Here is a 63,846-nt window from a genome sequence, read left to right on the forward strand (position 1 = left end):
CTGCACGCGCTCTGTCCCACTGCTTGAGGGCAGTGTTTCGGGGGTAGAAGCACAGAAAGTCTTTCGCATGCTACAGAGTAGATCTTCTGATTTCAGGTGCTGAAGACTCCCTGAGCCCGGGACTTCCAGGGGCACGTTTGGTTCAGGCCTCTCTTTCCCGCAGAGCGGCCAAACTGCCACGCAGCAGCGACCTGCACCCTAGTCTAGGGTCACCATTAGCTTGGTCAGCAACCGTTCTCAGTAGATCCGTTACAGACTGCTCCACCCTTCAGAACCACACGCTGCAATGAGATCATTAACTAAGATCACTTTGGGCATTAGGAGGGGAAAATCCCACAAATTATTTGCCACAGCATCTGAAGATATGGGAGATGGGAGAGAGAGGGAGGAATTTTCAGTCTTCCTTTTACATGCTACAACTTGCTTCCACCTTACATAGCAGAGAAAGAGTCACCTATGCAGTTTATCTGTCTTCAGTTGCCATTTTTCTTCCTTAGCTTTGGAGTTGAAAAAGCCCTCTGCTTCATTTAATACAATCAGAAAATTCTTTTCGTAATAGTCGACACTGACAATAACTTATTTTTTTAATCAGCACTAGAAATGTTAAATGAGTTGAATATGTTAATTTTAAAACATAACATACCCAAAATTCTCCTCTATGAATAAATCCATGATCATCTTTAAATATCTTTTAACTGTCTCGTAGTGGCATACCAGGTATCCCCAGGCCCACAATTCATCTTAAAATGGTAATCCAATATCAAAATGATTTTAAAATATATAAATGATTGTACAGTGAAATAGCAAATGGCAGTAAATCAGAACATGTCCATGCTTCAGAACGGCACCCTGAGGGCTGCCCAGCTCGCCCAAGAGTCATGCCGGATTGCAGCACAAGGTTTGTCAGTTCAAATCTAACCCAGACTAGTTGCAAGCAAATTCAGCCATTCAATCCTAATTGAAGCCCACCTGTCAGTCTGTTGTAAAAAGAAAAAAAACCCCAAAAGCAATTTACAAGAGCAACATTAATGGTATCTCTTTTTAGCGGGGTGGGGGGGACAAAGTGTTGTAGATCAAGTACACCCCAGCTGTGTTTCAAGCTTTTAGCCATTATTAACCATATTACAATTTTTTTAAATGAGCATATCTAAACTAAGGTTCTCATACAGTTTAAGTTCTGCATCATTGAGAAAGAAAAAATCCACAAAATACAAAAACAAGAACTGCAAGGCACATGTTAAAAATCCAGAGATATACGGAATTATAATCTTCATTAAATTTTCAGTTCCAAAAACCAGTTGGGTGTATTAGTACGCATTCAGGTTTTTCTGGATAAACCTACATAAATGCCACACAATGTCTCTGAATCCTCTTTTTTATTGTATTTCTCAAAAGGTGTGCAGAGGAGTTCCACTGAAGTAGAAAACAGGGTGATGCATTTTGATATGGCACAGGATACATCAGAGATGAAAATATTGTGAAAGAAATGAACACCTGCCCACTTCTACCAACCAATGCGGAAAACTGTGTGTATGCTGGCATACCCAGCTGGTAGCAATTATAGTTTCTTTAGATAAAGGATCTTTCCTGACTTGACATACTTAAACCAATAAGCAGCTGGTATGCTGATCCATTAATGCTTTATTTATTTTCACTGTATACAATAAAACCAGTCACCTGGCCACTGTGCCATGCAAAGCTATAAAAGCTATTCATGTGTTCTAATCTCCAGCCCAAAACCAGCTCCATATCTGTATTCCAAGAGTATAAACCAAATTGTTTCAAACCAACTTTTCTCTTAAAGACCAAATTTTAAAGCTTATGTTTTTCAAAAGGTACTTCTGATCTATTTTAATTCTGAACATCACAGAATCAGCTAACTTTTTCTGGTATCACAGTCAGAGGGACTTTCTTTTCTTATTATATCTGTTATCATCCATCAAGGATATTATTTGAATTTTTGAAAGGTGAGATATTCTTTTATTCCTAAACAACATATCAGAGAGCAAATAGGAGCTTCTAAAGAATCTTCTGTCAGAAATTTTGCAGAATTCTCAGTAATAATTTACTTTGGACAGAAAATGTTTCACCTGACAAGTTCAGAAGTTGCAACCCCACAATACTCCATTTGCTCATGCATTTCTTCCAGCCTCTGTCCACCAGATTCCTGAAGCAAGTGTGACCTTGGTCATCTCTGAGACACCTGCTTGGTTAGTTACTGGTTTTTGGAAAGAATTATAAAAGTTGCTGTTCAGGGGCAGCTGCACTGTACAGAACTACACGTCTCACTGAGGGATTTCGAAAAGGAAGTTTGGCTGCAAAGTTGAGAAGCCTATACACAGCCTTCCTCAAGCAGTTTCAACAAGCTCTTCCTTTTCTTTGAACATTGCATGTTAAAGAAGAAAATAGGTCACAACCGTAGATGCCGATTAATTGCCTCCGTTATCTGAAGTAGCTCTTTACTGCTGCAATTTTTCAATAGGCAACTAAAAGCCTCCTCTTTTAAAGCCACCTATCTTCAGTTAGCTAGCACAGATAGGCTACACAAAAGAAACATTCAGTGACTGAATCCTTCTAGTCATACAAGTAGATTAAAACTCTTTCTTTAAGAAATGTCACTGTATTGCTTCGCTTGCTACCTCCAGGCTTTGCCTCTTCTACTCATTCTCTTGTCTTCATTTTGACCTTGTGTGTGCATTATTCCTGGGTTTAGTCTCATTTTAGCCTTGAATAAAGAGTAATATTCTCTACTGAAATCTCAAGTTAGTAAAGTGAAATGAATCAATAAATTCTTTCTACATGCCTAAGATTATTTCTATTATTCTCTCTTCCATGGAAACCTTTGAGCCTGGATGTGTTCTCACTGCCATTGATTACAATAGCTAGCTCTTACTAACTTATGATTGAGTTTAAATGTGTAGGGTCATTCAGCAAAGAGGACCAACTCCCTTCCTGAGACTCCCTAGTTTCAGGTAAAGGCCAAGGCAGAACAGCAAGGAAAAAAATAAAAATTAAAAAAAAATCTTACACTATTGTTCACTTTCTCACATACATCTTTCTTGCATTCCTAAACATGCAAGTTCTCACTGCTGGCTTTCTAGCATTCTCTAAAAACCCAGATAGCCACGACAAAAAATATTGTTGCTAACGGCTAGACAAACCAGACTCATTTATTCTTAATACCATTCTAGCAATATAAGAAAGCCCAGGAAAATGATTAGCATATTGGTTCTGTATTCGCTGAAATGCTCTTTACATTGCTAGACCCGTAAGAGAGGACTTACTTTATTTCCACACTACCTGCCAGCTGAGAGATGCCAAAGCCATCTGAGCAATGTGCACACCACTGAGTATCCAAGCTCTCTGGTTTACTGTCAGCTGAAGTATCTTCACATGGCTATCTGAGGAATGGAAAGGCTCCCAGCTGGGATCTTCTACTATTTTTTTAATCAAGTTCTGCAGCTCTGCATTGTGATGAAATTATTTGAGATCTATCAAAAAATTAAAGTCCGAGAAAGGATATAAAACATTTAAATGTTTCAAATTCTTTTGAAACTCTTATCTCCTCTCCATTAAACCCTACAGGACTTTTCTCATAACAGAAGATAGGGACAAAAATATCCACGAGCTCAAGAGTGCTCTATGGTACAAGACAATTAGCTACAATTGCTACAGGAATTGCTAGTGAACTTGACAGAACAAACATTGTCTTCTCTAGGGCTTCATAAAAACCACAGACACCAGGATTTTATTATCAATCCTTTTTTCCTAAAAATAGCCCAATGTATAATAATAGGTCTCAGTACTACAGCCAGCAATAAATGAATACATTTTACAGACTCTGTACTTCATTACTGAAAGACGATTTACTTTCCAGATTTCAAACTTAATCTTTTCCCAAGGGCCTTTATAAAGCAGATAAAAATAGCCCATCCATTTTTTTTTAACCAAACTAGTTTTCCTTAGAAAGAGTAATTTTAAGCAGACTAGGGTTGCATGAAGGCATATGCACCACTGCTTATGCCTAGAGCCTCTCAGGTCCTGGAACTGCATCCACTTTTCAGATTCTTCTCAACTGATGAACAAACGAAAAAAATCCCCACAATATACACTCTCTTAAAAGAGGGGGGGGCAAGAGAGAGAGTGTCTGTGTGCCTGTCTGTGGACACAACTGTTGCTCCTAAAGCCTGCCCGAGTCTAGAAAACTTGTAGGCAGGGTTCTTCTGCCCTGTTGCCTCTTCTAACACTCTGTGAAGCAGTAAGTATCACCAGCAACCAAGAGACAACCTCATGAAAGGGGAAGAGCTCAGTGAACTTGACTGCTACAGGTAAATTGTATTAAATTGCAGAGATGCTGTCCCTACAGCCCTGAGAACAGGAAGACTCTAAGACGACAAGGGTATGCAGAGCGTCCCTAGAATTGCTTGATGATCCCATTTCTTCGAGATGCAACAAAACTCATGGCTAAGCCTCACTGCAGGCAGCAGGCTTACATGACCTCCAGGGGTGGCAGCTTTCCATCGCTGTGCTTCCAGAGCCGCCAAGGCTGATCGAGACGCTCACTTCCCTCACAGAGGGCCAATGATGGTTTTTCTCCCACCCAGGGAATTCACAATCTTTTGAGCCTCAGCGATTCCGGGGAAGGAGTGTTTCTCTTCAGCAGACGACTGTGTAGGCTTTCTGATGTCATTTTCTCACTTAGACTTCATTGCTCTCCAAAGAAAATGGCCAGAGAAACTATGCTAAAGACAGTGTCAAGCACAGAAAACTACCCCACAGTTATGAAAGTATCAGTGTTCAGGAGATGAAAGTTCCCAGTATGAACACACTTCAGCATAACATAGAATTAGCATCTTCATTAGACAACTCCGTAAATCCTAGCTAGAAAGACAGATTATTTCTCTGATGAGTTCCTTAAACAATGCCAGCTCAGGTCCAAATGAAGTAGACTTCTACTTCCAAAACAGCAGCCAACGTTACTGCTTAGGGGAGATTCCCCTGGCAGTGCTCATTTCACCATTTAACATCCCAGGTGCCTCTGCACGTGTCCCAGCGCATGGCAGTGCTGGGAACGCTTGGGCAACCTGGCAACACAGCTGCACATAAGCCCCACCACAAACCCTTTCGAGGCACTCCTTTGCCTCTCTTGCCTGAAGAGTTTGAATCATTCAGTAGCCTAAACAAGCAGAAGAGGAAGAGGACAAATAGGCATCATTCACTGCAGTCCCTTTCTCTTCTTGGAAAGAGATTAGCTGTCTCCAGGAGAGCGATCTGACTACCAGAGTGTCCAGGGCAGAAAAGCTCCCAGGTAGTCACACACAGATCAGGCACGTCAGGCTTTCGCACAGGCGCACCACAAGAGAGAAGAGCCCAACGGATCTGTTCCCACGTGTATATCCTGTACAGATTGCTCAGCGAACTATGCCGCTGACCCACCGTAGCCATTTTAGCTGTTATTCCTCAGGTAGCTTCTTCCTGGCACTGGGCCATAGCACAGAGCATATTGAAAGGAGTTGAAGAGAGGGCACCTCATCAGTGCTTTCTCCTTTTTCTTCTTGCTTTCCTCTTAAAGTGCCTTTTGCGGGCAAACTTCAGGGATTAAACAACCACCTTTGGGGAGGCCTTTGGGCTACATAGACTGAAAGGAGCAAAATGCTTTGAAGAAGTTCCAAGACGCTGAAGTCTCACTTTACTGTGGCTGAAGGTACCAGCTCTGTGCTCAGCCTGGAGCCCATCTAGATGCATTGCCCTCCTTGTGCTCTAAATATGGAGCCTCTGCATCTACCCTTGAGCTGCTGATTCTATAACAGGGTCATGTTTAACATGACACGTGCCTTGGCCATATTTATTCTAGGGAAGAGAAGGCTAAAGAGCGGTAAGGACAACAAAAGGTCTAAATAAGGTCTCAAACCAAAAACTTTGTCACAAATGGGACAGTGATGAAGAGTTCTCTGTACCTACTTGCATACAGAACAAGAGGAAACATTTAAATTGCAGCAGGTAAGACACTTAAAAAAAAATCAGTTCTAGTACAGAAGTTACAAAAGTCTCCATAAAGAATGTTTTTAAGAAAACACTAAACAAATATCATCAAGGTTTCCAACCAAGATCCCTTCCAGCTCTACTTCCTCTGATAGTGACAGAGTCACTGCATCAAAATGCTTTAGGAAACGATGTCAGCCTTTAGATTTTACTTCCCTTATTATGCAAAGGTTAGACTTCATAGTACACCTTTTGAAATTTATAGGATCTATCTTTAGAGCTATTTAATTGAAAGCCATGATTTTTTTTTATGCAAAACAATTACTTTTCTTCATCTCATGCTTAAAAACCAATAAGAATGTATTATTTTACTATGACCAGTTCCTTGCCCCTACAAAAAAGGAATACAAGATTATACTAAGTCTTAAAGCATCATAAAAGTATGATCTTACTACTACTAGACAACCGCCAGACTATGAAATTGTGCTATGTTAACTGTAAGATGGTATTTCAATGGTCTTTATCTTTGCTATTAACTTAATAATGCTTTGTTAACTAAACATAAAAGCTTTAAATTAGATTTTATTGACACTGAGTTCATTATTAACCACCAACACCAAATGTTTGCAGTGTGTTTCCTTTTTTCTACAACAAAAGGAGTTTCACACTGTTATTTACATATTGTTTAGACAAAGACGCACTATGTTTGACTGTTTAGCTAATTTTTCTTACTTTTTTCTTACTTTTAAGAAGTAGAGACCTCAGTTTTTAGAATTTATGATCTGACCTCCAGGTCTGCTGACATAACTGAAAGGCTATTTTACTCCTTTCCCCAAAGACACATTCTTCTCCAAATGGTTCTTTTCAAGAATGAGGAGTTGGGAGACAACTTGGGAGGACTTCAGGTTGCCTTTCATATTGCTATCAGTGTCATTGTTCCGCCCAGTGACCCCCAAAATAGCATAAATAGCAACACTGTTTCAGTCCAGTTCTCTGTAAAGTTGGCGGTCTTTCCAAGACATTGATTAACAAGAGAAAATGAAGGAAAACGTATTTATCTGAACATCATTTCAAGACCTTACTGCTAGAGCAGATGGCAAGGAATTGGTATACAAGGTATTGCAAGCAGACAAACTTTTAGCCGAGCCTTTGTTGAGCAACGCCTCGCAGTCAGTGGTCAGACCCAGCTCCAGTAATTGGCACCTACAGTACATCATGGGCAGATGTTTGATACCTAAGTCAGAGTTTCATATACCCTCTCCCCGTGACATCTGAAGTGACTGTGTGCCTGTAGCCCTCCTTCCCCACACTAGCTGGTTACTGGAACCCCCTATTCTGATTCCCCCACACCAGGTGATTGCTGAAAGCCCCGTTTCTGAGGCATTGTAAGCAGCTAACATATCTAACTCCAGGTTGTGGGTTGTGATCTGCGGAACACACACAAAAACCGCACGGACTAAGTCTCTTTTTGGACCTACCCCTTAGTCCTTAACTTCAAATCAAAGACATTAGATATGAACTACAGTTCTCTAAATGACTCATACCTTTCCCTTCAGTAAGTCAAATTCTGTCCAGTTACACCACTGAAATCAAAGTAAAACCAGGGTGCTATTCCTATTAAGGGTAGTTTTTCATTGTTCAGGATGGTTTCATGTGGGACTTTCAGACCTGCAGCATTAACTCCACTATAGTAAAAAGAAAAATAAACTCATCACGAAAGAACTTTCCAGTGATTTTGCAAGCACGCTTCAAGTCTGACCAGCAGTAGCATCAAAACTATTTTCTGTTAATTGAAGAAAATAGGTCAAGCTGACAAGGTAAGATCCTTCTGAACAAACTTTTAGGTGGATATTACGCAGGAATAAACCTGGTCAGCTTCCTTTGGCTATTTTATCTTTAAGAACTGTGCTTGGAAGAAAAAAAAAAAAATCACATTTTAAGGAACAGTATACCTTGTAAAAAATCATGCCTACTAGAGTTTATATTTGCCTATGGAACTTGAGGAACTACATGCTAAGAAGATGCACGTGTTCAAGCTTCCATCTAATTTGAAATTAGTGCTGCCAAAATACGTGTCATTGCCCATTGTAGACACGGGTGGAAATTGTTACTGGAAGTTGAGAAGCTTGGAAGATCTGTTATAACCTTCCGAGAGAGAGTCCTGTCAAGGGGGTAGTTGAAAGATTCTCTAAGATTACTTTTTAACGCTCCCCCAATTAACAAGCCAAGAACAGCCAAATGAAGTCTGGATCATGAAGCGCTGCTGAGCCTGCTCGACAGTGTTTATAACCGGAACAAAGGGTGCATTCGCAGGCTTAGAAGTGACTGGAACTATGCTTTCAGGGCTTGACAAAAATTGCCAGCATAGCATTTTGTTTTACTTTTCCTGAATTAGGTTTGGATTTTAGCACATGTAAAACTATAAAACAAATTCTCTGAGGCTTAGATGGTGCATTTCCTCCTCCACTCTTCAAACGAGCATTCTGGTGTCCTGTTTTCAGAAGATTACTGTCACTTGCCTTATAAAAAAATATTTTGGTTTTGATGTTTATTGTCCCAGAAGAGTACCCAGATTCAATCACGATAAAAATGCAAAGAAATGTAAAACTCCCTTTCACAGTCTACCATTTCCCATACTGAACAGTTATTCCTCCAGCATATTCAATATATACCAGAAAGGGAAGACCCAAATCTCCTGAAATATATTATTTTCAGTTTCTCATCAGTCTTACAGGTCCAAAGCATTATCTGGAAGGCTGGAAATTCATCTACAGTTCACTTCTGCATTCACTGAGATTCACTCAGTTATCTTATCCACTTACCATACAGTCACCAGCTAAATGAGATGAACCCGCCCTTCATTTAATAAAATAGTTCAATATTTAGCATCACTCATCATGAAGTTAAATCCTGAATTTGCTGAAAGGAGACTGACCTTGATTATACTGTTTTAACAATACAGAATTCAGTACCAACTAAGTCTATCACAAACTAAGTTTTTAAGTATCATGTAAAACAGTATTTTTTCAAGAAAAACACACTTTCCATTACACTACAAAGATCCAGCTAATATTTCTGCAAATACTAATCATCTGAGAAATCGCTACACAAGAATATAAAAAATTACCTCTAGTATACTAAAAAAGGAACTGCTATTAAAATTAAACCTATAACTTATTTTTATTGCTACTACTCATAACTAAGCTTGTTTTCATTAGTTTCAATCAAATTTAGTACTAGGAAAAAGCATTGAGGAGAAAGAATCCTGTAAGTACAATGGGTCAAACTTACTAATGTCTCTGCCAGCCACACGAAGGCCAGATAATATTTGTGTTTGAGGATTTATTCCACAAGTCAGAGTAGCATCTGCTAAGTTCTGAAGATGACAGACAATTGGTACTACTCCAGATTTGCAACTATAAACCGATTTTATAGAGCATTCAAACAGTAATGACTCTGAAACAGATTGTAAAGGTCTAGATTCAAGCTCTGGCCACCAAACAGTTCAAATCCCAAAGAAAGTATCAGTTTCCAAGATGAGCTAAGAAGGTTCTTTACTAACATAACTCAACTGCCCTACTAAACCTAAGCCATGTCCTGAAGAATCTCAAAGAAAAACTACAGTTAATATTTACTGTACCATCAGAGCCAATGCTATAATAAAAAATAAGTATATATTTAAAATGAGACAGATTTGAGGAATCTGAAAGCACAAGGCATATTGAAATAAAACAGTATCCCATTCTCAATTTTCAGACCTGAAATTATAGAAGAAAAGGATGTGCTTAGTAACGTGTCCTGGAAATGCCAGTGCCAGCATGACCTGTGGAAATGAAGATGCTGCAGATTCATGTGTGCTGCTGCTTGCTGTGCCTACAGCAAGGGGAGATAGCCTCAGATTACATAAATTAGAGTGACACTAGCAACCTGGTATAATCCTTAAAGCTGGCAAATTTTTCAACACAGATGCTCCCATGTTCATTATGTTCAGATTTAATCAAAAACCTGTCATTTTTCTTTTAAAAAAGTCATGTATTTTTACCAGCAGAAAAAATGTTGAAACAATTGAAAGTTCAGTTCTAGTTTTGTTTTCTCCAGCAGTTTTTAAAATTTTCCTTACCTTGTGCACTCCAAAAAGGTGAGGAAAGACACAGAAAGATATGAAGAGAAATACAATTTCAACTGGACAAGTGTTTTTAAAACACAAGTGCCATTTTCTCGTATGTCAAGTGTCTCAAATATCAAGTGTGAAAAACATCTTACTTCAACACCTCCATCCAACAGAATGTGTCCTCACAGAAGAGAGTCCTCAGGACCCTAAACAAAAGCAGTTATTTTGCATGAAAACAAACTGAGCATTGTTGCCACTTATCAATCTTGGCTGGTTAAGAAGCAAAGCTATTATTTACCTTAAGCCTTTGAAATACAGCAAAGAAAGCCCTCGGGCTGGAGAACTGCCTTTTGTTTGTCCCATAATCAAACCCCTTTTCACGTAGGGCATTAAATTGATACCTCCTTCTCGGCATTACACTTCCCAGCAAGACTTTGAGAGCAGGCTGAAGTACGGATCAAACATTGCAGTGCTGGACCCACGATTCTGCTCAAGCACCAATGTCTGCATACACTGCATAAGGCAGAGGTGGAAGGAGATCCTGGGTGAGGTTCTTCCCATCTTTCCTGAGCTCTACCTGAGGCATGAGCACCACGAATAATCCAGGCAGGAGCCCCACTAACTCTGTTCTTGCTGCAAGACCAGAGCTAGCCCTGGCCTTCCAGAGCTGGAAAGCTGCCTGCTCTGGAATCGGCACACAGCATGAACAGACCATTCCTCTTCTGGGGTAATCACGCTCTATTGCTGCCAGTTAATTAAGTCTGGTGGATACCTCCATCACACAGCTGAAGTTCAAGATCCAAATACGCATAGCGGAGCAATGTTTTGCCAATGGTTTACAGAGGAGGTTCTTGCTTCACCTTTTCTAAGAGAGAGCATAGAACAGAGGATCACTGAGAAACTCCACTAGAATCAAAATCAGGCTAAACTAAGCTTTCCAGTTAAGGAACACCAGGTTGGAACCTACCTGAATAGCCTCAGTTCTGCCCCTTTGTACACATACAAGTTTTATAGTCTCCCTTTACAAAATCGCATACTTATTTTCTACCAGGCTCCCTACTCATTCTGTACACAAGCACTATTCAGCTGTAAACCTATCATTTCCTAACATTACAATGCTCAATTTTGAAAGTCCATTTTTTGTCAGTAATTCTAGTAGTGCACATTTTTGAGGTGCACAAAAATAACACAGATGAAAGTCCGCAATATGCTGCTGATAGATTCTTTTGCTAAGTCTAAGTGTATGAGTATTTTTAAGACTAGCAAGAACATTGCCACCTCTCCAATGTAGGAAGGATGAGACTGACACTATGTTGTTAGGCAACCAATTACCAACTAAATATAACACCTTCTCAACACATCACAAGTTCATTAAACACAGGAGCTAGGTAAAAGGCAGTCATGTAACAGAAAATAATCACCAGCTTTTGACAAACCAATGTAACAGCTGAAGCCAAAAGCATGTTTGCCTATGTAGTTAGCCAAGACTGAATGCTCTGTATTGACTACAAACACTGGATCATAAAGTATATAATTCCTAATTACCACAAATGGTTTGCTGTGTAAACTAATATCAAGTTTAAGCATATATGATGTATTAAGAGGTCTATGTTCAAAATAAGCTATTAAATTCACTCATTTAGACTCATTTTTGTTTCTACCAGAATAATTCCTCAAAGTTAAGCTTTTCATGCACAACACGTGTAGTCTGAAATTTACTTTGATTGTATCAACCACAGAGCAAGTCTATTTTGCAACATTAACATTCCTGCATCAGTGGCTAGCCAAAAACAGTATAGTGAACTGGATGAGAAAGATTGCTATAGTATAAAACAAATAAAAGACTTATTGCAGGGGGCTGCAATAATAACATCATATAACAAACAACATGGACCAACATGATCCCATTTTCTGGAAACAAATATTTTCAAGAGATATTGGACATGGAGGTGAGACTTAAGTTGCATATTTCCGCTAGAAGTGGATGCACTCATACTAAACTAGATGTACTCACACTAAACTAGGAGAGAGATCTAGCAGCATTGGAAACCACAGTTTCAGACTGTAAATCGGACTGCAATTAGAGAATCTGTTACACAGTTTCCTTAATACTAATATTTGAAAATTATACATGATGCACAATAGCATCAGGTTCATATTGGTGCATATTTCCACCAGAGCTGAGCGATTGTGCTGTGGTATGACACCGAAGGATTCTTGTCAATGTTCACTAACTTAAGGGGGACTGTAAAAAGCAAGGACTCCAGCTGTGGCATGACCACGAGTGTATTATTCACTCATAGATTAATCTCAGCCTAATTCACTATAGCCAGGCACTAAATATGATACCACATATTATGCTTCACACACTTTGGAAGGGGCCTCTGGAGATCATCCTGTCCAACATCCCTGCTCAAGCAGGGTCACCTAGAGGGTCAGTCACATCCAGGCAGGTTTTTGAGTATTTCCAGAGAAGGAGACTCCACAACCTCTCTGGGCAACCTGTTCCAATGCTCCCTCACAGTAAAGAGGCTTTTCCCCACATTCAGGTGGAGCTTCCTGTGTTTCAGTTTGTGCCCGCTGCCCCCAGTTCGATGCCCCAATGCCCCCATCTGCCACAAAGGACTCACTGCACAGGCATTCCCTCCACGCCGGGTGGGAGTCCTATGGTCAGGCTAGCTGCCTACAGCAGGGTCCACGCTCACACAAGCTGGCGTTGATCTTTTATACCTTCTTCATTGTTCTTGCCCAGTGATTGGTAGTTTAAACCAATCACAAACCTAAGAGGTCTCTTCATTCTGTCATATCTCATTGTCTTCTTGCAGTTTTCCTATCTCTCACTTCTTGTCACTATTGTCACACAGTTATACCAGAGCTGAGAGTTTCAGCAGTGCCATTTCACTCCTTACTGCTATTGCCACAGTGTTCGGCACTGTGGTACCTCGCCCCAGTCTGATCCCCACATGACTGATGACTGATAGGATGCACCAGCACATCCATGAGGCCCCGTCTCATCTGCAGGTTCCTGAAAAGTGCTAGAAAAACACATTGTGAAGCACACATATGTGTGCATGCATTTGTGTATATGCATAAGCATCACATTTATACAATGAATGCATACAGACACATCCACTCTGTGGAACTGCCATCTTTGGACATATTCAAAACTGATCAAGACCTGGTCCAATCACAATTGTCGTACTTCCAAATCATTCTGTCAAACACAAGAATCAGATTGATATACTCGAAGTATTGAGAGAAAGAGATAAGTTTCTCCATTAGCTGCTGCACCGCAGCAGTTAACAGCACATAGGTTTTCCCTGTCAGATGTTTTTAAGTGCATGTACTATGTTTTAAATTCTTTCCCCGGTTACAGACTAAATAGAGTCAGTAGATACGAAGCAACTGCATTTCTTTTCAAATGCATTTCAATTACATTTCAGTAGCTGGATGTATAAAGTCCTGAACAAGGGAGAACAGGACACACCACTAGACTGGCCAGATTCAGTCAGTGTAACTGCATTAAAAAATAACCAACTCTTTAAAATGAATAGTTATTTTTTTTGCTTCCCTCATGTATACTATAGACAAAAGAACAGCAGAAGAGTTTTGCCTGTATAGACTACATATATTTTGTGAGACAGAGTTCAGAAATATACACTTTCTCTATCCCTTATGAGCCATACACCGAAAGATACCGATTTCCTCTATGTCATGTTACACATTAAATTCAAAGAGATGTGAAGAATGTTATCTAGATCTGACACTCTACTACGAGCTTAACTCCAGCACAAATAGAGAAATACTAGTGGATATAATTAAATATTCTGTGAAATTGGATAGCGGAAGGGCTGGATTTTTGTTCACTGCCACTATTCTGAACTGAAGAAAAACCTCAATCGCTACTGTGAAAGAAAACAAGGCCAAAATTTTTGAGTGGCTCTTCAAGAAACAAATTTATCTATCATCAAATTTAATTCTCTACCTGATACAGATAGCTGCAGAGCTGAGGGGTGGTAGGGTAGAAATCAACTCTCCTCTGCACAACTGCTATTCAACAAAAACTTTGTTCTCTATTATTAAAGTATTGAGACAAAGATGTCTAAGAAACTTCACCAGGAAAAACCTGCTGCAAGCAAAAAATAATGCTGTGAAGAATTCAGCTTGGTCCCTAACCATTCCAGGCAACCAATATACCTGTGTGCTGCTACAAATCTCCACAACACACGTGCAGCCAAAACGTGAAGTTATTTATTAACCAACCAGGGTAACTGCTTATGCACTTCTGCATATCAACATCCTGGAAATAGCTGGGAAAACTAAAGACCTTCTCTCCATCTGATCCTGTATGATAAGCCATTTAAATACACACTGCAATGTTTCTCCTCTCACATACATCCTTGAAATATCACATAACAGAGCTTGTATCTACCCAATCATCTAGGCAGATTTTGCCACCCGGGGTAGAGATGCCAAATTCACTCTTATACTAAATGTTACCAATGGTTCTATTTTAGGACTGGCACATTCACCATTGCAGACAGAGAGCACAAGGTGGTCATAACGTGTGGGCTGACACACAGCAAGAAGCATTTGTGCATCATCATCCTAATCCTTCATTAGCCCATTAAAACATTCATTGAACCCCAGAGACAATAAAGTCATTCAATCCTGTAAGACGTCCTCTGCAGCAGCAGATTAGCTTGCCAGTAACAGAGAGGCTTGTCCCTTTTCCTCCCAACCAGCTGAATCGGTTACCTCCTGCAGAGCTGTGCCGCCCAGACAACTGTTCCGATGCTCCCACACCAGCCTAGCCTAGGACAACTTAGCCTGGGGTTCTTGGTTAAATTTGCATTAGAAGTAGAAATCCAGATTGAGATTTTCTTCCTTCTGTAGTGGTGATGTGTAAAAACAGACAGAAGTCAAGAGGAGGAGGAGAGTGTAGTGTCAGAAATGAAACACCTCGGCACCACGGCAAATAAGTGAAATAGTTCACATGCAGCCTTCTCCTGATGCCAGAGAAACTCAAGGTGACAAACTGCATTATCAATTTTTGAAAGCCCTCTGAGGGAAATTTAGAGAACTATAGACTCAGGCTTCCACAGCAGGAAAATTGCCAGAAGTTATATGGAAAATTTAAGGATATATGCATAAACAGAACACACAGAGGAAGAGTTAACACCTTGTTTCGAGAAAAAGAATCACGACTCACAGGCTACTAGACTTCTTGGAAGGAGTCATGGAGCATACAGACAAGAAATACCTGCCTGATACAATCTTGCTGGATTTCCATAAGGCTTCTGATAACATACATCACTGAAGGTTCTTAAAAGGTAATCTGCCTGGAAAAAGATACAAGTTCAACTGCTTAAATTCTCAGAAATGAAGGATTAAAAACAACCCCTCCCCCTTCAAAAGAAAAAGCAGGAAGAAAAAAGAAAATTAACACACACCCCCATACACACTACAGCAAGTCTCCAGTATGGTCTCACTGCTCCAGCAGCAATCATGTACAGATCACAGCACAGACTTCTGCTAGAGGCTGAGCTGTTTAGCTTGTTCATAAATCAGACGGAAAGAGGGGTGAATCTCAAGATGAAGTTTACTTATGATACTAAAGCATCTAGAATAATAAAAAATAACTTGACTGCAGAAGGTTCTCAGTACTGCATGAAACAGATGAAACAAAAATTCAAGACTGATAAATGAAAAAGAATGGACACAGAGAACAAGATTCTAACTTTATATATAGTGATTGACTCAAATTGCTATTACTACTCAGGAATGAGATTTTGAAGTTAATGAATAGTTCTGTAAACACATCAATTCAGTATTCATTGGCAGTTAAAAAAATCAAATCAAATGCTAGGAATTATTAATAGAGGAGTAAGTACACTCATTTGTTCTCCCCATCAAAACAAAGCTGTCAGACTAGAAAAAGTACAGAGGACAGAAAAGACAAAGCTGAAGTGGCTCATATTGAGAGGAACAGCTAAACACATTAGTACCCTCTGGAAAAGAAACAGCAAAGAGTAGAGTACAACAGAGATCTGCAAGATATTAAAAGCTACGGAAAAGGTAGATAGGAAACAGTTGTTCAATATCTCTCACATTACAAGAGCTATGGGACGTCAAATGAAATTGCAACATGTAATTACACCATGAAACTCATTGCCTTAGGCTATAAAAGCTTACAAGGGTTCAAAAATGAAGTAGATGACTGAAACAGCGAGGGAAACCTTACTATGCGCTTATCTTGTTCTTATGCATTTTCCTAGGTATCTGCCTGGTCACCTTCACAGACGGGATCTAGGTTTGGAAAATGGTATGAATTAGGCTATACTGCGCTAAACAGGTATACAACCCACGTGACAACGCTGGAATTGTGTTCTGTAACTGATTTAACAGGACTGAAGCATTATGGTACGTGCTGAGTAGTTTAGAAACAATCCAAAAAACAAGTCTAGGCTACTTTGATCTCAGTGTGACCTTGGAAGCATCATTTTCACCTTTCACTGCAGAATTTTCTCACCCTTAGCACTGTGAACAGAAAAAGTGTTTAATAGATGCTCCCCACTGTAAGTTACACAGCCACAAACTACCAGAAAAAAAACAAAGTACATAAGACAAATAGTTTTGGCTACATTTTTAAGAAAGCAGATCAATAAATTCACCATAAAGAAAACAGAACAGTAAAGATATAAAAATTTCGAGATAAAATAATTTTATCCCAATCTGAAAACTTTAGAAGCCCGAAAACAGCAGACAATACAGTATCAGCTCCGTATTTCGGCTTCCCATACTAGACTTTTCCTCACATCAAATACTAGGATCATTCCCTGTTTTATTGCTATTTATTGCTTTTTTAAAAAAAGTACAGTAAAACGTTGCTATTAAGATCTCAGATTACTTTGTTTCCAGGGTTAACACTGGAACAACAAACATGTTCTTAGCCTCACTAATTCTGGAGGCACCATCTGCTTTAACAGTAAAGCTATGTCTAAGAGATATTGTTATAAACTCATAACAGCTTGCCCATGTTATTTTTATTTCAGTGAAGTCAAATTAGTTCAAGGCAGCAATTAATTTGCCTGCAGAACAAAAATCTCCAGTGCTGGCCAGCCCCACTGTAACTATTTGCTAAACAGGGAAACTAAGGCTCCAGAACTGGTATTTATTGAGCGACTTGAAACCAGACTAGAACGAGGAAAATATTGTTATTGCAAAACTTACTTTCGGCACAGCAGCCACACTGCTTCCCGGCCAAGGGGTAACACGCCATTCTGTTTTCTCCAAGCTTTCCTGTATCCTACAGCAACACACAGCAACGCCCTGTTCTTCCAGACACGATCCTTTGACTTGGTCAACTTCCATTGACCCAGAAGACAAGGCACTGAACAACACACCCTGCAGTTCAGACAACCTGTGATTTATTTTTGGTTCCACCACTGCCCAGTTGATTGCCTTGGGCACAATACCTCACCGAGCCAAGCACAGCTTCGTGCCCCTGGCATCCTCTGGCTCTGGTTGCGATTCAGCTGTAAGCTTCTTTTGGCTCAACAATTGTGTTTTATGTTCTGCAGCACCACCACGTAGTGCAGCTGGGTCTCAGTTATGGTGGGGATGCTTTGGTCGTTGTCCAATATAAACAGCACATGACAAGGATCCCATTGCGTCAGCAGAGGGAGGAAAAATAAAGGTAATGGCTGAGGATTAAAGGTAAATACCTGAAAACATTTCTTATTCATGTGGAAAACTCCTGATGCAGAAAATTCTACCTGCGAGAGAAGAACCATTCAAAAACATCACATAAAGGAAGCATGGACGGTCGATGGTACTCCAATGTTACTAGGCAGGTCCCTCTGGAAGCACAGACAGTTCTGCCAGCACCAAATCTCATGACAGGTAAGTGCAAAGTTTACCAAATACTCCCTGAATTCTGTCCCTCTTATTGAAACACCTGAGCCAAGTAACTCCATACCTGTTCACTAAAAGGCAAACAATTCACTTCCCTGCAGATCATTATAGTAGACCGTGAAACAAGACACGCAGCATATCTGGCAGGGCACTTGCAGACGAGGGAGGAAAAAGGGAGAGTGGAGAAGGCTTGTTCATGGGTAGCTAACTTTTTGTTTTGATACAAACATTTAAACAAAACAGAGTTTAAAGCATTTAGAAAAACCCTATATTCACAAACCCAAAAAGGAAGTAACAAGACAGGTCTAAAAACTTTCGTGTATGGAATGAGGAATAACGGACATTCTTCCAGGGTGTTTGAATAGGCCATGGATAAGAAAAAAACACACATAAATTAACATAAATTAGGCTTCATACTATTCATGCTACTGGGTACTTAATTTTTTTCTTAGAAGCACTTTATATGACTACTTCGAGCAACAGTCTCTAAAAAGGCTTTAGAAAGATCTTTTGAAGGAGATGCTACAACTGGACAAATAAGAGGAATATTTACCAAAATGAATGGTCCCTTTATGGACACTCATGTAAGTTCAGTATCCTTCCTAAAAATTTTGACAGAAAGTTAGGCAATGGAGTAGTTTTCTGTGATGGGCTATCAGGAACTGTGGGGATTAAAACATGTTTCAGGTTAGAATTAAAGTTGCACATGAAAGGCCTGGAGTCACCTAACTGGAAGAAGTCTTACACCAAAAGACAAGCCACTAGTCCCATTACTGAATATACATTGTAGCTATCAAGTATGGTAACATCTTTTAAAACAACTTCAGATTTTCTTCTGCATTTTTTTCAAACAAGTTCATGTGTTTGACAAGACAGTTGGTTAGGTAAACAGGTCTTTACATAAGGAAATCTCTAAAGGTTTAAATACAGAAGACTTTAGCAGGAAGAGACCTTGTGGACATTTTTAAACACTAATGTCAGAAAAGAAGAAAAAAAGAAAAGGAGAAAAGGTAAGGCCATTAACTGCTCTAGCTTCTCCCAGTACATCCCCCAGTACAAATGCAAGAAAAAAGGCACACAGAAAGAAACAAGGAAATGCTCACAAAGTGTATGCTAGCTTCATGTCAGTGATGAGAAGGGTATGCATTAGAGGCCTGGATTTTGCTGGGTCCTTTAATTCAGTCCTATGAGACTACGTTTGAGTTTCTTTTTCAGATTTAATAGGTTTCGGAGGGACTGCATCAGGAAGCCTGCTACAGAAAGTAAGGACTTTGATTACATTACTGTCAATATTTTAGGTTTAAAAGACAGACGTGGGAGCTCACTCAACCGTACTACAAATAAATACCACAATTTAAATTGCAATGTCAATACTTCAATATCCATTTTAAATAACCAGATGACAAGAATAAAACTTTCTGGTCTCTAAGATACATTTATATATACACATTGCATTTAGGATAAAGTTTTCCCTCCACACACTCGAGCCCATTTTAATCCAAAGGCAAGGTTTCATTACTTCAATAAGAGCAAGATCAGACGATAAAACTAGCATATGATCTAGTTAGACATGGTTACATCATTCAGTGCTTCTTCGGAGCCATAGCTTTAAGTTACAGTGACAGACGAAGCAATTCCCATTGAAAAGCTCTACAACCAAAGCTAGGCCATGACTCCACACATTCTTAGCAGTTCTAGGAAAAGGATGTCCAGAAATCAAACTAAAACCAAGAGCTGATTTTTTCACTCAGCATCTTTCTCTGAAGGGATCAGTAAGTCTCTGATCTGAGCTCCCATTCACTTCTGAGCATTCAAACTGCAGAGTAATTCTGCATCTCAGGTTCATTTATCTAAAAGACATTAAATGCTTTGAAAGAAAGGTATTTATACAAGCACACATACACAGCATCCCTGCTGTCACACTACTGTACAGTGCCTTATGTCAGCACATGCAAAGAAATGTATGCCTTACACTGTGTAGCAATCACATCTAATAAAACGTGATTGGCAGCGTAGACAAAAAAAAGAGGCAAGTAGCCACAGCTAAATTTCAAGCAAGTTCTGGGGTCCACACAAGTAGCCAGCGCAGGCTATGCTTTTAATACAGCCCATTTCCACACTAATCATTACAGTAGCATGCCTCTATCTTCAAATTTTCCAGCTTGTACAGACATCCCGGCAGAGCTCAGCCAAACAGAATGTAATTTTACATGGTATTTCTCTTACATTTAAGTTTGCTCTTGAAGTTAGTTATACCTTATATAGCATAAGCAGCAAAGTGAGAGTATTTCAAAAACAAGCCACTAAGTCTGAAAAGAGCCTTTTTTTCATTTTGAGAGCAGTGTAACATGCAAATACAGCAGCACAAAGGACTAAATAAAAACTGGTCACCTCTCGTATCCAAACAAAGCCTTCCCCCCCTCCTCATCCTCTCAATACAAATGTCCTTCACGTGAACCGATGCTCTAACTGAAATATTTTGCATTTTGTACAATGAAAGTTACGTAAGTGCAATTGAAAGTTATTACTTTAGCTAAATGAAGCCTTGTAACACACTAGATTCACATTTATAGTGCCTAAAATGCATTCAGCTGAACCAAGACAACCCACCAATTTGTGACCACTATTCCCTTTACCTTCCCACACTGCATTTCAGACTACCATCTTCCATCTCCTACTAATTTGAGATTTTTTGTAAAAAATAAGGGAATTAGGGGGTTATGTTTAAAATTTAACCCAGAGGTGATGGTACCAGAATCATCTAAGCCCAGAAAAAGGTGCCAAAAATCCAAACTCTCCTCAGTTCTAGACAGCTATCCAACATCGACTTCCTACGTGCATCTGGGGGAGCCATTTACTCCCTCCGTCCCACTCACACCACACAGCAGATCTTTTACTTCTGTCCTAATGCTGCAGGTTGCTGACATTTAAAGGGACAAGCTGTTGGCATTACTGGAAATAGTCATAGCTAAAAGTACTCTTCCATCTTTCAGCTCTTTGAAGAGCTACAAAGTCTGGACTGAAAAGGGAGTCTTCTAGAAGCAATCGCACAAGACTGTCTCTACATGCCTGTAGCTCATTTACCTGATGAATCTGCACTATACTGCCTCCCTACTATGATTTCAGCCTCCTTCAACTAATCCTTTTAATTCTCCCTACCACTTCTTATTTAATGGTTCAGACCGGCAACACCTAACTCAAGGGTTTAGTAATCATGTCAAGTCTCAGGTGGTGCCTACCTTAGAGAAATAATTAGATACACTCCCTTGGCACAAAGGTAGACAGTAACCGAAGCAAACAGTGACCAAAAAAAAAAAGAAAAAAAAAAAGAAACACCACCATCTACAACTTTCATGCTAGCATAACTGATGAGAGAAGCTCACTTGCTAGAACCTCACAGGTACTTCTAGCAGGCAACAACGGAAATGAGAAACCTGCACAAGACAGGTATACAGAAAGGCTTACAGAACACTAACAGTTTTATTTGCCACAGAAATTTAGTATTCTGTAGCAACCAACTAAAACAATTCCTTTGCACTAGTGAAAATGGTAGCTTTTTCATTTCAGTAGCCATATGAATTTTAGTTTGACTTGATGAGAACCCCTGCGTTTGCAGAAAGGGAAGGTTACACCATCAGTAGCACACAGATTTCTCTTTTTCTGAAAGAGGTGAGGGGGTTGTTTTAAAACCCGTAAGGATACAAAATAATCAAAATTAAAACTGACTATATGTTAGCCTCCTACGAAAACCACTTGTCACCAATTTATCTGTTACCAATCAATTTGGCCAACTCATCAAAACCATTTCCCTCACTATATTCAGCACAAATTATGAACGGTATGAAGCTTTAACGCTGTAAGACAAGAGAAATCCCTTTTTCTTTGCAGAAAAGTTCCTAGTAGCCTAAAAAACCAACTAGCAGCCCTGGCTGTTCAGTAGAACATTTACTCCATCTTTCGGCAGGAGAAAGCACTGCAATTCTGTTGGGTTCCCTCTTCCTCCCCCACTCACTACCAATTTGTTGGAAACCCAGGTTGCTATATAGATACACACACACGACATTATCATATTGCTTTCCCACGGCCTGAAAGTTTATCATTGAACATTTTGCATTTAGAAAATAAAGTTAGATACCAAATAGTGATACCTTACTAAAAATGCTCAAGAGCATCGAGCCTCTGCAGAAAACTGCATGCAATAGCAAACTGGAAGTCACTACAAGTTCCCATCTTAATAGGTCTTCATATTCAGTCCTCACTGAAGCTGCTGTAAATTATTTTTGAGTTCATTCATATTCATATGAATAACAAGGCCCATAGCAAAAAAAAAAAAGTCAGAATATCCTTAGAGGTATCTTACAAATAAAAATGAAATAATGTACGAAAAACTTCAAAATATCATTACAGATGAAGGAAACCCCTCATCCACTATTCACTGATGTTTCTGGAAAATTTTATTTTTACTCCCAAGTCATCCATTAGCAGCTGTGCAACACACATAAAAGCAAAGCAATAATCAAAGCTTACGTGGAGCTATTTCCAGGTATTCTTCATTTGTATAACACATTTTCTTTAGCTACATAGGGCAAAAACTGAGAAGTTCTTACCACACATGACCTGTGGAAATATTACCACTGAATGCTCCAGTAAGGAGCTAAACGCGTTCTCAGAACTCCCGACTCCCTCGGGTCAAGCGACCCTACTTCAGCAGCACAAAACCTGTGCCAAATTACCCCAGGCTAGAGCACAAGCCACAGCACCGCTCACCTGAGGCACAACGCCAGCTCGATCCCTCTCTGCACACCTCAAACCCCTGACTGGGGTTAGCTGGAAGTTGTAGGGGGGTTTTTTGTTTAAAAAGAGCCCATGTAGAAGTCTAAATTGTTCACACAAAAAGCAGCTTGGGGAAGGAGAAACACTTTGCACTTCACAGCTACAAATCAAATCACATGAGTTANAAAAAAAAAAAAAAAAAAAAAAACCCACAGCCCACCAGGTATTCCCAGTAAAAAGTAAAATATACCTTTACTAACTGGGGTCACAAACATAGCTTAGTTAAATCATTCAACCATGATAAAATTATACTTTCATACTGAAAAGCAAGCAAATTAATGAACCCATTTTAAATAACTCAAATCTCATTTAAAACACCAATTTTGCACTTCTATGCTAGTGGATATAGGTCATAAATCCTGCACAACAGGGTAAAAAGAATCAAAAAGCTGGGAGAAATTTCTGGAGAATAAGGGACTCTAATGGGCAGCAAACAAGTTTAGTGATAGAAGAACGCGATTATCGAAAGGAAGCCCATGCAGGCAGACAGAAAACAGGAGAAAGGTACAGAAGAGATGAAGGGTGGAAGGTGAGAAAAATTTAGAGAACAAAACTATATTGTTTTGAAAAGAACAAAAGTGTTCACAAAAACTTAAAACCATCAAAATCAAATATATGCTGAAACACAGCAGTTGTGATAAAGATCACAAAAAGTTGCATGATTACAAATGAACAAGCAAATATTCTCAAGATCATGATTCATGGAGTGTAACGTCTTCAGCTAGGAAAAGATAACCCATTTATCAAAACAGATAAGGCTCCAAAGAAAAAGCTAGACTGCACAAATAAAAAAAAAAGATATTTTACTATTAGTAAACTTTTTAATGAAAAAGGCAGAGATTGCATCAGCAATCAGTAACAGCTATTGAAGACATACGTACTTTGCAAAGCCTTTTGGCAGGTTCCTTAGGTTAAAAAGAAACTCAGTGAAGCTTTCTCCATTTCACAGTGCTTAGAATCAAAAAGTTCCTGTGCTGCCTTTGAGAAACATTTCTGTCATGCCTCCACATTACATTTCACTTGAAATTAGGAGCTCCAAAGGACAGACTTAATCAGAAAGTCTGAGTGGCTGCGGCTGCTAGGACAATATATTGTTATGGAGCCACTGATTAGTGCCTGCCCCTTCTAATCTGGGTTTAAGCATCAGAAGAATTTCAGTAATAGCTACAGTATTTTAAAATCCTTAATCAGTAAATGGAAGCAACTCTTTCAAGCGTAGATTCCAGACTTCATTTTCTGGGTACTGTTTCAGGCAATAGGAGAACGAGCCCTCAAGCCTAACATGACCCTGAGCTGATAATACTGGAGAACTGGTTAAATACAGCATGCATTTCACAGATGCAAGAGGAAGGCTCCGCTGATCGAGCTTACCCTAATTCTCATGCATAACTGGCACAAGCTGCTCTACGGTTTAGCACGGGGCTTGTACTAGGGCTCTTCTCCTAGAAGAAACATGAGATGGAAACTATCTATGTAATCATCTCCAGTATGTTCAGCCAGTTCATCTAGGCTAATTCGATTGTATCTCAAAAGAAAGAAGGCTTTGCTGTTACTTCCCCAGAGACTGCTCCCCAAATAAATGTAAATGAACACTAGAAAATCATAATTCAGGAAAAATTCATGCCAACAGTTGCAATTTAGTTGCAATCATAGGTTAGCACTGTACAGTTGGCCTATCTCAGCCCTTCCTTCCTTTCAGATTCTTGTAGACTATCACAGCTCTTTCCCCTTCCAGAATATACTTATCAGAAGTCTGTATGCCAATGAGCCGTTGCTGTGTGGCCAACTGCAGGACAAATCCATGCTGCAATCTAAGTGTATTCCTACAACTAGGACAGATGTCCCAGAGTTACTACTGAAAATAAGCTAGCTCCAACGCCAGCAGCAAGAGAGTAGCAGCTCCATAGGTCTCAGCCCAGGCCACCATCTGCAGCCCTGATGGGGTGGGGTGCTTGCAAACTGGAATGAAGCTGGAACTGACAGCCAAACAGTGCCTGGGTTAGCAACATTGAATTTAGCTTGGCTAGGTTCCCCTCCCTGCCCCCCTAAGCTGCACTCACATCTCTGGATTGCTGTTTAGATACAGCCTAATAAATTCCAACCCTGAAGAGGGTGCAGTTTCTTTTACTCTTTCACATTTCCTCCCCCCACACCCAACCCCATTCCATGCTTTCCCACTTTTCCGTGAATTCTCCTGATTCCGTCAGCCCTGTAGCGACGAAATGCTCTGATCAGAGGCCAGGTTCTAGCTGCAGAGTCAGCCGTATGCTGCAGGAAACAGAGATACTGTTCTTACATCACCAATCTGGTTACTGCCTTCTCTTTGCCCTCCAGGAACGCTACCTACCGGAGTTGGTAACAGATTCACTGCTAAATTCAAGGTGCTTTTGGTTTTAAAATACATCAACATCAGGATTCTGAGCTGTTCTTGTGAACAGAGGCCAAAGGTTTTCATGTTCGTCTTGAACTTTCCACCATTAAGTTTACCCAACCCATTTGAGACTCGCTCATCAGAGAAGTTTTCATGCCTACCAGTAAGCACACCACCTTTCAATCTGCTGTTGCTTTTACTCCATCTTACTGCTGACTTCTTATGAAACAAGACTGAACAGATGAAACACAGAGAATAGGATAAGTCACCATTTTGCCACAAACTAGCAGGAAGAAAGTCTGATTTCACTCCTGGACTCTGGAGATCAAACATTTCTATGTGTTTTTTTTTTTTTTTTCCCTCTGAATTTAAAAGTATAAAACTGTAGAAAAACAAGCACACCTTTCATTCTCTGGTGCACACCTTTCATTCTCTGGTCTTTGCTTGAAGTGGACTGAAGAGATTTTCTCTAGTTCTACATCAAGTTCCGGTAAGGTCTCTATTTGCCAGTGCTCAGACACCAAAGTGCCTTCTAGCCCACTGTATCACTTCCTTCCGTTATTCACAAACACTAGCACTTAAAAAAAAAATTTTTTTCTTCCAAATCTGCATTTTCCTCTCCACTGTCTCAACATTTTTCCTACCTGAATATCCAGCTACAGCTCTGCAAGCTGAGTGCATTTAATTGCTTTGAAAATTCGGTTTCAGATCCCCCTGCCATAAAACAAGACAAAACACCACTATCATCACCTCTCCCCATCACAAGCATCAGGGTGGTTCTTGTTTGTTTTTGCAGCTTATCATCTCTCCTGGCCTTCTCTCATTCCCTTTTAGCAGATGGCAACAAAACAGTAACTGCATTTCTGTACTTCAGAAAAGACAGGAAATACACACTCTATATAGCAGCAGGAGCTGCTCAGAAAACACACATAGCACTGTCCAAATCACAGGGCACGCAGGCAGGAAAGTTTCAAACACAAGCACGTGCTTAAGAAGAATGAGCAAGAGTTTACAGGCATGGAAGGAGCAGAGGGAAGACAAAAGCACAATGTGAACAAGCACAGAGCCAGCCTGTCAGCCAGGCTGTCTGATAAATTTTTCTTTCATGGTTTCCTAACTAGTCTCTTCCTGTCTTATTCTTTTCCTGTCCACTTTGGGAGGGAAGCTAACTTGCTTTTTGGATATCATTAAGACAGCAAAACAGCACGATAGGAGCTTCAGCATCTCTTCCATCTTGCATTTTGGGAAAGCAGTGATTACTATTAGAAATCCTGAACACGGTACAGAATAATAGAAACGCTTCTCTTCATCCAAGGACCAAATCATTTCCTTTACAACCTCAGTCTGAAATGTACTTAGCAGGTAGCAGAGGAGCACTTTTAAAGTAGTTAATAAACAGAAAGGCCAGTATACATTACACAGAAGGACCAAAACGATGCTTTTAAGAAGCCAGATACATGGAGAAGACATCTGATAAACAACATGAAGGAACATGCAAACAGTCAAACAAGTGAACAAGTGTTGATGAAGAGCACGGCCTTTTAGAAGAATTATGGAAGTGAGACTAGGGGATAAGGTGAACTCCCACAAGACAGAAGCAAAGAGAGGTTTAAAAAAAGGTATTAAACATGCAAATGGAAATAAAGCAATTTTTCCTCCTAAGTTTAAAATCCTTCTTTTGTAACTCTCTTTTTTTTTTAAACTCCGATGAGCATCGGAGCATAAATCAAGGAAAACTTGCACTTGTCTAGATCACGGAATCTATGAAAAGAAATTCAGCCTTTGAAATCGGATTTAAAGCCAAGTAATTCCTCTTTGTTCCCTAACACACACACACACACACACACACACAAAAAGTAAGTGTAAAGTCAGTTTAGTTGCTCTTCAGCAGTTGTAATACAGCAGTAGTCCTGGTTTATGACAAAAAAGCTGACAAGGAAAACAAATCATTAAATATTTTGGTATCCACACTGTATTTGCATGACATAAGTCACCCAACATTCCTGCCTTGGGTGGAGGAAGGCCTAGAAGAGGCTGAATACTTACCTGGAGACACTTCTCATGCTGAATGCTCAAGCCATCAAACCAAAGTTCAAATTGGACCGTTTAACGGTCGTTTTAACTGACAACTTGAACCAAATGCTGAGTTGTATATTCCTTCCCTCTCTACAGATATAAATGCAAAGTACATTGAAAGTGCAATTGTGCAAAACAAGGACAGGCTATTCTAAGCATAAGGAAAGTGTCAGCATGATAAACCATATAAGCACAGAATCAAATCAATGTTAATGGCCACTAGCTGGTATTTAACTTATTTTTTCTCTTTTCTTCCCATTTTTTCCACCTACTCTGCTTGGCTAACAAAATTTCCATTATAAACGAGAAGCAGAAGCATGATTCTACGCTACATCAATTATTATGACTTTATTGTGACATACTGGAATTCAGCTGATCCCAGAAGGCTACACTGATGATTTGGATGCAATTATTTTTTGATTGATCCAACTCACTCCAGTGCTGCATGTAAGATGCTCATAGACATCTGAATAATTCTATTACATGTAGGAGATTACTGCATACAGATCATTTGAAATTAATTGCTGAGTTATTTTAGTAAATGTAATACACCATTCCAGCCCTATTGTGGTAACAGTTATGTAATTGCTTTACAGAGTAAACTAATGAAATAAATGAACTCTGACTAATATGTAGCACAACAGGGCTGAAAAAGCACAGATCACACTGTAGACTTCTATCACTACAGGGATTGGTAAGTTAATTCTACAATTGCAGAACTGAACATGAGAAGAGTAACCTCATGCAAAGAATTTTTTCCACTGGTTGCAGGTGATCTTAATGAAGATAACTTAGGAGAATTGATACAAGATGGATGGTTTCCAAAATCTGAGGGAAAAAAAAAAGAAAAAAACATCACCACAAGAGGTTGTTGGTTTTTTGGTCTGGTCATTCTTTCTTCAGAGTTGTCTCATTTAGCGTGACTTGCTACTCACAGAAAGTGAACTTCTTAATCTGAACTTCTGGCTATTGCCCACATGTCAAATGCAATTTGCAGGCCAGCTTTACCAGTATTCAGATTTTCAAGTGAGTCAATTAATGGGAAGATTGAGGAACTGGCTTTTAGCAAGAAGGGTAAGAGTTTGAAGCTCTGCAGGTTAGGATCTGGGAAAACAAACTGCAAAGTTAAACAAAGGATGCGGCCAGGCACAAATGCAGGTTTTACTAGCCCAGATGAAAGATGCTTACTTCTGGCGGCTGACTGCGACTGTAGTCTCCAACTCTTCCCCAGAAGGACTGCATCCATATTTCAGAGTATTACTGCAAAGTACAGAAACTTGCTACTGTGATAGTTCCAGTAGGGTCAGTAACCCAGAGAGCTGCAGGTGTCAACAGAAGTCATTGCATGTTTCTTTTAACTCAGAACCTCGCTTACATGGATATCAGGATACTTCCTACCTTCAGTAAACTATCACCAGTAATCACAACCTAAAATTCTTATTAAAAATGTAGAAAATACACCACGAAATGAAAAAGCAATACTTAATCTCGTATTTGCATAACTTTTTAAAAAACACATGATGCTACTTAATAGCAATCTTGTAATTTAGTTTCAACTCCTGTTTCAAATGTTAAAAGGCATCGCATCTACTAAATTCCAAGTTGACTTAACTGGACACGCACATGCTGATGCAGAAAGAACAAGAAAAAAAAGCAACCTACACAAACAGACTTCTACTTATTATCCTCACCGAGATTAGACAGGTACAGTCAAGTCTCAGCATCCGTTTCAAGACCTACAAACTTAGATTGCTTAGAGAATTTATTTCAGCTGCTCTTTTTATTACAAGTTCACAACTATACTACAATACATGATATTTGGCTAGCACAACCCCACTTCTACTTAAAAAGCAGAAAGAACAAAGAGAAAGGAGTACATTACACACAGGAAAAGGACATACGAGGGCGCAAACAACAAAAACAAAGCAAGTCTCATCTTTGACGTGGCTTCAGCCAAAACCAGGAGAATGGGCAGCATCATTTGGATTCTACCTCTAGGCCAGGATACAGAGATCATCAAGCAGGACCAGGCCCAGCAACATCACTGTGAGGAGACACTACGAGGCATAACCACGTGAACAGCCTGTCCTCCAGGAACTTCCCTGGGTGTTTGCAAGGCTAGGGCTTTTGTTTACTCTATCATGTACAGGTTTTTTTTTCAAAGGAAGTTATTCTTTACAAGTGTCCTCTCCAAAAGGTTTTTAACGTGGTTTAGTTTCAGGTAGACAGTCCGAAGGTTTTAATTGCAATCCAAACCATGTCATCTACAGGACACCATCTCTCCTGCAGATTGTCAGAAGCAGTGCTTTGTGAGAAACTCAGAGTGCTTAAGAGTGGATTAACAGGTCGGTTATGCTTCAAGTATGACTTATTACTGCTTACAATACTTAGCAACAAAGTGTCCACAGGCAAACACCTTCAGCATCCTTTCAGAAGTCCTCCAATATACCCGTGCAATAAATACTGGAGTCTTTGTCAGTGTACTAATGTGTTACTTATATCCTTCAGACGGAAATCCAGAACTGTGTACTATGGGTTTACAAAAATCCTAACAGTTCCCAATACTATCTGAAAGTTAGCTACTCCTCTAGAGATTTTTATGCACACGTGTATACATATGTACACACACGTTAACACATATTAAGAAAATGACTGGCAATTTAAATACCTTTTAAGCAGCAAATTTAGCTGACTTTAATGCTCCAGCATGCATAATAGTCTTCAAATTCCAATAGCAAAAGCCCTTGGCCCTGTTAATCTGAAGAACCATGGCTCTGAAGAAGCCAAAGTAGAAGCGAGAGTGCTCACACAGCAGGCCCTTTCAGGAAGTCTGGACTATCTAGAAATAACACTAAAGAGCCCAGCATCTACCCTGATTGGCAGAGAATAATTGTCATCCTGTGAACAGTGTTTGTTCAACTGTTTTGCTGTTACTGTAGTGCTGATGTTGTTAGAAAAATGCAGCAAGTGGCAGTGGCTCGAGTAGCTGGCACATCTATAAAAAGTAGCATCACCGGAAAGAATGAGAAAAAGTTCAGCCCTCCAGATATCTGCACTGGCCTGTCAACGACTCACCAAGTAGCCCATGGTAAATCACTTCTTTTTTGGTCAGGGTTACTCCTGTGAAAACGGGCTAACATTCCCCCGTTTTATGGGCATCAGTGCAGAGAGATTTACCCGATATTGTCACTGTGGCACAACACATTTAAACCAGTAGAAATAATAAAATGTCTAGCACCTCCAAATAGTCACTAGCACTTCTCACTTCACATGGTCGTAGCTTTAAGGCTGGAATTGTGTTTGCCGAGCTTCAGAAGAAGATAGGAAAAGTTAGTCAGAGTCAAGTAGATGAAACATGTCCAAACTGCATCCATGCTTTAAACATACAAGAAACATGCTTTCCCCTAATTATTTAAATGCTTCGTCTGTAAAAACACAGGTTTTGAGAGCACAAGTTCAGAAGAACAAATTATATTTTGCAGTACAAACTCACAAATCCCACAGGTTTTGTCTGACACAAAAAGACAGGCACCATGAGGGATAGGTAGTAAGCAAAACAAAAAAAAAAAAAACACCACAGCTACTACTAGCCTAAGGAGACATGGCACAGGAGTGAAAATCAGTTCACAGCAGCAAAGAGGGGAGGAGAATTAACCAAAACTAAGTAAACAGATGAGACTCCTTGATATCCGATATAGACTGTATTAGTTAAAACAGAAGTGTAAGCAACGTAAAGAAACGCGGGACTTCAGGAAACCCTGTATAGTTACAGGCCTCCTGAATACTACCTGTAAAAGCCCCTAGCAGGGCTGAATATATGGCAGCAGAAAAGGAGCGTGAAGTGGAAAACTCTACCACAAAGAAATATTCCACCTGATGTTTGAGTGGCATGAGTATTTTGTCCAAACTTAACCTTCCAAGCATAAATTTCAGGGAAATGCAGCCAATGTAATCCTTAGAATCATGGTCAAAAAGGCATCATTACAGCAGCTCTGTTTTGGAATTATTTTTTCCACTCCACTGTCTGCTATATTACTTGGTGGTAATCACTCTGCTCTCCACAAAACAGATGTTGTGTCATGACCTCTTTACTTTTCCAGGCTGAATTCAGTGCAAGCAGTGAATTTTGTAGTGACAACACAGTATTAAATTCAGCTGCAGTACTTTTCCACCTAATAACAGCCACAGGAAAGCAAGAACCAAACAACTGGTCAGAATCCCTCATAAATCATTTAAAATTACCAGGGAACTAGTTTTAGATAGCATACTTCCATTGAGTTGGCAGAATCCATTCACTATTGGAAAAGTGTATTTGCATATCACCTACTGGCATTGATCCTGTCTTTTTCAGACTCTACTTCAGCACCAGATGATTGATAAAACTCATAACCTGAAGTTTATGCCCATAATAGGGAAATATTTCTAGGATAATCAGTTCCCCCCTCCCCCCACCTTTGGTGTGGCCAGTTGAACACCCTCCTACCTGAATAGGTATGAATATAAACATCTAGGTCCAGAGTTAGGTAGTAGAGTGTAATGAAATACATCTAAATCTTGTTTGAGCAAAGTCCATGTATAGCAATTCAGAACAATACATGACTCAGCTGAAGGATAAATTTGAACATGCACATCAACATTTCACAGGCTCCAAAAGGATCCCCTTGAGGTTCTGTGGCCCATACAGTAAAACGACCTGAAAGAGAACACGCATCATGTTAACAAACAGCAGAGAGTGGGAACAACGAGACACAAGAGACTTCTTTGTCCCCAAGACAATGCTCTTCAGAATGGTTGGCAGTCTATCAAACCACCAGCATGTACCACCCTAGGCACAGTCTGGACATAAAAGGAAGATGCAATAAATTTAATTCATACAGAAATTAAGAAAACAGTAACATCCTGTAAAAAGCAAAGTCTCAAATTGTTCAAAATGTTCCCGTTTAGCCTTATGCACTTTCTCAATTGATCTTTTAAAGAGAAGAAAAGAGGCAAAAAAAAAAAAAAGTTAAGTCAATTCCTGCACCTATCAAAAGAATAACATATTTGCACAAAAAAAGCACAGTGCCATAGCCTACCAGAAGCAGCAGAACACTATTCCTTTGCTCAGAAGTTAGAGTCTCTTTCCAATCCTGACCTTTACAACTTGCCTGGAAAGTCGCAAAACCCTGGCACACACCACTGCAAAGAACTAAACCACAAAAACCCAAATCATGTGGTTTTTATAAATGACTTGAATTTTCAAGCTGCTCTTGGCCTTCCATAACAAATGGTCTCCAGAAGGTATTTAGTAGACTTCTAGCTTTAGAAGTCCATTAACAAAAAATATTTATGCAAGTATCAATACAAACTGGGTTTCACTGATGTTTAATGCTTGCTCTGTAGTAACAGCAATGTTTCCATTGGTATTCAGCGTTCTAACACATACATATTTGTTTGACATGTGTGCTTCCTACGTCCATCTGGGTAGAAAATATCTGGCAGTCAACACACACTGTCAGAACCTATCCAGACAAGTTGCTTGCGATAGCAACAAATGTCATTGGAACCAAAGTTTTTGGCATTTGGAAACAATAATTTCTTGTTAATAGCCAGCAGAATTATTGATAACTGAGAAACAGCACCTAAACACTAAACTGCTGCACCAAGGATTAACAATAATTGAATGTAATCATTTCCTCAATTTCTACATAAGCAGCTATAGCTTTCATTTGTACTTGTTCTCTTTTTTAGGATTGCTTGGAAAGGAAACTTCACCCAAAAAGAAAAACAAGACAAAAACAGAAGAGGGGAAAGGTTTAAAGTTCCTTCATAACTAAAGGATGCCTTCAGCTAGCGTTGTGTGACAGTGGCATTCTTTAATTACAAACTTGTAATGCCACTGCTTCCCGTCATAATTAATGACAAAAATATTACGTTACCATGTAAGAAAAGTTAGTTTATGTTGGTTTTATTGTTTTTATAATTTGATGAAGCTATCCACTAAGCAAGTTGCCCACCTTTGTAAGGTATTTATTGAATTCAGATAGCAAACTTGTCTTTTTTTGCTGATATTCTAGCCAACAAGCTACCGTTTCTCTTGCAGAATACGACCATGATTTGCTTACGTCTGTTGTCCATTTGCTCAACACCCACTGGTTCCATCTATTCCCTTCTAACAAATAGTCTAGCTTCATATTTAGGACAAATAAGCAATCATTAAGTGTATCGTATCATTCTAATGCAACTACCAAAATCACTGTTGTCTTGGCACAGTCATGCTCTTCGCAGATACCTGTCCTCCTAAGTTTGCTATAGTTTCTACAGAAAATTTCTTCCATGGTCAATATGTCAAGTATTTTTGCTATAATACGGACATCTTTGCCATTCTTTCCTTCTAAAAGGAAACTATATCAGTTTTTATCAGTACTAATCAAGTTTCTCCATTGCGACTGTATTTAACATTTGAAAACAAGAAAAGGACAGACAGATATTAAGCTTAGGTTACTAGAAATGCATAAGCCTCCTCTAATACTTACTTATACAGTCTTCCTTCAGCGTTACCTCTACCTCAGTTCAGACACACTATTTCATTACTCTCTTCTCCTTCGTACACACATTTAAACCGACAATTCTGTCAACTCCTTAAAGTACTTTTTTGTTCACCTCTCCTTAATTTCTTCTGTGTCTACATACTTCCTGGAAGAGGCATTACCAAAGTCACAAACATCACCACTAGGCTGAGCTGTTTCTCTTCTAGTTCATGATGCTGGTAGTGTCATCCTGTAAAATAAACCATAGGACCCACCACAGATACTGAGTTACATTTTTGATTCACTTTTCCAAAGCTTTAATTGATGAAACTATTTCTCCCAAGAGTTTTCTATTTTTTGTTTTGCTTCTTCTTCCCGCTACACTGTAGTCAGCTTTTTCCACAATTAAAACTGGACTGTGCTTTTCCAAACACACTGCTTGTGTAATCCTTGGGGACTAAGTCACATGTTCCCAGAGTAGTGTGTGTTACTGTCTTACCACCCTCTGAACATGCCCCTTTCCTTCCCCATATTGATTGGGGAACAGAACGACTGACAAACCCATTCCAAATCTGTGAAGAGAGTTAGTGGTTTCTCTGAATCTTCTATTATTTTTTAATACCTGAAATTTCATCTCCTTGAGCAAAGTGGGCACTCTCTCTCTTATTTCTGTCTCCTGGTTTACCCGAATTGTTGTAAAACTTGTTTTTCCTCTCTTACTTAAAGTAAGTGGACCTGTAAGCAAACAGTGCTCTCTTTTGCTCATTCAAGATTGAGTTGAGATTTAATAGACCAATTTTCCTCTGACACACTGATAGCATGCACTCATACCCATACCATTCCATTAGCAATCCATATAGCACCTCTGTAAAAATTTTTCATTTTTCCCCACTGCTGTTCCCCAATTCCTTACACCTAGGATTCGCTGTGGGCTTGATACATGCCTGGCTCAGAGTTCTTGCAGACACTATGTATATTAGTGGGGAATGTATGGTCTACATCATAACCATGATCATAACTACAATAATTGGGGAAGAAAACACACTTCTCATTTATTACTAGATTAGAGAAACTTAGAGAACCTACCTGTAGTTTAAGGACTACTATATTTCTCAATTTGTTTCATCATTACACTATACAGCTCCAATTATTTCAGTGTAAGTGGGTTATAGACCTAACATGTTTGTCCTCCTGCTTGCCTTCCTTTCTAGTCTCTCAGTGTGGGAAAATAACAACATACAGACCAGAAAACTCTTTGGAAATGAGTCATGCTCAAGACTTACCTTGAGCCAAGAAACCCAATTATCAAACCAGCACACAGAACTCTATTAAAGGTTTGCTTAATAATATGACTAAATAGGCACCCCAGGGAAAAAAAAAAAAAAATTTGTTTTATCCCTGAATCAACATTACAAGAGGAAAACTGAATATCCTACCTTAATTGCATATGAAACTATACACGCACTGGGTTCCATGAATGAAGCTCACTGCAATGTTGTGCAGATGCAAATGTCACAACGTAAAAGGGTTCACACCTCTTTCAAAGTAGCACATGAACCATAATTCAGATCCACAACCTGCAGAATACAAGCTTCTTTTTGTGGAAGTAATCCAAAATGCAATGGAGCAGTTTCTACTGCTTTTTTGTTTAGATCCTCCAGATGCTAATGATTGAGTATGCCTTGCACTTAGTTTCTATGGCCCAGCTGTACATCAGATGTGCAGAACTTCAAACTTCATTTTAAGTTTGTAATGAAAATAAACCACATTTACATAGTACTGTCAGAACGCAGATGAGTCCTGTACTCTGTGCTGAAAAGTCATTATCTCTTAGCAGATCTATTCACTAGTGATATGCTTCAAAAACCCTCAGATCTGAAAAAAAGAATAAAAGCACATTTATCCCTGCCTCCCTTCGATATTATCTTTAAAATCAGGGCAATTTAAAAGGGGGGGGGGGAAGGGAGGAAGAGAATCACAAAAAAAGTGATATTCAAACAAGAAATACAAAATACACAAAAAGAAATTCAAAGTTCAGATTTAAGCACTATCCAGAAGCTAGCTAATTAGGACTGGCTGCTATCAAGGTACTCACACTCAGGGAATTCTTCACATGAACTACTCAGTCAGCACCTCTTGTTGGTACTAAAAGATAATCAACATCTCATCTGTTGCCATAATTCATGCTACTGAAGAACATTAATCAAGCTAAAATCTTAATTCTTAGTTCCACTCTTTTCTCACAAAAAAAGATTATCTAATCTTTTTCACCAGAGGTTTCACTTTTCTAATTTTTTCCTATTATTTCTTGCAAATCTAGATGTGGTAGAATGCTAGAGATGATCCAGGTGACAAACAAGTATAAGGTATTGTTGAAATACATGAATAACCATGATACACCAGCAATCAAATACAAATCCAATTTAATATAAACATCTGAGCAGGGAGGTTGGACTAGATGATCTCCAGAGGCCCCTTCCAACCTTACTGATTCTATGATCTATTTTAATGTCTTCAAATCAGAAATCTACACCAAAGATCATTTTAAAAAGAATTTACATCTTTTTCATTTTACAGTGATTACATTATCTCTTTCCTCTGTCAGACAGACTGCAAACCTGGTCCCGGGGGGAAAAAAAAAAAAAAAAAAAAGGCAACTTGGCCATCACAAGACCTAACAAAATAAAAATATAACCAAGTCACCACTAGCAGATTTCTCACTTAATACCAAGGGCATTGCTTTTAAAAAAAACTTTTTATCGCTGCAATCTTTCAATGTCCATTTCCTTGTTTGTAACCTATCTACGAACAGACTGAGTGCAATACTGTTTTCAAAGTACTGTGAATTACAGTTATTTCTCTACAACCTTTTCCCTTCACAGGGGATTCAATTACCAACAAGGTAAGGAAACACATACCACAGGTTTTCACCTAAAAGCCAGCACCTACAAAAGGCCATAGATCATTACAGTCTCCATTAGCAGCTCTCAGGAAACGCATTCTTCATCTCTTTGTTCTCATTTTGCAGGGCTCCTTCAGGAAGTTTTGTCCCAAGACTAACAATTTTGTTTGATTAACATGTTCTGTTGTTCAGCACTTCAGTGTTCATACACTGCCTTTGTGATAAATACTCTTAGCAACACCTGTGCTAGTGGCTGCATCAGTTACAGCACCTATCCTCTGTCTTCGAGGCCACCTGGCACAGCCTCGCCAGTTCTACACTATCAAAGCTTCTTTATCAATAAAAGCCAGATACTACCAAGAAGCCCAATAACAGCCCAAGAAAACACTCCCACCAGGTACTCTGCAGGGTGCACGTGGCAGTTATCGAGGAAGTTATCACTGCTTGGTTCCAGTAAAATTAAAAGGTCAAGATTCGTGTTCTTCAGTCATTCACTGCGTTACAGGACTAACTGGAATCAAATGAGAACAGACTGCTTGGATTTTTCAGATTAAAAAAAATCCACACCCCAAATGAGCAGCTAAGACCATTACAGTTACTGTGATAACAGCTCAGCTGGCTGCAGAGATGGTCTTGCTGTGCGTTTCCTGTTTGGTCCTTCCTCGGAGCTTGAGTAAGCTACAACTCTAAACTAGCATCACTAATATTTATAACAGTGCTTCTTCAAAGAGATTATGCAGGCTGCACATTTTGGTGAACAGATGAGAGCAGAAAATATAGAAGTCATAATCTGTAGCCTTTTCTCTGTGAAAAGGTGTTTTTTAATATATGTATTGATGTGCAAAATAACTGGATTTTTATATTTGAAAGTAAGATTATCCCCCAAATCCTTCCTCAACTTTACATTAATCCTACCTTCCTATTTCAAATTTCAAAATCACATAGTTCCCATGAGAGTTTTCTTAAGCAATGTTTAACAGTAACAGGCATTCAGCTGCCTGAAATCAGGTTGCATGAACAAGACAAGTTGGAGATGATTAAACAAAGTTGTAGGTAAGTAGCTTGTGGAATTACAAGCTGCAGGATACAGCGGATACTGAAAACATTGCCAAAGGAAAACAGGCAAGTCAGCAACTTTTTACATTCACAGTATGGATTTACAAAGAAGTTCTCCAGTTGTGCAATTTTTCTTAATCATGCGCTACAAGGCGTTCTCATACTTTCCTCTGAAGCATCTAGCCCCAAGGGTCTAGTCTCAGAGGGGATATAAGAATTCATTTCATAAACTCCAAAATTACTCCCATTTTTAAATCAGCCCTGAACAAAGAAAACAGCTAGATTTCTAAAGAACCAAATTCCTAAACTCCTTCATTAAACAAAAGCCCCTGCTCTCAACCCAGAGGATGCAGTTTCCCTAGCACCAGCTCTTCCCCACCTTTAACCCTGATCAGTAGCACACAGGTCCAGAGAGCAGCTTTCACGTCTGCAGTCAGCTGGCCTGGACCAAAGAATAAATCTTGCATTGTATGGATGAAACTTCCTATCTAGTAATACAATTTATTGGAGAGTTTCCACTACACTCAATTTTCTGCACAACTTTATTGCTGTTTTAATTCCCCTGGCACCATCTCCCAGTTTAACAGTGAGGCAGAATAACCACTTATACCCGAGTTCATTAATGACTTGCTATTTAAATACCTCATTCAATCTTTCTCTTATGGTTGCTGTATTATTTATATCTGTACTTTTGAGATAATAATCAAGGGTTTTGCATTTATAGGAAATAAAATCCAGGAATAATCTTCTGAAATTCTCCCCAGGCAGTTGATTTAAGAAACTGGCCAGGTCAGCTATAAGCCAGATTGAAACTGCTTCTGCACGCCAATGTTGCTTCCCATTTATTAGCTGACTTTATCAGAAGTAGATGATAAAAAGCAGATGAGAATAAACACTATAAAACCAGAATGGCTGTACTGCATTTAGTATTTTATGGTCATTACTTCAAAACTGTCAAAGGAAGGGTCCGTATGTATCATTGACTGTTAAGTCCTGAACCAAAAGTCAACTTGTCAAGATTCAAACTAAAGTAGTTTTAGCATGTTCCAGTGAACCGAGTGGATCAGGACCCATGGGAAGGATTTTGACCTCTGGGACCACAGAGAGAACAACAGTAAATAGGAAGGACATCCAGCCTGCTTCTCACTGGCTCAGAAGCCTCCTAACTTATACAGTATTTCACATATTACTAACAAAGAATAAGCTTACATGATGCTTTGCACTAAAAGTAACAGACATAAGTAAGACTGTTCTGTACAGGTAAAACATTTAGACTCAAGAGAAAAAAACAAAAACAGTTTACTATTTGGTCAGAATCTAACAGTCCATCTATATTGCCAATTGTAGTGTAATTCAGCTGAAAAACTTCGTTAGGTATCAAGTTTACTCTTGACCATTTAAACATTATCTTCCAAAATAATGTTGAAAAAAAAAATCCAAAGTCATTCCAATTCCCAAAAGCACATATCCTGACAGAAGGAAAGAAAAAATGACAATAAAGATGTTACTTGTTATAAAATATTAAATATTCTTTGTGTTTTTTAGGAAACAGTATGCAAGTTTCTAGGCTAGTCATTTATCTGCAAAGGAGTCTAGAAAATCCGATCAAATTTGAGCTTCAACTGCACCAAATAAAACTCTAACAAGCCTGTAACTGGAAGACAAAGTACAATAGAAAAATTTTATGTAATATCCTATTATATAGTCACTGTATCTTACAATTGTTGCAATGTCATTCCTTAAGTTTAATTAAGCATGTCATATGATGCATGAAGCAACGTAATCCTCTTTTGGCTTAAACTAAAGGATTCCAGTGAAAAACTACAAAGCAGCTTCATAGTATTTATAGTCAAGCACTCCATTCTTGCCTTTGACAAACAGAACCATAAACACAAAGGAAATCTGGTCAAGTTTAATTCCAACTTTCTCCCCGAGTTTCACAGCATTTGCTTGTTACAAATAAGGCAATTTAACAGCTTTCACATTAAGGATCACTCAGATAAATAAGAAACCAGAGGACAGCTTCATAGAGCTACATTTCCTGCTCCTCCCTCTTGCAGTTTCCTGCTACATAAAATACATTCAAAAAAACCCAAAACCCAAAAAACCTGAACATCTTAGGGATACATTACTCTCTTGAATTGGATCTATTGATTTATGTATCCCTAAATTTGCAAATAAGCAATAATTAAACCCTCTTAGATCTCTTCCTAATTAATAAGAAATTCCATTTCCACTTGTTGAGAAGCAAGGGAAGTTTGTAAGCCTTTCCAGTATGAAGTCATACTACTATATACTTCCTATATACTATAAAATAATTTCCCTTTAAGTGCATATACAGCATTTATTTTAAACAAGATTTATGAGGTTAGCCCACTATTTGAACAAGATCCCACCGCTGTCTTGTTCATGACAACACTAGCAGTAGAAGTAGTACCACTGTATAACCAGTATCTGAGACTCAGCAAGATAGCATGAACTCAAGACCATCTTGTATTAAAACTTCAGAGCACATTAACTGATCGGCTACACAAAAATCTCTCACCCCAGGAAACAGATATAATTTACGGATTGAGATGTTCCCATAAGGTCAGTCCTCAAGTCATGTGGAAAAAGAAAAAAAGGGGATTGAAAATAATGCTTACATGCAAATCTTCTGTGCTTTCAAACTATGACCTAAGAGGTAAAGGTAAAGCAACTCTATGCAGTAATAATTTATAATAAATATTTATATAAAAAATTATTATAGAAGTTTTTAAATCCTCTGCAATCTATAGAATTGTACTTCACAACAAACTCCACACCTGACAGAGGCAACAAAAAAAATGCAAGACAATTCAGAAGCAAAAAAAAAAAAAAAAAAAAAANAAAAAAAAAAAAAAAAAAAAGCCAAAAAAATCAAATTCACATAACAGTTGAGAATGCTGTCCAGTTTATTTTATTTAGGCAGATTTCATAACAGTTTCAGAAGAACTAACCAACCTCCATCTACTATCTTCCAGCAAGGCAAAAGAAACAACACTGAAACTTGAAGGAGGAGGACATCTTCCTTCTTCTCTGGCCTTTATGTTTTAGCTTCCCTATTCTAATCTCTCTGTCCTCAAATTTTCATATAAAACATCTCTGGCAATATCCTTTAAGTACTAGAGTGTAGAAAATATTTATATTTCTAACAGTGCCAAACGGAATATAGTAATACTAGAAAGTATTTCTCTCTGTGAGCAATGGTTGCTAAGGTGAATTCCTCCATGTCATTACAGTGAAGTGTTCCATAAGCAACTTCATAGTTCTTGGACAGCTATATAATCAAACTAAAATCTTTACAGACTGCACACATTTGAGCACACATTCTCCATTACCTGACATTTTGGTTCATATAAACACCACAAATGGAACACTGATTTTTTTAAAACCTACTTGTATAGTCCAAAACTGCCAGATTCAGATCTTAGATAGGCATTAGAATATACCTTTTGTAAAACATAGAACACAGCAGCCCAATACCTCATTTTATAGCCTTTGTACGTCCAAGTTTTCTGATAATCAAAAAAAATACAAAGTTTAAGACTGAACAAATACAGGTAAAAGACAAGAGAAGAATCTAGCTGAATCTAGAAGCTTTTTCTGTCTAGTAACAGAAGTCTCAGCATTCGTATGCACAAATGCTAGAAAGAAATCTCTCACTAAACCTATTAAGTATTTGATCTGGTAGACAAGCAAAAGTCGTTTTGAGAAGGAAATTGTTCATGTTAAAGAACAAAAAAAAAAGAGTAGAAAGAATATTGTTGGTTAATTCAACCTTCTAGGACTTGAGCTTCACTGTGACTGTACTTACCAGTGCCTTTTGTAAAATTCAGCTCCAAACCCCATTACATTTATTATTTAGTTGGGATTGCATGATATTTCTGACGATCAATACCTTCATAAATGAAGGGTATGCAGTGTGAAATAAAATCTTACACAGTTAGCATAGACATATAATGTGTTCTGTTAACTTACTTGTAGATGTCAGAAGCTTTCTGTTCACTGCTTTACACTTCAATACACTGATAATTCAATTTCTCTGCACTCAACTATGTTCTAGTTCAATAACAGTTATACTGTTATTGCTCCTTGCTCTAGTGCTATCTTCTTCAGCACTTTTCATGTCAGATAATTTCTTCTCCAGCCAGTTATCCCAACTTTGTAAGAGTATTCTTAATTACATCTTAATTAAAATTGTAAGGCACACAACGCCTTCATCCACATGTGTCTAACTGGTAAGAATGGGAGTTCCTCACATGAAGTTTGTCAGCTGGGTGACATCAGAAAGATACTGACCATTCATCAAAGAGTACATTGAGGCTGCCTGCAGAAAAGCTTAGAAAAGAATGACACACAAAGAAATTACTCATCCCTCTTTCACTGCACTGATTGGTTTAGAAGAGGAAATAGTATTCAGCTGGCAAAAATTTCCATTCCAGTTCTGATGTTTTTAAGACGTTCACATGCAAACATTTTTCCGAACATACTTTATGTGGAAAAATATAGCCCTTCACTGCAAGCATATACAAGAACTGTTCTTCACGTGAGCATCTTAGGTTCCTTTCTTCATGTACCGTGAGAGGAACTGGCTTCTGACAAAGTGGATGAGCTTGGTCTCTGTGCAGCAAACAGTAACGATGGTTGCTGCGAAGCACAGAGCTCCCACGCCGATATGAATCAGCCTTGCCATCCAACCCTTATCGCAGCAGAAGAATACCTACAACAAAGGAAACAAGCAATTGTAGGAAGACCAGACAGCATAAGATGGGTATACCATTTCAGTAACAAAGGTCCAACATCTCTCTTGACAATGCTACCAACATTATCAAGGTGAGCATTGTAAGCAAGTGCTAGAAAGATTTGCCACATGCATTGATCCTGCAGTAAAATTTATCTCCAGCAGTCACAATGCTTGTTTTGCTATGAAGAGAATTTCTGTCAAACAGCAAAAAATAAACATTCAGCATGTAATAACTTCCACATTTATTAGGTATTTGCCAGGTAGATATATGTTGCTAAATTAAGAAAATTCTGCTGGTCCACATAAGTGTCGTTTTGCAGCAATGTATTAAACTATATTCTAAGAAAAATCCCACTGGAAACCTTCCATTGTAAGACACACAATGGAATCTCCTTTCTAAGATAAAACATTTGCATCTGTCAAGTTCCTGTACATTGAAATGCTACCATCGCTGTAATAATCAGTCTGTCCAAATATGATCCAGCAGCCTGAAGAGAAACAATTTTAGGGCAATTTTCCGTTTTGGTCATCCTCCCTTTCCCCTCTGCCTTTTTTTTCCACAGCGGTTCTTTTGTTCTACTGCAAAATTTCAAATAGTATTTGAAACTGAGGAGCTTATTCAGCTACAGACAGTAGAAATGCACTAAATTTCATTTCTCTTGTCAGATACACCTTCTCTAGGTGGTAGAGGTAATTACATATCATATAAAAATATACAAGAGAGGAAGTTCAATATATTACATGTATTCACTTAATCTCTTAATAGATATATGCATTCTTGCAAGTCAGTAATGAAGGGCTTCCAGCCTACGATTATGAGCTTTTTTGATAATTTAATTTCACTGTTTCCGGAAACACAAGTCATCTGACATTAACCTCTACAGTGAAAGCAAACCTGACAATGATACTTACCTCTGAGAAAACAGTAATTGCTCCACTTACGATATAAACAAGCACTAGGAGTGGTGAAGGCAGCAAGCCTGTCAAGGGTCTGTAAGTGCTTTCTTTGAAGAAATCATAGATATAATGGATGCTGTGAGCTATTCGAATACCCATATTAAAGCAGTTGGCAAGGATAAAGCCTACACTGCCATGCCAATGGGTCAGAAAATAAGAGATGCACAAGAATGTGAATGACAAGGCCAGCATAACAAAATTGTACCTAGGAAAAGAAGAAACAACTTAAATAACATAGTCAGTTACAGTACTTATTTATTAAATGTATACTTGAAAACAAATATCACAATTTTCTAAAAAGAGGACTGGATAAATTATCTTATCCTTTCCTAATGGAAGTAGAGACAAATCTGAAAACCAAGATGTTAATAAAAAATTTCATGGGAAGAGTGGAAAATCCTACCAAAAAAGCAAGCACTACCATTACATGAGGGAAATTCTATTTCATTAGTTAACTCCAATCACTTCTGAAAGTCAAATTTAGTAGCAACAGTTTGCAATGGTTGTAAAACTTTAAAGATTTTGTTTGCTATGTTGTATTAGATAGCTAGTAAAGAAAAATAATGCTCAAAAATAAGGTGAAGTCTCATTCAATTTCTGCTCTGAACAGTGACTTTGAAGACAAGTTCACACTTTAAAAGGGTAATGAAAGGAGACTTTGTCAATCTAAGAAAAGGTATTGCTTTGCCTGTGGAAAACAGCTCATTTAAATTAATTTTAAAACGGTCTTGTAATGGACAGCTGCTAAAGAAGTGAAAAAAGTCTTACGGTAGCACTGCAGGGGGGCAAGGAGAACCAGAATTTCTCTGGTACACCAGAGAAATTAATTCTTTTTTTAATATCCTTTTAATATCCTATTAATCTTAGCATTTTGGCCAAAGCATCCAGGCTAGGAAATTAAAAGATTCATTAGGCTTGTACTGTAAATGCTGTTTTCCTAAAGTTTGATGTAGTCTTTTTAATACAACTAGTAATGAGCAGTGGGGTAGAAACACTGTACTATGCGATATTTCTAATGCTTACTCCTGACTCCCAACAGTGGAAATGGTTTAAAGTTTGACATCTCCATAGGATGCTTGGAATTTCCAGAAAGGAGGCTAAATAAGCTCTCTAACATAGTTTGAGCTAGCCTTCTGCTTCAATGCAAGCTTTCATTCAAAAAATATTTACTATCAAAATCATTTCTGAAGTTTCAGTTAATACGAGTTCAATTAAATTACAAATTTAACATGACCCAAGGCTTTTTTTTTTTTTTTTTGCACTCTTTGCTATGTCTTATGAGATGAAAAGAACAAAAAGAAAAACATTTGTCAGGGAAAGAATAAATTTCTAGTGTTTGAGGGACTATCACTCCTGAATTTACCAAAATGCTACATGAATGAAACTGATCAAAAAGACATACTGAAAAGCGTACTTCAGCTAATTTTTTTTTCCAAATACATAAAGTTTGAAAGTCATCCATAAAGTGCATATTAACACACTTTAAGAAACACCATCATCACCACCTTCAAGAGCAAGAAATCACCTAGAACTAAGACAAAATAGACAATGCAATATAGTATTATAATAAAAAAGTTATTTAAGTAAAACAAGACTGAGTAAATCTTTACAGCTGTTAAGTCCTTGCCTATAGAGCATAGAACTAAAAGATTTTGTTTTCTATTTCATTCATCATGAAGAGAACACAAACGAATCTTAAGCATTAAGTAACAACTAAACTCTTTCTCTTGTCAGCAAAAGCCAACTTTCCTCCACCTAAGCACAGACACAGGATATAGTCAGGGGAAAAAGTGAGAGGACAAAAAAAGGGGAGAGGAAAAAAGCTGCAAGCTACAGGTTAGGTCATTCAGAACAACTGATACACAGTATTTCTGAAATTGCACATGTAAATAAGGGAAATCATTTAATAGTTACGAGACCTGAATGATGGTTTTAAATAATGATCTGCTTAAAACTAAAGTTCTAGTTACTTTCCAAACACACATTCATGCAGAACAATAGCTCCCTGTCTAAACACTGAACTCCAAGCAAACCATATAAAGATTAACTGCATGAATATTCTAGTGACTACTATTACCTACTTGTCTACCTCCTCTTTGCACATCAAAGCAAACGTAAAACATTCCGTTACTCCATTGACGGCAAGAAATAGGACATATAAAGAATAACACCGGAGGAGACTTGGACCTAAAAAAACAACAAAACACATTAATGTACTGTTATATCTATTACAAAACCAAATTGTTTTTACATTCACTGATACTAAGAGACAAAAAGATGTAATGTTATCACTGATGATAACAGAAACAAGTTCATCTGAACAAACGTCCAGTCTAGATATCTTTACAGGAAAATCAATGAACTAAATGAGGCAAAATAAAAACATAAAACCCAAAATGCACAAGAGTAGTCATTATAGCTCCATGTATTAGTGACAAGACAGTTCAACACAACAGACAGGACAGAAGTATTGAAAATGGTCTTGGTTATACAACCACACGATTTTACTTAAGATCACCATACAAATCAAGCATCAGCTTTCAAATAACATGCTGAGTTTAGAGCCTGATGTACAAGCAAAAATTAAATGCTTAACATTTAGAAGTAAAAAAAAAAAAAGTCTCATGGAGTTAGAGTAAATCAAATGATCTTAACAATGAATAAAGTAATTGCAATTTAATACAAGCTAAGCAACATCCCACGAACATTGTTTCATGGTGCAGAGCTCTGTCATAGGATTCTTCAACAAAATATTGTCACACACTGCCTTCCATCTTCCCTGTAATGTCCTCTTAAAATATACGTGAAATTAAAAATGCAAGCCTGACTAGAAATCTCCTGCAACAGCACAGGCAGAGCCTCCAGACAGAATCACAACACAAACGCTGGTCCCACAAGGGAGCTGCTAGGTCTTCACCCAGGATGGAAGGAACCAAGCCAGTTCAGCTACAGAACAAATTTCCATGCAGAAAACAGAGTTTCTGTGAAGAGGTGCTACAGTAGGATGACTGGGTTTTCTAGCAGGAGCTAGTGAGTCAATTGACAAACTGCTTTTGGAACAGAAACACGTAGGGAAGACAGAGTCTGAAAAAAAACCCAGGTTGCAGTTTGTGTGTCTATATTCCAGGAAGAAATTATTAACCTCTGCTTTTCCATCTGCAAACCCTATGTGGCCTACTAACTGCTTGACTGCTTCTCTTGACAGATTTGTAAATCTTATCCCTTAATATGCAAAACTCTAGTGAAATTGTTACTATCACATATTTTAGCAGTGTAACAAACATTATCTTTTCCAGATAGAACCATGGCTTCTTTGGTTATGATCTACACTTCTTTTGACAGCTGAGTTCACAAATTTGCATTACTGAGTAGTCAAATACATACAATCCTTTAAATGTGTTCCTTTCCAGAAAGGTAAAGCCTCAAACTTGATCACACTTGCTTAGAGCTCTTCAACCCGTTTAAATACAGGGTAACTACATACTCAAAGATGCTACAATGAAGGGATTAGGTTCTGCATCCAGACAAGTTGAATCCAGTAAGACTTATGTAAATAAATTTCTGCAAGCACCAACTAACAGGTCATGAAAGCAGGTTATCATTAAAAAGCTACATTTGTTCTAATGAAGGGCAGGTACACACACACACACACACACACACACACACAGAAGTCCACACAATAGTTTTCCAGCCTATACAATCTTGTTTTCTGCACAGTTCGGTTTCATCCTGTACAGTCTATGCAAGGCAGTCTTGTGAGGGATGTGCCATTATCTTACTAAAGTAACATAGCAATGATCAACTTCAATTGTAACTAGTAACAAAACCAAGACTATTAAAGAGTCTGATACAACAGAGTTTACAGAGGTAGAATGGAGGGCACCCTGCAGCCATGCTACTGTTGTTATACCACATGACAAAGAGCAAGTGCTCTGGCTCCCAACACATGACAGGACAGTTTCTTCAATTCTTCATTGTACACAAACCTGCAGATACCATTAATACTGTTGTTGAGTAACATCATCACTTCCACAGCAGATGCCAGAAGAAACTTCAAACTCCAATCAGAAAGTCAAAATATTCCAGGTTTAAATGTGCACAACAAGACAATGAAACAACACAGTTTAGCCAAAACAAGAGCAGGCTTATTAACAGAGTATAGTTCAGTTCCTCATTAGGACTCAATACTAAGTTCCTTTTCATCTGACATGACATTGCTCAGAAAGGCAGAATGGCTGATTCACCTAAAAATTCTTAACTGCTAGTTTCCCTTTAGAGAGGATTGCTACTTTGCCAGCTCTATAAAATCTTACCTGTTCCAGAACTGAGCACTGAGCCTCCATAAACATCCAGAGCCAGCTGAGAATAGGCATAGCCAAAAACCGTGATGGTAAGGCCAATCAGAAGGACAAGTTTCAACAGCAATTCTAACACACTTGCAGCCATAGCAACATTATCCTGAAAGAATTGTAGTCAATAACATGAATCAGAAACAATATAAGTTATTTTCACATAGAAAAGCTGCTTTACAAAAAAAAATCAGTTTGAATGTTGCAGAGAAGTGTCAAAATTACTTTTTGTATTAACAGTACACACTTAACTTCCAAAAAAATTTATATACTTACTCTGTTCTACAGCTTACTTATTCAAACCTCTATGCAAATATTAGCCAACAGTATGTCTGCTCAAAGAAACAACCAAACAGCACATTGCTCTGTCACTGTTAAGTCAGTAAATTGCAAAAGAAAAGCAGTGCACTTGCCTAAGGCCACGATGTCAGCTAGCAGGAGTCAGATTTTTATTGCTGCGTGAGATTGCAGGATTTGCCACACCAGAACAAGTAACCTGCCAGCTCCTTCTGCCTCATTACCAGAAGCAGCTGACACTAGATACCCTGGGAAAACCCAGAAGTCATTTTGCCAAGTATGCAACACTTCATATAGAATGCATTACATATGCCTTCTTTACCCCACCAATAACTTGAAGCATGAGATTTGTTTAACTGTGTGCTATTGTGCAAATACTACAATTACTAGGAAAAGTTATCTAAGTATAGCATGAGGAAGTAGCCCAGGTTGAACTTCATGCTTGATCAAGTATTTGCTACTTAGAGCGTGCATGAATGCTCCACAGAACGAACTCCTTGCTCTTACATTACTTACGACAAGCCATTGTTATTCTACATAAATTCCAAAGCTCAAGTAAAACGCACTCCAATTCTTCTCTTTCAAAATCTCATTCTTTGGAAGCATTACAGTTTAATATGAACAAGTTACTTATACTCCTAAGTAATTTCAAATAGCACTCATTTGTTAGGTTCAATATTGAAAACATGCTATTTTTACAATTGCCTAAGTACATCAAAAACGCACTGTACACAAGGGTTTACATCATACTATTTGAAGTAGATGTTAACATCAGTTAGAATATAATGCAGTATTATGTCACTGTATACCTTAATTTCCATTTCATTAGAATTTTACCCATTTTCATTTTGTTTGGTCCAGCCTCATTTCTTCATTTTTGTTGTTCACTTTTGCTTCAAGCTTTTATTTTCAACTTTAACAGGTTTTATCCTCAAAAATTTAAACACACGCTTCTGTTAGTCACACTCCTGTGACACAAAAAGCAAGCTACATTTGACAACTGAGCTTGGTGAAACATACCTGTTTCTGGTGCTTTACATCTTTCCCTCTTTCCAATACTTTAGCAAAAAAGACATAAAAACTCTCTTCAATAGGCAAAAATATAAACCTGGCCACCAATGAACCAAGATTATTTATGATATCGTAGACACCTTTAAAAACAAAAGACACCAACAACCTTTAATTTTTTTAGGAATCAATTTAATTCTAAGTCTTTAACAAATTACATGTATTCTAGTTTAACATATCCACTGAACAAAGAAAACAAGTGGAACTTAGTGCCACCTAGAAGTAGTGTTCCCTAAAAATTCTAACCAGTGACAGCAACCACGCCCTGAAAATGCAAGGTTTGCTAACAGATAGCAGAGTTAGAGCAAGAGTATCAACTACTTAGAAGTGAATCTAGCAACAGCACCAAAATACACTTGCAATTCCTACTGTATTCAAAGTTAAAAAAAAAAAAATGAAAAATAAGATTGTTCACTGAATGGGAAGAGGAACGTAAAAATTTTACTAAATACAGGACAAGAGAAAGACATTCATCTTTAAACATAAAGATGTTTACTTTCATTCACTGAGGTGGAAGAGCAATCCTTCACAACATTTTACCAGCGCTCTCATCTTCAGTAAGATACCAGGTATTGTTCCAAAGCTACTAAGACATCTGTGCATGTTACCACAATCCAATCACTCATAACATATGTAGTTAGGTATAAGGGTAAGTGTCTTACATGTTCACAGTAAAATAACACAATATCATTGACTTGAAACCACGTTTTCTCACTTGAGTGCGCCATCATTTCTGCCCTCAGTCTTCTAAAGATCCTCTGAGTAAGAGGCAGCTCAACTATTCCTCAGGGAAGGAAGACAGTAAGTGGCTGCAATTACTGGCAGCAAGCATTTACACTCCATCAGTATTTACAGGGGAACGTACTGTTGCCAAAAATTAAGAGTAGTTTGAACTAGCTACAAAACTTCTAAGACTGGGCCTGCAATTATGGCCTATTTTCATTCCCCAAGCAGCAAGACCTGAGATGCTGCCAACTCAGTCATCTGAACTGCTGCTGCTGCATATTACTGTGTAATCACAACGAACCTTTTTACAAAATACAACTCAGTCTGAGATGCAACACTATGAACAATGTAAAACATTTAGAGAATTTTAACATTCTTACTTCAACAACAGCTAAACAGATAGAAAACAGCAAGAAAACAAAACAACTGTAAAAAAAATGCATTACACAGAACTAGAGCCATACTAACAAATGTTAAAAAAGATACATGGTATCTCATACCTAAATTGGAAAGTTTAGATCCAGAGAAAAATTACACTACAATTGAGTACCTTAAATTCTCTTCTATATCCATTTATCAGTCTCTGACACATACCTCAAAGTCACAAAGGCTCTGAAATCTTCCCACATTTTCAAGTTAGTTTTCAAATTCTGTAAATTTTCAGAATTAACTCAAAACCAGGGACTTAACTGTGTTGTCATTCCACAGCTTCACTGCACTTACCCTGATCTCCAAAATTTAACACATTCAAAAAAGTCATCACATATCGTTCACCTGCAAGTTCAAAATACAGATATCAACAGCAAGCACAGAATACAGTCTTTAAATCCTTCACGATATTTATTCAGATATTTCTAACAAAGGATTCAAGAGACAAGGTCAAACGGGCCAACAGCTACTTCAGAAGACCCTCAAAAGCATCATCCAGGTTGGTTACATCTGCCGGTGACAACTTCTCTGAAAGTCGGCCTCCCAACAAGGAGGGCCCTCCAAGTCCTCAACTATGTAACTAGTATATTACTCATTAGCATCTTTATTTTGCACTCATCCGTTCATCTTTAAAGGCATACATTGTCTTTTCAGTGAAGAAAAATGTCACCAGCTCATACCACAACGTACTCAAGAACAGTGAAAGTAAGGAATTAAAAATAAGCTTAAGTTCAAAATGTCATTTAAATATATTTATTAGCTAAGAAAGCTATACATAAGTTTCATAAATTCACAAATTAACATTACCTTGGCATAGTGTTAAAGGACAAAAATCATCATCTGTTTTTGGGACAAGTTTATTTTTCAGTATTTTTTTTTTAATTTTGTTTTCCTCCTCTCACACAGAGTGCAAGCTAGCATTAGCTAACCACAGTGGTGCTCCACTACCGCATGCCAAATGGCTTGTCTCCTCATCATGGAAGCCCACCCAGCTGTATATAATTATAGCTTATCTGTATATATGCAGCATGTCCAATGAGTTCCAAAGGCATCAAATACACTGAATCAGCTGAAGCATATATGGATAGCAGGTGCCTACTTCCTTATCACTTCTGAGGAAGAAGCAACCAGAAGTTGGCCACTGTTGCCACAGCAATTTATCCAGTTTCTGGGCTCCTTCCAACTACCTTCCCTCCCAAGGGTTTCTTGCACACAGGCAAAAGGCAGACTGCAGGCCGTAATTCCAGTCTCAACAATCCCCTCCTTGCCATTCTCCATCACACCTATATATTAAGCCTTACCTTCTGTCAAAATCTGTTTCAAGAAAGACTGTTTGAAGAAGCTCCAAGTCAATCGTGCCTCTTTCCAGTTAACAAAAGTCTATTAAAAAAAAAAAAAAAGAATATATTGAATTGTAATAAACATGACTGAAACTACTAAGTAGAATTACAAAATAGAAAGACAGTGCGTTACTCTGGGGCATATCTAGCCACTGGGTATAAACAAGCAGCTATAACATTGTGGATTTTCCTCATGACTAATCTAAAATGCAGCTAAACTAAGCACAAACCTCACTCCGATTTGGCCAAGCAACTCTTTCCTTGGTGAAAGTTACTCTTGCTGCAGATGGCTAAAGGACCTGAATAAGGTTTCTACAGAAAAAACTGCCCAGTACAAAGTAGAGTCAGAGGGAGGGGCAGAAGTTATTTATCAGGCCAGTATATCCCTGGCCCTCGTGATAGACAAATTTCTTACCACTCTTCAAACTGTCCCAGCAAGTGCAACAACCCAGAACAACCTCAATTTGTAAGTTTTCCAAAAAAATCTTCCCTAACTATGGCTTTTCATTTCCTCCCTTGTCCAATTTCCTCTTGAGAGTACATCGTAGATATCCAAGCGTCTTTAACACACTATGCACCACAGTGTTTAGTTTGTGTAACACAGTAAGTACTAAAATCCGTGGTAGAATGGTTCTGCCCCTGCCTCTGATGCAGTGACGCCTGGCCTTTTCCCTTCACACTACAGATGTTCTCCCTTCAACTTACCTTTTAGTATCTTCACACAAAGTATATGTCAGTCATCAACCTCGTAACAAAAAGGTCAAGTATCGTTACGTTTTTCTGACAAGGCTTTAAATATTTGACAGAAATCGAGCAGTGACAGCCCAGCACTTTGCCAAGCTATAAGGACGTATTCACCAGGAGAAAAGAGGTGTGTGTGTGTGGGGGGGGAAACAGAGGATAGCTGTGCCAGCTGCATTACCCATTGCGGCAGGGACAGCAAGGTGTACACAGGAGTGGTCATCTGCTTGTGCAAACAGCCCATTCCCTCGGAGCTGCATTCAGCCCACATGTAAATAATACATGTTACTAATACCAGAATTTCTATATGACAGTTTATTCTTAAGCAGCCATTTCTTTTACAGTTTAGAGATATCCTCAAGAATCACATTTATTAACTCCAGTGCCTCAAACTAATTTTCAAAACTTTCCCCAAGACAGACTGTAAAATTAAGAACTAAACTCTGACCTACCTCATCTTCTACCAAGTTAGGTAAAAGAGCTTTCATTCTAGCAACTGGAAACGATTTCTTTGTTGCTTCAGGAGATCCCAGAAATATCATAAAATAAATTACATAGCACATTACCAGAACACTGGTATATAAAAGCTGGGAAGGAGAAGAAAAGATAGAAGAAAAAGACCAGTGATACAAAACTAACTTACAAATGCAAAATAACATGCTAGAATACCAAATTCAGAAAGGAGAGAAGGTATTGTGTATTCTTAACCCTGTCAAATGGCTAAAGATATTAAATTAAACATGAGCTGTTGACTTTGAAATCAGTATTTTAGCATCGTGATTGGCTCTGTCAGCTTTTTTTTTTTTTTTTTTTTTTTTTTTTTTTTTTTTGTTTTTTTCAGTATTTTTAAACTTACGATATGCTCAGTTCAATTTTAAAGCAATTATTCTTCTGGATGAGGAGAACTGCCAGCGCAACTACTGTCTACACAAGCTACATACCACAGGCAGCATGGTATAGGTGATCTGATAACATACAGGCCACATCTACTTTTCAGACACTGATTTATTCTTTATTGTAGTAACAAAAAAGTCTTAACCTAAGTCAAACAGATGTAAGTAGTACTTGTTACCTTCTAATTATCATCTTCTACACAGCAGAACACAAAGTCAAATATTTAAGATTGAAGCCAGCTGATAAGTAGACTCCTCAAGCATTAGAACATAAATGATTCAGAAGAAAGTTAAAATAAAGCTTACATAAAATAACACAACCTTATCTGCAGAATGTGTCCTCATACATAGAACACAGTGCTCTCTTACACATCTCAAGCAGATATTGGTCAAAGTACAAGTCAATGAGTATCAGCATAATGAGACTTCCACCTTAAACCTCACAGAAGTATTTTCCTCTCACCTCTACATTATTTAACGGTCTAAATGTAAAAAAAAAAGAAAAAAAAAAAAAAAAAAAAAAAGGAAGAGTCAGATGATGAATCAAGAACTTACAGAAAAACAACACAGGAAACTTACCTGCGCCAAGCAAAAAATGTAAAGGCCCCACTGAGGACAAAGAATTACTAGAATAACCGTTAAAACGCATTTTGACAATACTGAAAAGCTTTCAGCAACTACCTTTAAGAAAAAGAAAACAGAAATTTTATTTTTTGCCACCTTAAGCGTATACAGATACTTAAAACATTTCACACACGATTTATGTAGGAGGAATATAAAAAAAACAATCAGTAAGACTTTATTGCGAGGTTTTTTCTGCTTAATTGGTCACCTTAAATTGCAATTACTCTGTAAATCCTCTATTCTTGTGTCTCAATTACTTCATCATACTTTCCCTATCAATTGTATGGGATATAAGGGAGAAAATTTTACTCAAGATAAACGTGTTCAATTGCTGCATTTCACAATTTAATATTCACTCAATTGAAATGCAAAATTACAGAAGCTATATGCCCCTCCCTCCAGCTAAAACCCATGATTACATATTCAATGATCAGCATGGTGATAGTTTCTAAATAAACTAACTTCTTTGCTTTAACAGGTATTATGTCACAAGTAAGTTCTACAGTATTAAACCTGACATATTTTAATGTGCTTGAACACACACAAACACCTAGTCTGGGAATTCTGTTTTTTGCATTAGCTTTTTATTTTCTCTTCAGTAAAGAGAGGTTCCCCCCCATATACTTAGCCTGCTTTACTAACCTTGAGTCTTACGAGCAAATGAGCTTGTGCCAAAACCCAGAAAGGTTCTCCCAGAAGCTCTATAACTGCAGAAAGACCAAATGCCACTACACCAGCTTGATAATGAGGAACCACAATGGGATCAGGTACTTCAAGCAGCTGTAGCCAGACTGCACCCAAGAAAATAGACCAAAAAATACCAAGAGGAACTCTAAAAAGTTAACATAAAAGCAATCAGTATAAGTTATACTTTTAAGTAGGAAAAAGGTGAAAAATTAATTAAAATTTCACATACTGCCATATTAAAAAAAATTAAAAGTGTTCTACAGAATTCAATTCTATTGCAACTACACCAAGAATACTTCGATTTTTTTAGTTTGGTTTTGTGGGGTTTTTTTGTAATGGACATCTTTACACATTCTTTTCTGAGGCACAGATGGGAAAACATTTCTCTGACTTGTCTGCTTTCTACTTAAGAATAAGGCCAACTATCTACTTCTCATATTTTCCAAGTCTGAACAACTCTGGTCCCATATCAGCCTGTAGAATTATGTAAGTGTCTAAAAAATGTTTTTTATAGTATTATGATTACTAGGGACTTGACAGACAAGCTTTAGAGAATCTTGGTGTAATAGCAAATAAAGTCACCACTCCAACTACTAGTTTCACACTTCCAGAGATCACTGGTTCTCCAGAGAGGGACAGCAGAGTTAGCAGAAGAAAATGCATGCCTGCACTTCAGGTATGCCAGTTCATGCTGCTATACCACAGCTCAAAGCTACCTCAATTAGTGATTGCAGCTAAGAAGCCAAGTTATGCACAGGAGTGCAGACTTGTATTACCTTCTGTTGACACTGCTTCAGGAACACAAAGCCTCTGGTAGAGTGTGGAAATTTTTGTATCATTGCAGCAGGTTTTATCTCACCCTCCCGTTATCACATCCCTAAGATATCTGATGTTTTCACATCCTTCAAGAAAGTTAATCTTCATTTTAAAGTTATGTTTCACTAGGAAAAAAAGAATAAATAGGACACAGTCATTTACTGTATCATTTAACATCTGTCTGCTTAAAGTAATCCACGTCACAACTAAAGTGACAAACAGCAGCTATCCCTGAATGGGACAATCCCTCCTTCTTATCCCTGGATGCAGATGACCACACGTAGCCCCCTCCCCCGAGGCTGGGCCAGATCCAGTAACTGTGCAGTTCCAGGGAAAGTCAATGGAAAAATACTCTTTTTTCTTGTAGAGTTAGTTTTCCACCATGCCCACCATTACCATATATGCATATGGTGTAATAAAGAAATAAGCCTAGGCAAGAAAAAGAAAGGACTATAGATTCACGCAACAGGTTTACCTCTGACTATTACAGCATACATGAAAACCCAGAAACAAGTGAAAAAACTAATGGTTCCTGGTAGCACCTTTAGCAGTATACCTGCCCATTTACTCAAGAGGAATAATAGTAATAAAGTCATATTCAGCCATCTGAGCCATTGCATCAGTCCTGAAAGCATGACTGTGGTTACTAAGTGGCTCAGTTGTGAAATAATGGTCCCACCTGTTTCATACCTGCTTTCATTTTGCTTTAGTTTCTCAGACAAAAAAAAAAACAGGGGCAAACACTATTTTTTAAAGGTCTCTTACGTTAGCCACAGCAGATTAATCGTTTTAGCCCAGTTGCGCTTTGCGCCTCCGCTCAGACACGCTCTACGAAACGCCTCCCTGGCTAGGAAGAGAACTGTCGAATAAAGCAGCGTCAGCCTAAAGCACATGAGGAAAAAGCGAGGGAAAAATTAGTGCTTTAGGTACATTTGGGGACTCGCTCGCAGCGAAGCGACCCCTGAGGATCACCCAGGGTCAAAACGGCCCCCGCAGGCGGCGCCGCTCCCACGCCACAGCGCTGCCCCCAGGCGGGAAGGCCGCCGCGCCCCGCCGCGCCCCGCTCACCTCACGCCGGCGACGCCCAGGAGCTCCCTGGAGAGGTGGCGGAGCGCGAAGGCGTTCAGCGCGAAGGAGACGCCCCGGGACAGCACCTGCCGAGACACGGAACCGCCTGGCGCCCGGCCGCCTCCCGCGCGGCGGCGCAGGGCGGGCGGGCGGGTGGGGGGCGCGGCGCGAACCGGCGCGGCCCCGCACCTGCAGCAAGGCGCCGGAGGAGGCCAGCCGCGCCGTCTGCCTGAGCGCGTCCTGCGCGGCCATGAGGAGCCGCCGCCGCCGCCGTCGCGCCGCGATCCCGTCAGGCGGGGCGGGGCGGCGGCGGCGGGCGGGCGCGGAGGCTCCGCYTCGGCCGCTCGGCGCGTCGGGCCGCTGCCCGCGGATGCGCCTCGCCGGGCGAGACGGGGGCGTGTTCCCGACCGCGGAAGCCCGAGAACGTTTCTCCGCAAGTTGTAGGAAGCCCTGTGTAAACTGAGAGCAAGCCTGCACTAGCGCGCCTGCATCGGAGGGGGAAGCCGCTCTCCTCCAAGACCGAGGTAAAGCCGACCTTCGCTGCAGCAAGGAGAAAGCATATCATTTCTGCAAAATAACATATATTTTTACACATACACCCTCAAATAAAGACACAATTTAATCCTAATGACTTGCATTTAACAATTCACTGTCTAAAAGTCTTTAAAAAGGAGAACACTCTTCTCTCCGGGTACATCAGAGGACTCGTTCCAGGCTGCTTCACACCATTATTTAAGCAGCATCTATAAAAAGATTGTAACCTGCTATATGTTAGATCATTCCCGTTAAAAAGCATGGCTCTCCTGACGCAGGACAGTGATATTTTTCTTAGCAATTCTATAAACATTCCACTTAGCAGCAGATGTCAAAGCTTTCGGAGTGGCAGGGGGGAGAAAAAGCGTCCTAAAAAAGAAAAAGCCCTAAGCTCCTTAACAACAGAATATCAACAGCCCCAGTTTAAATCAGGATCTTAAAGAGGTTGAATGACCAACTAAAATTCTTCAAAGCCCATGCAAAGCAGCAGTGTCTTCTGCCAACATCGAATTCCCTTCTCCCCCGAGATGCTATGCCCATCACTTCAGCTCTTCAGAGTCAAGCTTTCTAGACTTTCTTTGCCAACAACACTGGTAACATTATTTAAATAATCTGAAAGTGTTATATAAGGTGGATATATGGGGCAGAAGAATATACCCAATAAGTACCCTATGAGTACTTTTAAGTACAATACTGATACAGTTAACAGCTAACTTGAATTTTATAGTTCAAAACACTTAACTGCCTATTATCTCATTTTAAAGATGCTGACAGGACAACAGGGAGAAGTTAATTTGTTCTAAGTCAGGCCAATGGCCGACAGGAGGGGTTAGGGGATCTGGAGTTACAGAAGAGCTATTAGGAAACCCTGCCTCCTCCTCCTCTCTGTTTTCAAGCAGCTTTCCGTCCAGTTCTCAAATGGAAAAGACAGCTAGAAGCGCTGTGTTAACTTAGGCTCCAGGTCCTTTCTAGTGACAACGGTGGTGACAACTTAAGTCCAAAGCACTCGCTGTATACTATGGCTTCTGTAGTGGTACTAAACTGTGGGATTTGAACTTAACTATTAAAACTCATCACAAATTAATAAATATACTGCAAAGGAAAATAAAGCTGCAGCTGAGGAACATCAAGCACATAGCGTTTGTCAGTACTGTGGTAACGATTCATGTGGTATTCAGGTTTCCACATCTGTATACATACATACTTGTTTGTGATAAAAGAATAGGTGTCTGAGGAATCAAACAGAGGAAAGTATGCTAATTGGAGGGGACTGTCTGACCCTTGTAGGCATCTACTTTGGGCAACAGTAAGTGACAACTAATGATGCTTTGTTTTCCAGCTTGGTTTGTCACCTCGTAAAGGAGAAGCAGAAACAGCTGTAAAACATGGGGAGCTGCAAGCAGAAGAGAAACAACTGTTAACTTCAACTGGTTTTAATAGGAACCGGCTTTGCCACTCTCACCCTTTCGGCACTGATGCATCTAAACCACTAGATGGCAAACAACCTTTGAGGCAGCCAGCAGGAAGACAGCATTGTTCAGTCCCAAAAGTACGTGGCTGAGGTCGGGCTGAAGGTGAATATTTTTACTCTATTAAAATCTTTCCAAATCTACTCTATGTCATGTCTGAACAACAGGCAGACTAAACTGCAACAATAGCGTGACATACAAAGGGCAAACACAGTAAGAGCCACATTTCCGGCTTGCAAATTGACCTGTCAGTTCACTCAATTTTATCCACAAGTTTGCGTGAGCAGGCTTTTCGCTGAACTACTGAGTTGACAGAAAAGGCTTACTTGGGGTAACGTAATTTGAGAGCAGGTATAACTTAAGGGAGAACCAAGTTACTGAACCAGCATAGAATCTCAATAAGAATCTCTTACTCAGACAAAATCATTGATTGCTCTGTGATTCCCACAGGTGGCAATGCCCACCTAAAAAGTTCCTGCATCTTCTCACTGCAATGAATCACTTTGTTGATTGTCCTAAGGCAACTGTTTGTGGTAGAATACTCTAAAATAGTTCAGTAACCCTAACAGCAGAGAAAGCAAAATAAACTAGCCACTATGAAGGTCCTTACTTTCAGAGCTAGACTGCATCTGGAACTAAACTAGAGGAAATCGCCTTCAGCTAAAGATCTTACAGCTAATTTCCCTAAGGACAAACACTCACCAATTAATGACAAAGGGGTACTTGGGAAACAAGAACCTATTAAATCAGCAGTGAGACCCTGAAACAAGCCTAACTAATTGCCACATTTCCTCAATTTTAAAACAAAACATCTTGTTAACCAAAAAAATCAAGGCCAGTGTAATGGATCAATACCAAATTTGCCTGGTATTAACCCAAATAAATACTGCACTTTAAAGTTAGTGATATAAATCATACATTCGTTTTACTTGTGGGCTTCCTTTTGTGTAAGGCTCCTTGAGAAATCAAGTTAGAAAAATTACCTTGCTAAGGAATCACAGGCAAAGCTCTCTGCTAGTGCTTGATACTTTCCAGAATAGTGCATGATAACACAAAATAGCTAAATAGGCTGCAAGCTAAAAGACCGCATCTTAGCTTGGCAAGCAGGACCAATTTTGGAAACAAATTAAGTCGTCAAAACCCCTAGTGGTGGCTGAGTAACCTTCCACCAAATAGTAGTCTGTACACTAAATCAGTTAACAGGAACAAGGAAGATCCTTGACCTCCACAGAAAACAGGCACATGCTGTTGCTTGTGTGCCCAGCCTTGCTTTGTGCCTCCCTTTGCCCAGGCTCCTCCGCAGCAGAAAGGAGAGGCTCTGAGGGCAGCAGGCCATCCCAACAAGGGGTGTATAAGAGGTTGGATATACTCTCCCCTTTCCACCCTTCCCTATGGCCAGCAGCACTATTCCATCTCATGGCTAGGCACATGCCTTCTAGTGATGGAGATGGGGGGGGCAGACTTGGAGCTGCAGCTGTACAGCACTGGCTGTGCAGAGCTCACCTTTCACAGCACCCCAAGCTTTTGCAGGGAGTTTGATGCTTAGCAGAACTGCTCTGCTTCTGCTGCAAGCCCACATGTTGCTATTTCATTAATGAGAACTTCATTCTTGGAGTGGCAAAACATGATTTTCCCTATACTGCTGAGAAGCCTTGTACCAGCACAGGACATAATTTATGTGAGATCTGGGTTTATTTTGTTGTTGTTTTTTAATAATGCATAAAACACACCTGCATCTTTGTGCATGATCATATAAAGCTTATTCCTCTACAGATACACCTGGGAGGTTGTGGTCAATACAGGGAGTCACATGTAGACTTACCAGACTAGGCATTAACATCTCCTTAAGCTTTCTCCCCTTTTGTGAGCACCCCTCTCAAACCAAGGATGAATGTGTGCTTGAGGATGTAAAACCTCCATTTCAGCAGACAGCTGCAAGAAGCAAGAGAAGAGATTCACAGGCCATTCACCAGCAGAGTCGGAGAGTCACTGCTACGCCAATTTGTCTCTCTTCCCTCCAACCAAAGGGTCCCGGAGGCTTTATAGATTAGTTTTACCAGGCCCTGTGGACCAAGTTAATCTTAGTACATACCAAACAGTTGAGCAAAAAATTTGCATCTCTCTTCTGGTTGCATTACTAGTTCAGCTAGGATTTCATCTGTCGTTTCTTTGGGATGGGATAAAGAGACTTTTTGAAGAATGTACAGGAGTGCGTTTTCTGTAATATGCTGTATTTCAAAAATGCACTCTCAGCTTTCCAGAGAAGTCTGGGACTTTCTAGTGTTAGAATTAGCTTTGTCTCACAAGTTTTTCATAGTGTATTGGCCTTTAATTTACTGTTTATATGCCATGTGATCAACTGTTTCTGCTGCCTTATCAATTTCACTTTTATTCAATTATAATTGATTGAAAGATTTTATGTATTAAGTATATAAAGGCTGACTTTTTTCTAATATGTGAGATGCAATGTAAACCAATGTGCATCTCAAAGGAAAAGCAAAATAAATGCAATAAATGATTTAAATGTTAAGAATGAGACAATACTAACTTTTCAACAGTGGGGTTAGATAATTGGACTGCATACCTCACAGTGCATTAGGCAGATTTTAAAGAAACAGCATGTGTTAATTAGAAAATCCAAAATATGGAAGTGTTCTGCACAATGCTGTCTTTTTTCCAATATGCTTTAATCTTTGCTGCATCTTTTTGCAATTTAGAAATCCGTAGAGTTCAACAGCCATTCTAAAACCTAGACAAGAAAATAAGCTCCAAGTTCTTTAGTTGGCAGAGTTAGTAGGTTACACTAATTTTGTCACTAGAGATGACAAGCTCCTTGCTTAAAATTCTTGCAAAATTTGTACATGCTTTAAACATACCCGTATTAAAATCTGTACAATCACAACAGTCCTGTCTCTTCTAACTGCTAAGCATTTTCTTTGAATACACTTATAGGTTCAACTGCAGGTGATTTCTGTCTTGCCTTCTTTAAAGCTAGAAATTCCAACCGTTTTCACTATGATCTGACAAATTCTCTCTCACCTGTCTCATAATTGATTTAGGAAATTTTGCATCAGTTTGCACAAGTGCTCCACACTTTAAATGCAGAAGAATATACAATTAAGCTAACTATTGTGTGGTTGAGAAACCTGTAAGGCCTGAATAATAGATGCAGTGATGAGTAGCTGCAGAGGCAGAACGTTTCTAATCTCCTCCTTTCTAATAAGATTAACTTCATAATTAAACTTCGCTGGCAGTCTAGTATTGATTAATGTCTTAGTGAGCATACAGAAGAGTTTCTCTAGAGTATCGTGGTCACAGTAAAATTACAGAAACACATTTTGTAGCATTAAGCACTTGCAGTTGAAGATCTCTGCTAAGAAGTGCTTAGCATCTCTGTACTATTAAGATCATTCCATAAGCTCCAGCTACCTCCCTTAACCAAAAATATGCTCAAAAGATGTGGAGGTGCAGAAAGCCTGAAAATGAGATTTCTATTAGCTGTACAAACACATATGTTCAGGTACATCATTTCCTCTAGTACTGACATAGAAACGATGCTCTGTTCATCAAAATAGTTCATGGCTGTTGAGTATTAATGTAGAATGATACTCATACGTTTTGAAATTCAACAAAAATGTTTTTAAACTTGCTTTTACCTCAGCATGACTTGTTTGTTCGTGAAATGACCTTAAGACTTGAAAAATCAGCAGTGAAAAACTCAAACTCAGTAGGATATTCACAGCAAAAGGACTCATCTAGCAAGCGCTTCTGAAACACACACTAGAATCTGGGTTCTAAAAATGCACTGAATGTGAAATATTCCAAGTTCTCTTCCTTTTCTCCTTTAAGTCACCTGGATATTTACCTTTCAAATAGTTAGAGATATGCAGGAGTTACACAAGAAAGGGAGTTTTTTGCTGCTGTAAGTATTTCAGCATCTAGAAGCAAAAGGTATTCCATCACTTAAGTGGAATATCTTATTAAATTCAAAAACACAGAATCTGTGAGTCACCATACACAGCCTTCAGATTACATCTGTATATTATATAACATGGTGTAGGATCACCTGTAGAACAGAACTAACTGTGAGTCAGGTATCACTTCACATCATTCATTTCCATCTCTTTCAAGAGCCAACTTCCACTCTTTGCTGAAGTAACTCCTTCTACGGAAGGGAGTGATCACTTTGACAAATTGATGGAATAAAACAACTTGCTCACCCTTGTGGAGCCCCCTCTAGTGTTCATGACAGTTATGACCGAGTAAAATACATTTCTTTGATTCCTCTTACTCTTTAGTGGCAAACAAGGAATCTCTTAAGCAGCACAGTCCCCAACACATTGAGCTTCAGAAACTCCAACACCACCCCTCTACAGCACATCAGTTCAACTTCACTTTCAGTACAAAAAACTCAAATCTAATTAGAAAAAGTCATTATCAACAAGGGAAGTAGAACTTAACTGTATGCCCAGTAGACTTCTCTCTGAGCTACAAACAAGAAAGAGTTCCCAAAAGGCCTGTTTACCTTTTAGTGGGAGATCACCTAAGAAGAACATTCTTTGCAATATGGAAAAACAATACTAAGAGCCAAAATGACCTCTGCCTCTATTCCAGATGTGACCACAGGCAAGTTACTGAGCTTCGTTGCCTCCACTTGTATCGAACACGTGACTTCACCGTACACCTTCCTCATCAGGTAGGAGTAAAATTATGCTTTCCTAGCTCAAGAAAACCTAAGATCATAGGACAATTCACCCTGACAAGTCCTACCACTCGTTTTACTAGGAACAATACTCAGCTCTCCAAGTTTAGTTTCATTGCAGTCCCCACTGGCTCAGTACATAGGCTTGTACAGAACAAGCAAGCTTAGGATGGGTTAGATCTGAGGACATCAGCTGTCCATCATGAGGACTGTGATGTCTGGAGACAAATAGAAAAGATAAGCAAGATTCAGACAAACGTGAGATCTTGCTTCATGCTAACAATATTACAGAATTTACCCAACGTTATCCCTTAATTTCTTAGGGATTCAAAGTAAAATTTTCCCTTCTTGCTTCCTACTAAATAAGCTGTTATGTTGTATTTCCTCTTAAAAGTGCATTTTTTGCCACTCTGAGTTTATGGTAAACTGTCAAATAGAAAAGCATTTTTTCTGTTATTCAACCAGCTGTAACTATATTACAGTTGAAACACCGCGTGTCACAGTATCAGAAGTTGATCTGTAACTTGAAAAACACAGAAACTAATATTAACTCAATTTTTATTTCTCTCACTGCAGAAGCTTTTTTGATATTTTTGTTTGAGTTTTGGGTTTTTTTTTTTTTTT

The 63,846-nt window shown here is 38.8% G+C and overlaps 1 protein-coding gene across 1 annotated transcript; it reads right to left on the reverse strand.

Moving 5' to 3' along the window:
* Nucleotides 1-40,672: 40,672 nt before the first annotated feature.
* Nucleotides 40,673-56,799, reverse strand: RFT1 (RFT1 glycolipid translocator homolog). Its single transcript, XM_085302535.1, has 13 exons — nucleotides 56,707-56,799; nucleotides 56,518-56,603; nucleotides 56,215-56,331; nucleotides 54,589-54,778; nucleotides 53,902-54,003; nucleotides 52,882-53,016; nucleotides 51,650-51,728; nucleotides 50,643-50,693; nucleotides 49,146-49,276; nucleotides 47,793-47,937; nucleotides 45,561-45,666; nucleotides 43,435-43,684; nucleotides 40,673-42,498 (listed from the first exon to the last, which is right to left on the reverse strand). Exons 1-13 carry the CDS (start codon nucleotides 56,767-56,769, stop codon nucleotides 42,334-42,336), a joined length of 1,620 nt encoding a protein of 539 aa, XP_085158661.1. The 5' UTR covers nucleotides 56,770-56,799; the 3' UTR covers nucleotides 40,673-42,333.
* Between the last annotated feature and the right edge of the window lie 7,047 nt (nucleotides 56,800-63,846).

The sequence above is a fragment of the Rhea americana genome, unplaced genomic scaffold, assembly GCF_003343005.1.
Source record: "Rhea americana isolate MKP2758 unplaced genomic scaffold, rheAme1 scaffold_19, whole genome shotgun sequence".
Lineage (NCBI taxonomy): Eukaryota > Metazoa > Chordata > Aves > Rheiformes > Rheidae > Rhea > Rhea americana.

Coding starts and splice junctions, on each gene's coding strand:
- RFT1 (XM_085302535.1), bottom strand. CDS start 56,769: ATGGCCGCGCAGGACGCGCTCAGGCAGACGGCGCGGCTGGCCTCCTCC. Junction 47,938..49,145: donor ATGTAAAGCACCAGAAACAG/GTATGTTTCACC, acceptor CAATTCTTTCAG/GATAATGTTGCTATGGCTGC. Junction 42,499..43,434: donor CAATTACTGTTTTCTCAGAG/GTAAGTATCATT, acceptor CCTTTGTTGTAG/GTATTCTTCTGCTGCGATAA.